Source organism: Eutrigla gurnardus (assembly GCF_963514095.1).
Source record: "Eutrigla gurnardus genome assembly, chromosome: 2".
NCBI lineage: Eukaryota > Metazoa > Chordata > Actinopteri > Perciformes > Triglidae > Eutrigla > Eutrigla gurnardus.
In genome coordinates, this window is record NC_139916.1 from 14,930,892 (window position 1) to 15,002,980 (window position 72,089).

Consider the following 72,089-nt stretch of genomic DNA (forward strand, 5'->3'; position numbering starts at 1 on the left):
ATACTGAGGGTACAAGACAGTTGTCGGCATCTGACAAAGAGTTCGGGGTGAAATTACGGATGACAATAATTGACACCCAGCCTGTAAACAACTTTCACGCAATCACCCATCATATCAAATATTAAGAATACAGTCAATGCCATACACTCAGGCCATGCCAGGACGTTAATCATGCTAACCACATTGTTTGAGTGGTGAATAACCGTCCAGCACACTGGAAAACACACATGACATCCTTAAAATTAGAGACTGCTGACACACATAGTATTCCTTCTGCTGAATGATGAATATCGAGGTTTAATTACCTGCGAGGGAAAGCACTTACTGTCAAAGAGTTATACTATTTATTGCAAATGGCTATATAGTTACACTTGATGGAAAAGGTTCTGCTCTCGAGGGAGCTCCCTAAAGGATCCTAGCAGCATGTGAGGTATCCTGCCGGGAGCACTAAATCCCGCAGGACACAGGCCACATATACAATTCATGACATACAGATAAATGGCATCATAGCATAAGCCAGAAATTCTTCCTAATAATGCCTTGAATGTGACTGGTTGACTCTAATCAACCGAAAGTAAATCAGCTGATATGCTATTATCCAATCAGCTGTGGAAGTATGAGTGAGCTGTTGATCAATAATGCATCTGTGACTCCAATGTTTTGTCTCAGCTAAAGTGATGCTCCATTTGTGTATGACATCATTCCTAAGTATCGCCCATTCATTCAACCCGCCACGCAATCTGCCTTAATCATTTCAAATATTTAAATGTAATGAACATTTAAATGTGCGGTCGGATGAAAAATTCACAGCCGAGTACAGGCGAGGAAACTCAGCACAAGTGAAAGGAGCTTATGCCGTTTAAAGGAGCTTTGTATTTGTGTCTCCAGCAACTAAAGCCACAACAATTGCCCTGTGAAGCTCTGAATTCTGGGAGGAAATGTAGGCACAGTTTTATACTAAACTATGCTACTGTATCACTGTGTCAGCTAAATGTCATAAACACTACAACTCATAATGGCATACACAGTTATACATATGTGTCCTCTAAATGTGATGATGATGAAAAATTAAATAGTAAAATAGGACTTTAAAAGAAAAAATAATAGCCTGGTAATCTTGGGTGTTGAGTTGAGCAGAAAATATACACTATATATGTCTCATGAGCTCTTAAGACGAAGAGGAACACAGTAATCGGGGATAAGAAACAACCAAACAGTAATAAAATACAATAGTCTGAAGACCTTTCCCCTGTACAGTGTTTTCACTTTGGGAAATCCAATCTCTAACCTAACCAAGTTGAGTTTTCTGCTTCACTGGCGTGAACAGGCCTGGCCACTCACCTGCAGTGTAATTAAAGCTAAACAAACGCCATCAATCAGCTGACATTACCGCGAAGGGGAAGGGAGAAGGGAAGGAAAGGGGGAGAAAAAAAGAGGGTCAACAGGAGGAAAGAGCGGCGGGAGGAATGCAGAGCAAAGGGTGTTGAAAGGAGGGATGGAGGAAAAAAGAGGACAGAAGAAGAAGAAGGAAAGATGAGCTGGAGGGAGAGAGAAATGGGGAGGATTGGGGGGGGCAAGAGCCGGGGAAAAAGAAAACGAAACAATCTGGCCAAATCAGGTTTGGAGTGGAGGGTAGTGAGCAGAGTGATTACAGCAACTAGACTGACTCACCCAGAGAGTGGGCCCTGGGGAGCTGACTAGGTGCAAACGCACACACTCAAACACACACACGCACACACACACACACACACATATACACACACACAGCACATTTTATATATGACTTGGACACAAACCTTGGTCACATACTCTCTCTGCAAGATTCAGAAAACACTTTATTATTGTCAAAATCATTTCACATTTGTGAACAGCAGTGATTCGAGTGCTGTGGGCTTTATATGTGCCCTTATAAACACACGCATACTGTACAGACACAGAAGCAGACACACACACACACACACACACACACACACACACACACACACACACACACACACACAGAGAGACAGAGAGAGTTATTGTTCAGTTTAGTGTGTTTGATATTTTGTGATCTCTCCCTGGTGCATCTGCTGCCGATGTGACGGGAGGCACGTCACTAACTCTGTCAGCGGTCCAAGCCTCTTTTCCTCTGAAGTGTCAAGCATCATCTGTGCTCAGGTGCTCCACGGTTTATCTTCTGCCTCTCCTCAGCACCCTGCTGATAGATGCTATCAGCACTGTTATTACCCCTCTAGTAATAAAACAACACTTCTCTCTTCCTGTTTCGGGCTGTCAGACATTACCTCCCTGCAGTGTTTTTTCTCTCTCCGATCAACAGCCGACAATGACTCAAATTCACCCGAAAACAGATAGTTTGGGAGGGAGGATTCTGCATCACGAGGACTTTTGAGTGCAAAGAAAAAGTTGTAGATAGAGTTTTTAAACACTTGGAATTCCCAACATTTCATATAATATATATATTAGGGGTGTCAAAATTAAATCAGTAACACTGGATTATGGATTTGTGGAATTAACGCATTTTTGTTTACGTATTAACGCTGTTGGCTCTCTGGATGGGACATTCGAGTATAAAAAAACAAAGATGGAAGCATGCCTCCTTATAAAACCAATAAGGTACAACCGCACCGATCCCACCGGAGCAACTTGACGTTTACTTCTCACCATTGAGCCTAATAAACTGATATAATCTGTCAGGGTTTCCACTGATGAACTACAGCCGTTACAACGTTACGTTAGCGAGTGTCCAATAGAGAGAGAGAGAGAGAGAGAGAGAGAGAGAGAGAGAGAGAGAGAGAGAGAGAGAGAGCGTTACAGCTGTGAGTCTGTGAACCCCAAAAAAAAAGTGTCCTTTCCTATATTGGAATCTTGAAACATGTAATCCATTTAAAATCATTTATGAGTAAAATTAGGAAACATTTAGATTTTTTTTTATTTTTGAGCTGTCCAAGCAAACAAAACATTGCTGTTAAAATACAATGTTCAGAGTTACAGTTCACAGTAGTGTTGTGATTTCAGAAATGAATTATGAAAAATATGATTCACCAAAATAAAAACAGTGCACTGGGAAGTACGATTCCTTTGGAAATAGGCCCGATGTAAATAGAGAACAAGTTGATGGTGTGGGATTGTGGCTCATCCAGAGTAATCAATTGTAGAAAAAGAATTGCTGTTGAAGTTACTTTAAATGTAATTTCCAAACACTGTTATTATAAAAAATAATAACAACATTGACCTCCATTGTGTTGGGGTGGAAGCAAAAATCTAAAAGCCAGATACCTCAAAAACTGGAAAAATAAAACTATCTGCATGGCTAGATAGGCTACAGATCAGTGGAGGTAAGTGAGAAAATATGTTTTGTATTCAGACTGAAAAAGAAAAAACACTTTTCTTCTTTTCCTGGCTTTTTGCTGCACCCGTTCACCAGGAAAACACGTTGACTCCCCTCGGACCGCTGCTCGCTGTGTCGGAGAGGCAGGTGAGAAGACGAATGCTATGTTTGGACCAGGAACAAGCCTCGCTCGCCAGGACATGAGCACAGTGACGCGAGCATCCCGGCCCGTGTGACAGTTTACTGTGACAATTTGCTGTAATGACCTGAGCTCCTGCGCTCTCGGCGGGGTGAAACTTTTGGGGGTAGGAGGGGAGTGAGCGGGGCGGGTGGGGGGTGAAGGGTCGCGGCTCCGGGTGAAGCATACAAGAGGGATGGATGCCAGCTGAAACCGTGGGAGGGGAACGAGTTTCTCTGCAGCCCTGAGGCAGCTAACACTCCAACTACATTACTGTCATAAAGGAGTCCATTCTGGCCAAACATTGGCCCGTCACCCACTTTGACTCCCTGCTGTCTGTTCACTCAGCCGGTGACAGCAGTTAAACAGCTTCTACTTGAGGCACTTTTCCAGACTTTAATGGGGGAACTTCAGACTCAAACTTATATAGCCACACACAGCCCCTAAATTGAGTGTTTGCACAATTCCTGACCGCTTTAAAAAAAAATTGGTGCTGACATATTTATATTGATTGAGAACAAAGGGAAGAAAGCGAAGCAGGCTTTCCATAACACAATACATTCAGGGAGACGCATCTGAGCTTCAAGCACCTAGCATTCGGTTTGTGGTGTGGTAGAGGCCACTGACACGGAGTGACATAGAAACAGTGAGAGGAGAGGAGGAGGACGGAAAGAAGGGAGGACCGAGACCAAGCGAGCAGGAGAGGAAACGGCAAGAAAAAAACGTGAGAGAGGGAATCAATGGCCGACTGCCTGATAGATGCTGTCTACGGGGTCATTATCGGCCATTGTGTGTCTTTGGCATGGGATAGCAGAAAATGTGACAGATAATTAGGAGGTGGTGATTTAAAGGGAGAAAAGCACGCTATGGCTACAGGCAGCACAGTCGATGGACAGAGCAAATAAGTCAATAGAATAAACAAAGCCAGCGTGCTCTCTGTACATATGCACCACTAACTCAACAGCACAGCATGCTGGTGTCAATTCACAGCGGGCTCCACAGCCTTGCGAGTCACCCCTGCATATGCATGCGCTACTTACTGTATGAGCTAAGAGCTACTGGGATTACACATGACCAACCATTCCAACTGGTTTTGTGTGTGTGTGTGTGTGTGTGTAAACGTAAGATCGTGTTCCTGTGTTGATGGTGATAAAACACATTGGTGCATGGTACAATATATTTAAACCTATTCACCTGATATGTTCATAAGAGCTTCTCCTTGGCCTTGGACCAGACATTTTCTCCATATAGAACACACCAGCATGCATACTGGAATACATTTGTAAACCAAAACAGAGTGCAAATATTGTTGAGGCAGGAATGGTTGACTGCCTGTCATTTCAGATCAACCTCTTCCATATCTGGCTCAGTGCAGGTTTGGGATGTTTGTCTGTCTATCTGCTTATCTGTCTGTGTGACCGGGTGTCTGTCTGTCTGTCTGGCTGGGTTCCTCTATCCAGGCAGACTTAGCACATTGCCTGCCCTCTGCCACATGATTAGCCTGGAAGCGGCTTGGGTGAAATTGATTTGAAGTGGCCTCAAAGCAAATAAAAGATTGACGCTTCACATCAACTGCAGCCACTTGAATAGTCCCTTCCCACCTCTCAGACGTACCCTCTTGTCCCTGTTCTGTTGATTTCACCAATGGAACTTTTTTGTTGTGTTTTTTGACTGTTCACATAATTTTTTTTTTCTTTAAATCTGGCCAATATTAGATTCCAGTGAACTGGTCATGGTTGACCTGACCCACGACTCAAGACAAGAAAAAACATCACATGCAGCACACTGTCGTAAACATGGAGGCCAGCAAAGTCAGTGTTCAAACAATCAAATAACTTTCACCCAGGAGACCACTGTCCATTCACTGTGCGAAACCAAAAGTCAATGTTGACTTTACAGTAGTTCCACGATGTCCTGTAGGGAAGTCCGTGACAGTGTTATTTATACATGGTTGTTAAGTTACGTTGTTATATTAGAATTTAAACACAAACCTAATTATTTCTCTAACCATAACTAAGTAGTTTTGTAGCCTGAATCCAAACAATCACTTTGCAATGTTAACCATGTTGCTTTGTGCATTTCTGCAACTTTGATACGAGACAGATATGAAACATATCTAAGAAACATATTTTGGATCCAGAAAGGTATTTCAACCAATACTGTGGTTTGCAGAAATATACAATGACAACATTTTTCTTCTGGCAACTGGGTTGAAGTGAAAGCAGGTTCAAGATCTGTGTTTTGAATCTTGACATTGACAGATCTTGTTTGTTTATTACGGATTGAGCACTATTTTATTTATTTATTTTTACTTTATTTGACTAGAAATGACAGACACTATCACTCAGCCCTAGCTGGTTGTATGTTACATTTCCTTTTATTTGATCCTCTCTTCGATTTAAAATGCTGTTGGTCAAGAATAGCGCATTTAAATGTGAGAAGATGCTACTTTTTATGATAATGACATTGTTATGATGAAGACAGAGATGTATTCCTGCATGCGTACACACAAACACACACCAAAAGTGAAAGCATAGCAGAAAGAGAGTGCTCAGGGGCTGCGGGCCAGTCCCCACCATGGCACCACACTTCGACAGATGCTCCCATTCATTTCTTTCACTCCCGGCTTAATGTCTGACTGCAAATAAATAAGAACATTTAGCCATGTCTCAGTCAATCTGGGCCTTCACAGTAACTTATTGCCAACCCCCAGATGGGCTATGGAGCTGTAGAGTTGAAAGATGAGAGTGGGGGAGGGGAATAGGTGTAATTTGTCACTCTGTTCGGTTAATGAATGATAGCATCGCGTCAGCTGGTGTGTGGTCCCTAATTCCGAAGTATCAGTTTAAGTGTTTGGGATGTCTGTGCTGTCAGGTCACCACTACTGACGCCACGTTTTCCCTCCCATCAAGCTGCAGCTTCCTCTGCCATTAAAATGAATAGCTAGAATGTTAAAGTTGATGCTGCTTTTATTAACCTTGGTTGAAAATGTGTCTTTGGAGAATATTCCACGTTCACGGTCTCTTTGCCTACACACACAAACATGCCGGCATTCAGAGAATCTTCATCAGAGGTTTCCAGCTAATCTCGGTGTGATTATTGTATCAGGAGAAAAAATCACAGATTCCTGCTTTCCCACAATGCAATCAGGCCCACTCAGAAATGACATTTCGGCCCAGGTCCCAATCTTTGCCTCAATCATCTCACCCTGAATACACCAATCAGCACACCGTGTTTCACCGGCAACTAATGGGACTCAAATTATCGTGGAGGGAATTTGACTTGGAAATGGAAAAGGGGGGAAAAACAAATAACAACAAATGTTGGTTGCTTTTTGACGAGGACACTGATTGTGCCAATTTGCGAAATTTAACGACGCCTGTCAAAACTCCGATAAGAGCCTCGCAAAAAGGAGCAGCCAGTCAGTTTTGTCGGAGCATTTGAGGAGCACTTTGCTGTGACACTTAGCACTGTCTCCCCATTAGCCAAAGAAATGCCCTTCACTGGAACTTTGAAGATAATTAAACACATAATGGATATCACTGTCACTCTCTGACTTGTTTGCTCATTTGTCTGAGTGTGGCTGCTGCAATTGAGAACCTATTAAAAGGGAATAAATCGCCTGGTTACTAAGTCATTTCACCATCTAGGAAATAGTGTGTGTGTGTGTGTGCGTGTGTGTGTGTGTGTGTGTGTGACTATCATGTAATAAGTGGCTGTCTGTATCATGAATAATTGATTCCTTTCCTCCTTCAACAGTCATTGTTTGGACAACTTGCTAAAATGCCCGTTTCATTTTGACAAGACAAAACAACAGGGTGCAAGCCTTTATCATTCATTCTCTAAAAATTCTCTGTCTAAAAAATGTCATCTCAATTTTTGCTCTCTTCTTATTTCTCCGCTCTCCATCCATTAGGATTTACAATTTGTCCCGTGTCCTGACACCGCCTCCCGTGCTTTGCAGTCCTTGCCTTCCTTCCTGTTTTCTTTTCTTTTTTTTCTTTTTTTCTTCGTGTGGTTATGCCATCAGTCCCTCTCATTTCCTGCACCTCTCTGTGTCTTTGTTCGGCATCTATAGAACGGCAGTGACTGTCAATGCCTTAATGTGGGAGTTTATTTATGTGCTGCCCACGCTGTTTGCATTCCCATATTGCTTCACAGATGTTGGCTCCTCGGGGGAAAGAGCCGGCCGAGTTGGACTCTCACTCCCACTTCCACGGGCAAACAGTGACCGTATTTTGTCTTTGTACAAGAGTTCATTTCTCTGAGGCAACGGAAAAAATAAATGAATCTTCAGGTCATCCTATAAAACATACTGTATTTGTTGTGTCTATATTAGAGTTGAGTAGCAGTGTGCATTTGTGCACGCTTTTGTATATTTTACAAGGGCATTCTTTATGACTGCTGTGCTCATTTGTTTAACATGTAACTGACAAGGAGAGGCCTTGTGCACAATGTAATGATCTCCAAGCCGACCTGTAAAACTTTACTACTGCCATTATGTGCACTTAAACCAGGGAAGGGCTGCAGCTTGTAGCTTTACACGAGGCAGTTTATTCCGGTTAGAAAAAGAGTGTTCTTCATTGGCCTTCAGACACGGAGAAGTTATACTCAGCTCTACTGCTTGGACGATGGCTTCAGTAGCATTTATTCAGACGAAGCCAGGTAAGATGTTACAGCATTATATACAGTACATATATAAATATGACAATATTTGATGTGATTATCAAGACTTCCTGGCACTCACTGTGTTGCTCTGTGTCAAACATTTTGCCTTTTTTTAAAACTGATATTTATATGACGAAGGCTGTCAACAAGAATTCTTAATTTGAAAGTATATTCAGTTTCAGTTGAATAAAGCAACCTACGTGTGCTTTTTTAAGAACAAATATCCAAACCCCTATTATGCTCTAGTGATCTCTATTCCTGACTAGCCTCAAATGACGATTTATTTTGTCCAAAGTTAACAATAAGCACACCAGCGCCTCTAAAGCTTACAAATTAACATGTTGTATCTTGTTTGTTTAATCTGTACAAAACCAGAAGTGTGAAAAACAGTGTGTGTACCAGACCGTAGTGTGTTGGTTTGGCTGGGTACAGTAGCTCGGTCGAGTCTCCGCAGGTTGCCTGGCAATCTCACGGCGAAGCCAAAACTACAGGAAGTCACCGTACCTTGCCAAGAAGTAGTCCGGCACGATACTCACATAATTCATTCGCACACTTCGGAATTTGTATGGATTAAACAAAAGAGATGCAACTTGTTCATTTGCCAGCCTTAGAGGTGCTGGTAGGCAGATTTAGTTACATTTGGATATAACCAGGCTGGTTCCCTGATCTGCTGTTTCGACTAGTCGACCTTCACACTGAATGGCCGTACATTCAAATGGTATCGATCTTCTCATCTAATTCTTAGCAAGAGGGCTAATAAAAATATTTCCCAAAATGTATAGCAATGCATTTCATAGGGCTGTGCAAAATGAATTCACAGCTGACCACACATGGGAATGAAATCACTCTTTGTGAACAAAAACATTCTTTTAGTGCATACATGTCGTGTTCGTTCCGTGTTTGTTGCTCCCCTGTTGTTCCTCCCATATTCATTTGGAAAACACATAACCTGCACTGACAGATACACCCTTTTTCTCTCCCCATCCTTACTTTAGGCGTAGATGCTTGTTTTAATATCCAGTTTTCTTGCCTGTCCACCACATCCCTCCCATCTGCCATATTTGCACTTTCCCTTACATGCTGATGCGGTCATACGGCCTTGGGGTTCTGTGTCAAGCACATATATATCGAGCACTTCTGTCGTCTCCCCCTTATCACTTGAATCTCGCTATTTTCTTTTTGTTTCCTTGGTGCCCAACCCCCACCTCTGCACCCGACACTTTCTGTCGGTCTTGGCCTTCCACGCTTGAAGGACCAGCGTGAGGCAGCCTTGGCCTCCATGCGGCTGACTGATTATTGTAATTCATACACTTTAATTAGCTGCACAAACCATTAGCCACAATTAGACTATTACAGAACGTTTTGTGGCAGGAGCCAGCCCCAAGATTGGCTTTATCTGCTGGAGGGGGAGAGGGGGGGGGAAGGGGGAGACGCAGAGAGAGGGACAGGAGGGGAAAATGGATTCGGCTAAACCATCAGTGTGTTCGTGTATTTGAGCTACGGGAAGCTAACTCGGTAAAAGTGGATGCATGTTTTTAAGGATGCCAGGTGTGTCAAAGGGAGAAAAGTTTGAATTACAGAGAGTACGGAAGAACAAAGCATGAAGCAGATGTATCATGTTGTTTCTTTTAAAAAAACATCAAGAAGTGTTTAAGCATTAAATTTAAACTTAATCAAAGATGCTTCCTTCTTTCTTGATATACGAAATAGCTGTTTGATTGACACAATCCTGTGACAGCATGCGCACCCCCTTTCTCTGTTCCGCTGCCGTAAGTATGAATCACTTGATCATTTGTGTCACATTTGCTGCCGCTGTGGCAGGGTGTGTTGGCGTTATTAGACCTTTGAATCCATCGCAGCACGCTTGACATATCAACTTGATCCCTCAGTCAAGATTACAAAATATATACATCACCCACATGACAATCTACATTACACGGTTGAGCAGTTTGACGACGGTATTAAAAGAAAAGAAAAAAAAAAGACTCTGTACTGTAACACTGATTTGATTGTCGACTATGTGCATGTTATGTGCATCCTGGTGGAATTAAGTTGGCAGGACACTTGAAACCAATTTTTTATGTAGTGGTGTTGTGTGGGAAGTGTTGATGATGATGACCTGTGTGTGTATAGGGATGTCGGTGTCCTTTCCAATAAATTCCCTATTAATCTTGTTCCTTTATGTAATAAACAAATATGCGTGTTTCGTTGTCTTCGGCGCTACCGTATTGTCACACGGCCGCTTGGACACTCGCAGGTCACAAGCTTGACTCCCATCATAACAATCTGAATCCATGCCATTGTACCGAGCCATGCTTTCCCTGTACTGACTTTTTTTGATGTTGTCGTTAAGCCACATCGTGATTGTTGTAAGTGAAGGCACAAAGGTTGCACTGATGGCTATTAGACCTAATGCCACCAATAAGCTCGGCCATGCGAGAGGAAGCAGCCCTTCAGCACTGACAGCACGGCTCAGTGCCTCCACATTGGATCTATACGTCTGAAAATGGCAGAACCCCTCAGGGACAAAGTAACATTGCCAATCTGTTTTACAGTACAGCTTCACATCATTAATATATATATAGACCTCTATAAGACATTGGATCTATATGTCTATTGGATGTATATTTTGAATTTACTGTTTATCTGTGATCCAACATGTACTTTAGGGAAATTCCTTTCTTTGTTTTATATATTTTGTCACAGACAAAAACAACAACAACAACAACAAAATATGTATTGTAAACGGAACCCTGGAGGGAAAAACTAAATTAAACTTGGCATATTAACATCAAGTCACTCAATAATGACCGATTCTACATAATTCTGTGTGCTGCTCAGAGGCGTCTATTTATGACAAATGCTGCGATTTGTGAAGCCAACCCGGTGCTGGTAAACTGGTCATATCCATTAAGCAGTGAGCTCATCTATCATTCACGCTCATTAGTGTTTACATACACATTCCCATCAACACACACACACACACACACACCCTCAAACACACACGCATGCGGCAGATGAAATTCTGAGGTTTGATCAAAAAGTTTAGCAGTACGTAGCATCTGTGCAGCAAACACTCGGAACCTTTTCAGAGACCTTGTTAATGTTTGTCCAGCCTTTGGCATACAGTGTCTCTTGCCGTATTAAAATTGTTGGGTTTTCTATGAGTTGTCAGCAAAAGTGACTCCATCTTGCCCTGTTCTCACATGGCTACATTGCAATTGTCTGCTCCAGTGAAGCCTGTTGCTGTGTGGGAAAGGTCTTCTCTTTCATGGACACACACACACACACACACACACACACATGCACATATACACACACACTTTTGCATCTGGCTGATTCACTTTGCTGAAGCCCACAGACCCCCGACTGCATGATTTATCTAAGCCAGCGAGTCGCACCGTTCGGGGTGTTGCAAACTCACTCCAGCTCTCCAGTCTATAATCCTTTACTCTCGGTGCTCAGACATTAACAGAGCAGGTTTCTTTTGTTTGTTTGTTTAGGATTTTCTTTTGCATTACACAAACTTTGGTACAAAATCAGCTGTTCATATCAATCAACAGACTAAATCAATAATAATCTAGAAGATATCTCTGTGTGTGTGACGTGGGCGGTGCAGGTGCAAGACAAGAACATAGCTGTCCCCCTTTCAAGCTGATGAATGAGAATTTAGACACAACATGAATGCTGACTTACTTAGTATTGCCGCTAATAATGGCACAGGCCAGACAGATAATAAACTAAGTTGTGTAAAGACAGCTGAGGCTTCCTTGCAGGTTCCTAGCAAACTTGACAAGAGTAAAGCCAACACAGACTGCCAAGGTTTGGGGCTTTGCTTCAGAATGAGCTTGACGATGGAATAATGATAAGTTCACCGCTTATTTGCTCCTTCATTCAGTTATTTTTCCTACTGTAATAAATACATAATAACCCATCATTTGTTATTGGTGGGTGTTTTTCTCCTGTTCATCAGATCTTCTATACACTACTACAGCCAGTGTATTGCTGAGGACCCAGGGGAGTCGGGTCAAATTTGGTCCAATTTGGACATGTGGCACCTCTTATATGAATAAAATTCAAATAAATAAACAAACAATCAGCGTTCTGTGCAGAGGAGGCGGCGGGGCTTCAGAGTCTTGCAGGCTCAAGCATGATGTCTGTAGCGTGTCGTGTACTTTTGCTGCCGTATTTTGGATATACTAACGTTACAACCAAACTCTTCCCTGAGGTCAATCAGCAACAAGTTCCAAACAGCACCACAAGCAGTGCTCCCGGGGGCCAAGCAATTGGCATGCTCCAAATGGCCATGTGCTCCAAACGGGGGTATGCCCCCGGGCATGCTCCCCGGACAGGACCCGCTCTAAACGGCCACGGCATGTCCTCAACAGGCAATGCACTAGTTTATGTAAATGTCCAAAATTAATGAACAATCTGTAGTTTAGTAATGCATGGAATGTTGAGTCAATTCTGAATAATATCTGAGGGCTGATAGTTGACCAATGCAAGGACATTTAAGATCTATATACATTTATGTGCACAAATCTGTTGTTTTTTTTATTTCCTCTTTGTCTGTGTTTCCAAAACTTGCTTGTGCTGATATTTTGTTTATGTGCGGTTTGTGAAACGGCCGGAGGCAGTTTGGGGGATGCGTGCCTGAAGGTAGCAGACCGCTTCACTGCCTTTTACACAGAATCCCACGACGCGTCCTGAACAGGACGAGTGGTCACTCTAACGACTGAAACAGCACCTCTGTGCTGATGTGGCTGAGCTGCTCCTCAAGGCAAACAAAAGCACGCGATTGGACCGTTGCCTTCTTTTGAGAATCAAATCAGCCTGCAGAGAAGAATATCTCTGACAGTCATGCGGTGCTGCAGGATATCACAATCACAAAGGCCGCAGTTGTTCGTATTTGCATCGCTGATAAAGAATTCACCAATTAACTGTGTAGGCTACACCCAAACCTTTGTCTCACCCTGAATTCTTCATCATCAGATATTGGGAAAAAGTCCGGCAGCTTACCATATATTAAGCTTGAGTCTCCGACCCAACGGTGGGCTTGCCACACATTAGCTCTGCGGTCATGCGAAGGGCAGATGCTACTGAAGGGGAGATAATTGGAGGCGAGCTGTCTGAAATGTATAATTAGACGAGACAAGACACTCCCCCTCTTTTTCTCTCTCTCCCCCCCCCCCCCCCCCGCTCTGCCTTTTCACAGGGTGATCTGAGCGCCTTAGCATGAGCTTTGATCTGGGCTAAGGTTTTCTGAGCCCTTTCAGATAGGATCAATTTGCTTCAACATGCATCACTCTTTTGCTTTTTCTCATCTGGCACAGCGCAGCTGTTTGCAAGACGTTCGATAGCATGCAAAAACCGCAGGAGGTGTTGTTCCTCTTCCTTTTTCTTCCTCCCTTCCAGCTTTCCCCGCTCATGACTCTTCCAAAGGGACCGTGACTTTGTAGTCTCTGAACTACATCATGAATGATTATCCCTTTTACATCATTATTATTTCTGAGCACACCATGGCACATCAACCCAGACGCAGACAGAACGCTTGGACTCCTCAGTTTTGCATTATGGCTTCATTAGGTCTACAGTTTCATGCCTTGAAATGTGCGGCAAACGCCAAACTTCCATCCATTACACTGGAAAGCTGCTGATGTTAAACAGTTCATTTACCGAAGGTTTTATTGGGGACTGAAAAATGGTGTGTGTTGGTGATTGCTTTTTCAGTTTCAAATATGCAAATGAGTTTCAAATATGCAAATGGTTTTCCGTTTACGATTTCTGGCTGGAAGAGTCTCACAAGGGTTTGATCTGCAGTTTAATGTCAGTTGTGCCCCTTGTACCATGGCACATTGCCATCTCAGCCTCTCCCCAGTCCAATAACCAGCAGCTTGAGTGTAATGAAGAAGAGTTAGGAGAACTAGAGGTCATTTGGCCCATTACTGGTGGTCTCAACAAGACAGAGGGGACTGGTATGACGAGGGGTAGGGAAGTGGGGGTAAATATTGAGATTCGGAGCGGAGACTTTGCACAGGACACTAATTAGTAGAGGGTTAAAGGAATAGTTTGAGAAATATGCTGTCTTGCCAGGAGTCAGATGAGAAGATTGATGTTGTTTTCTAAGCCAATTTTCAACGCTGTATTTATTTCTAATAGAATTTTCTGATTTCCCATGGGTCCCCCTCACTGGTTCTTGATCCCCCCCCCCCCCCACCTCCCCCCTGTGCCACCTCATTTAAAAAAATAAAACTGGAATTGCCCCTGCTGCAAAAATTGGACACTTTTCTTCTTTTTTCATTTTCTTCCAGTCTCACCACTCCTGTATGAAGGCCACTGCACTAAACTTTTAAAGCTGCTCTAAACTACATGGCTGTGTTGGGTGTACAGTAAACCAACTGTATACACCCACACCTAATGCTTGTGCCAAGCCCTGAACAGGGAGCTATTTCCCTCCCTCTCCTCCTTTGCTCTCCTCTCTCCATCTGTTCCTGGGCTGAGGCAGGGTAAGGAGCCAGGGAGGGCTACGAGCTGGAACAAGTCTATCTGCAGGAGCAGGCCTGGCCTCAGCAGCCACAGAGGGGCTCAGACTCAATGCTCGAGCCCTCTCCTCCTCCATCCAGATGCAGATGACTTCGCTTTCCCTCCGCTTCTCTGCCGCACAATAATACCCTTTTGTAGCACAAGGGCAGAATCCCAGCTTTGTCCAGTCAACCTTAATTTATGGCACACATATTCTGGACGCACATATTGTTGCACAAGCTACAAAGGCATAAGCTTTCAAAGAGGCAGGGAGGAAGTGCTGGCAAGAGGATTCTAGCACTTTCTTTGTTTGAGAAATGGTATAAATCATTCACCAGAACATGGCATTCACAACTCCACCGCTGCATTGATTTCAGAACTTCAAAGAGGTGTAGGAGTCAGAGGTGATTTTTTTTTCTCATCGTCTTATTACATTTCTACAACCTTCTATTTCACTGGCGACTGACTTGAAGTTTCAGTGTTCAAAAAAAGGTAAACATCAGTTTTAAGCCTAATATTTTCTTTCTGAAAATGCATTTTCATCTCTCTTTATTTCAACCTTTCTCGGCTACTATGCAAGAATCTATTCACTTTAATTGAAAAGACATTTGCCTGGGGCACTTATGCAATAAGTTCTTTGCACTATCTCAACTTTTTATTAACAGGGCCGGGCTTTGAGATAAAAGAACTACCTTCTTCTGTGTCTCTCCTGTAGACAGTTGTTGTTCTCCTTGACCTGCCATCCATACTCTAATCTAAAGTGACTGACTGCCCCCTGATGCAGAGAGCGCCAAGCAAGACCTTCCAGATTTCTGCTTTCACCGTGAACACAGGGAGAGAAAACAAAAGGCTCCGAGGGAGGAAGCAAAACCAACTGATGAACTGGTTGACATCATCTGCGATACGTGAGTCCAAAACAGCGTCGGCACACAACTTTCAAGAGGAAAAAAGTTCACCTCACTGAACTGGCTTTGCCTATCACCTTTGCTTCAGTGTGGGATTCTGTATCCACTAGTAACGGCATGGGTTCGGTGAAGTTGTACGTCAGCAAGGCTTTGAAAAGCAAGAAAGGTTAAGAATGGAGGCAGAGGCCTTGAAGTCAAATAAAAGACCTGCCTGTAGACTACTGGTCCCCCTTTTTAAACCTTTCTCTTTTCAAATCGTCCTAATAAAGCATCTTCGGGGAACCTTGCTCTAAGATTTTTATTAAGAAAGCAGAATGTCGTGTTGTCTGTTTAAAGGGCAAAGATGACCAGTGAGGGCTAAGTAGGGGAAATGCGCTCTGACAGAAGGTGCACTGAGACAAGCATTCCACATTAAACACAACCACAGGAGCCGCACATTAAGTACGCGAATTGAGTATCCTGATGCAGCTCGACAGTACTCACCAAGATTCATTTTCAATCACATTTTGGCCTTTTGCGGGGGAACTTAAAATCAATGTTAGCCTTCAAACCAAAGTGCATACATTAAATGATTCATGTTAGATCAAGTACCTCTGTTGGAGAGCTGCGAAAATATGCTTTTAATTCAGCAAAAACATATTGAAGTTGCGCCAACGGGGACCCTCATTCTGATGCACCACTGAGGAATGTTACATTTATTATGGCGGACGGCCTCGTCGATATAACCTGTCAGAGGCTAACACGTGCTGCGCTATGCTCTGTATGTATAAAATCAAACGCACTGTGTATTCTCAGAAACTTGTCACACTGTCATCATCTTCGCAGCCCATTGCAAGACCTCAATTAAAAAGACTTAATTAACCAACATGTGACTGGAGCGCTTACCTAATTGTGCCAAATCATTCAGTTGATAAGAGAGCTGGAAAAACAACAAGCTCCAGATTGGAAATTGAAGAGACAAATAGCATGTGAGTGATGCCATGCATTATTATGTCATCTCCATAGTCATCTAATGGCTATCTGGCATTAATAAAGGGAGGGAATTATACTGGAACAGATGGTGAGAGTACATCTTGGGCTCAGGAGCTATTTATTAAATGCATTATTAATTATTTTCAACATGATGAGCTCGGCTGGCTTCCTTCTGGATCGGCTTGGAAAAAAAGAGTTTTCTAGCCCCCGGTGTCATTAGATCGGTATTACACACGGCATCACCAACCTGCCGTCAAGTAACCAAGACGTATGCAAGGTCATGTGCCACGTGTGTGAATTTCCATTAGTCTCATATCTTAATGGATTTGCTAAAAGGTAAAGGGGTTCCATATACATCTATTTAAAAGCTGTCATTATACAGTGTGGGTCGGATCGCCTGGCTGCCTAAAACCCTGCATCGTGTCACCGGGGCGAAGCCACTGCGCTTTAAATCACACTCCAATACGCCATTCATACACATTCATATTCTTAATGCCCAAGGTGCAAGCTGGAGGTAACGGTTTCCTCAACCGCTACAGGCAGCCTGCCACCTGCCTCGCCGCTCCCCGGACACACAAACAGACACACAAACGGAAGCGCCTCGCCACGTACACACAGGTGGCCGAGGACAGGGGTGTCACGACTCCACATCTCTCGGAAGTGCAAGTTCACGCTCCGCTGCTCCCAGCCAACTATCATCTCCAAACACCTTGCATAGTATCTCTGCTCCCCGTGAGTGATTTATAGACCACACAGCTTTCCGCCGGTGGAATGTTTCGTGTTTTTGTTTTTTGTTTAGACAGTTAGGATAGGAAATGCATGCTGTTTGATTCACAAGTACGGAAATAGGCACGGGGAGGAAGCTGACTTGATTTTCTTTTTTTTTTATATAAATCTCCTGAGACGGCGGCGATACATTTAAATGTCACAAGTCGCGTCATGCTTGCCACATTGTTTCACTGTTGATCCGAAAGGCATATTAAAAATGAATATGTCAGGTAATGTACTCCGATCAAGTTGGAACTGTACTAGTGTCTGAAATCAATACTTTCATCTCACCTATGCTTCCTCTGAAATGGTAATCGTTGCATATAATAGAGAGTAGTAGCCAAAACTATATTGTTATTAATTGTGTTAGACGTGGCACACAAGCAATCTGCACAAAGATCTTATACCACGAAAATACCAGCGTTATATGCACACAAATATGCTGCGCTTTTACGTTTTTTACGGAAGGCTTTTTTAAATATTCTGATAAAAAAAAAAACAACAACTCACGACTGGTTGTAAACATAATCAGCAACTTCAAACTTTGAACTATAGGATCAGGACCGACAGACGACTATCCCAGCAATTATGGTAGGAAAACAACTATTACACAGCAAGAATGACAAACGATGAAGGAGGTCGGAGGGGGGGTTGAGATACTGTACATGTCTCTCCCTCTCTCCCTCATTCTCTCACCCAACCATGGCCTGAACTGTAGTTGAACTGAGTCTCTGGGGACCCTTAGGCGGTCGGATCGTTAGCTGGTTGACCCGCTAGGAAAGAGGTAAGGAGCATAGGGGTTAGAGGAGAGAAGGCTGGAGATATAAAGGGAGCCATGGGCGAGGTGGGAAGGAGGATAAGGGAGCGGGTACAGAGGTGCATTACATCCATGGTGAGAGCCCAGAACAACAAGGTTACTTCAGACCATGATAGACCCTGCTCTCAGTAGTGCACCCTGCCTGTCGTACTGCATGCAGAATCACTTATCCAGACACGGAGGAACCTGTGACCCCCTGATGTATCCAGACTGCACCGTTATAAAATTGTCTCAACTCGCACGGTGCCTCACCTCATTCCTCCCTGCTCTGCACTTCTTCCCACTCATAAATAAATAGCCGAACGCCTGGGATCACCAATAGCCAAACAACCTCCATGAATATTCCTTGTTTCTCTATTCCAGCGTGTGATCACGCTCAGCTTCCACAAGCAGCACATTTACAGTGAAATATAAACCTGTCCAGAGAGTGAACTAATGCTATCGACTTGATACATCTCCTACAAAGGCAACATATCATCAATCCAATTTGTTTTTAATTTGCACTTGCATGGGAATACCAAAGAGTGGCTGATCAGAGGAATAGTGCCTCCCACCCACTCGATCTACAAGCTGTTGAATGGCTCCTCAGAGCATAACAGCTAATGGTGCATGATGATTTTTTTTCAGAGATGCTTTCACTATCACCTCTGAGGACACATTGTGTCTCCTAACTGCGGATCTTTATGCTGTCAAGTAGGGCTGTTCGATTTTGCCCAAAAATTAAATCTCGATTTTCTTCTCTCAAAATCAGATTTTCGATTACGATTATTTTGTGAAATGACAAAAGGCGAAGAAATTATTTCAAATATGCTGTTTTTTATTGAACATTTTGCAAATAATTTCCCCATTGGGATTTGAGTGCAAACCTCGCTCTTATTAAACAAAAAATCACTCAAGGGATTAATATAAAGAACAATTAATGAACTTTTGCCATCTGACTTTGCTCCATGTTATCTTCTTGTAGACCTCTTGTAAAAAAAAAAACAAAAAAAAAAACAATCCCTTTGGGATTAAGATAAAAACCTCACTTTCACATGTATCTTAAGATGTGTCCATTAAACAAAAATGAATGAATAAAGTGCAGAACTTTAACTTAACTAAAAAATCGATTTTACGAGCTTCACATTTTTAACATCGTCCTAACTACATAATCGCGATTACGATTTAAAATCGATTTATCGAACAGGCCTACTGTCAAGTAGAAAAACACCACACACATACACACACACAAAACTCTTCCTGGACCCTCTCACTTCTAGCTGGACTGAACTATTAGCACTGAGAATGTATTGCAACTATCTTCTTTCTGTTTATACTGACACAAACAAATAGACACAATTCAGCAAAATATCACAAATATATACAGCACAGTCCCACATGGGGCAGGTAAAAGGTAGTAAGCTGGCTAAAAAATAGATCCAAAGGGTAAAGTACTCAGACAATCACACAGGTTTAAAAAGCCCCGGGTAAGAAAACAAAGACAACCCTTGAGCTTTGACCTATACTTTTCACAGTAGTAGCACTCGCGGTTTTCCTGTGCAAATAGGGTTAATTAGCCACATTAAAGGTGTCCTCGCTTTCAGTGTTACCTCCAAACAAAGTGGTTACTAGTTCAGCTTGTTATCATTTGTAATAAACCACATAGATTTCCTTTAACGATGCACTTGGAAGACAGTTGGTATGAACATTATACACATTTTGTTTGGTTGTGCCAAACAATATTCATCAATAATTTAAAATGAAATGCGTCGTCTTCACCTACCCTGTATTGACTCCTCTCATACATACAGCATGAGCCTGCGTGTCTTTACATTTCCATGCATTTGAATTTGCTGTGTAATGATCCAGTGCTGCCAGGAATTCATACCGCACTGAAATCACAATAATTTCAAATCAAATTGGCCTCATACGGGTTACTTTATTCATGCAGGCTGTGCTCACTTTGATCAGTCACAGAAAAAATATTCTTGACTGAGGATGTTTTGCAGCAACTTGTCATCATTTTTGCACATAAAATTTCGCATCTGTTTATAGATTCTTCCTTTGTTGTTTTCTTTATGGGTGCACTCATGCTTATCCAAACCTGCTCCCTCTCATTAGCCAAGAGTTTCATGCAAGAAGCCTTGCAGGGACTTGCAGTCATTTGCTTTGTGTGTAAAAATCTACATCTGTTCATGGATTTGTCATGTAATTCTCCAGTGTGAGCCAGAAGGGCCTTTTTTTTTTGCCTTTGACTTCACTCTTCTCAGTGTGGGCGATCTATGCAGCCACTGTTTCAAGTTTCCCAATGTGAAAACGTGTAAGATGACGTTAATGTTTCCTGATCCTGCACACCCCTCCTCTGCCATTTGAAGGGACAGATCTGGGGAAGGAACCAGCCAGGAGGGTGTCATGGTGAATTTTCCAGCACTGGGCTTGGGGCCAAGCTCTACCTCCGGCGTGACAGTTCTGGGCTTCAGTCTGGGAGAGCCTGCTGTTGCCATTCTCGCCGTATTACCTGGACAGTCACAATTCAACCACAGCATGAAGATGTGAACGCCAGCCTTTTGGAAGGGAACATGCACTCCAGCAAGTGCTTGGAAAAGGCAAACAGACAATGGTCACTCAGACCTTTTTTTGTTGTTGGACCATTTAAAATTATTAACATTAATATGCATTTCTGCCCATCTGCTTCCATTTTTGTCTTTGTTTTTGTCTTTTTGTGTTTTTATTATTTTTTATTTTGATCTGAACAAACATCTTGCAGGGTTAGTAGAACACAATGGCTGTTCTGTGACCAGCATAGTTCAAAATGCTTACAGTAGAGCAGCAACAATTTGTTTCTTTTAAACTAGTTGAAGCAAGCACCATCTCTTAGGGCATCTCACGGTTGACCTTGCATAATGGCATACCAGCTGACTATAGTTTCCTCTTACCACAGTTCATCTAGCTATGAACCAGCATTATCCCGCTGGGCATTGAGCTTCTCTGGTCCACAGGGTGGCAACAATCTGTGGACCTGTCGGCTATAAGGGGTTGAATTAGTTCTCCTGGGGTTAAGGAGGGAGAAGAAAACAAATGGACCGCTTTACAGAAAAGGGAGACAAAAGGACAAATGAACTGAAAAGCAACCGAAACAAGTGGTATTTTCAGATCGCAGTGACGATGACTTAACGGGACAGGAAAAAAGAAAGAGTTGTGAAAAGATCCACAGAGAGTTAAGTCAGGAGAACTAAGGAGGAAGATGGACAAAGCGTGTCCAATAAACACTCAAGGACGAGAGGGTAGGTGAGAAAGAGAAGAGGGAGGAGAGAGGGATCAATTTGGTTAACTAGTGAAGACGTTGGAGGAATTTCAAAGTAACGACCATCCTGCTTACTTTCTCTCTGCCTTCCTTTGCTCTCTTTACAGTATATCTGCTCCCTCATTGCTCTCTCCTTCCCCACTGCCATTGTTTCCCCCCCTCCCTCTCTCTTCTGCAACCCCCCGGCGGTCTCTGGCAGAGTGCTCGGGGAACACAGTACTCCTCTGTCAGGCCCCCACACCCCGTCTTCTGCTTCACAGGTAATTAAATGGATTTCCTGTCTTGTAGTCGGCGAGAGAACATGACCCTGCACTCTGCCAGAGCGTGTCCAAAGGCACTCCAGGGCCGGCTCCCTGCACCATCTGCATCTCAGTGTCCGAGCAGCGCAGTGGCCCTAAACAAACACACTCCACCCAGGGGACAGTCAGGGCCACAGGCTCCCCAGCTAAACACACTCCACGGATACAGTGAGCAGTAATGAAGTATGGGCCGATAGAGCTGTAAATACCAAAGACCTAAACTAGAGTAACACGCGGCACTGCATCGACTTTAACAATGTCTGAGCTGCAGTTATTATACAGGTCAGGCCAGTTAATGCCATACAGAACTACAGTCACACTGTAACAAATTGCCTGTAGAATTTACAGTAAAAACCTGGCAAAAAAGTTGCCAATAAAGTCTTGGAAAATTGCCGTTAATAACTAAAAACTAATGGTGGTATATTTACAGGTTTATGTTGTATATAAATTACAGCAATGTATTGTTAATTGTAATTTAGTTTACAACATTATCTTGTACTGTTTCAAATTACAGAAGTTACCTGGCAACTTTTTTTGACAGAAAATAGCTGTTAATAGTTCCCAATACAATATGTTGTTGAGGAATGTTTTTACAGTTCATTTTAGTTTTTCATATTAGCAGCTTTGCAAATGATGCATATTGTGAAGTGTTTTGATGAGACCAGGAATACTTTTAATCCAAAAAATGCAACAAGCATTAGATTCTCTTCTTCTTCTCTACAGGTTGGGCGCATTAGAACTACTTAGCCAGCGTTAATGATGCATGTCTAACATGAGCCTAGATCTAACCAATTAAAAGCAAAACCTCTAACTATCTCAGCCAATATTCACTCCACTTTTCTTTTCTGGCTGCCATGACGCCTGTTATACAGAAAACAAAAGATACATTTTTTTTACCTGTTTGGGGGATCTTTGGGGGGGAGCATGGTCTACATCATCTGATCGCTGGGAGCCTGAAGATTAATTTGAGATGCAGCTCCTCATGGTGTATAAAGTTTTTCTAGTCATAAATCTGTAATAAACAGTGTTTAGAGTGTATAAGGTCTTAAAACGTTACGATGGAAGTAAATGATTCTCCAGCTCTATTATGTCTTATAAGTTTTTGCAGCTAATTTTGGGTTGACACCATTTGTAACAGAGGTTTGGTGTTAAATGTAACCATTTTTCACACTCAAGTATTGATTAAAATGGTCAAAAATACAACTACCAAATTAAGACACGAAGACCTTGAGGAACACCATAGAAAATGCATTCTGTCATTACATTCTGTTTGATATTTTTTTATATTTCACCTACACAGCCCATTTTAATTTATATATCTTGAGGTGACATTAACAATAACATTAAAACTGAGTCGGCTTAATGTCGGTCTCTAGTTAACACAAGAGCCGTTAAAGTTAAATATCAGCCGATATTAAAACGTTTTTTTCAGGGGCCGTACAAAGTGATACGTTATTGTGATTTATGCATTATCTGTTAAATCGAACAATTTGTTAATGGAGTCTGGAAAGTAGTAACACGGGCAGTCAGAGTGTGTATTTCCGGAGCAGTGAACTCAGGATAACACACCGTCCGACATATGTTATGGGCTTTCAGTTCAATAAGACATTTTTCGAACTAATGGGCCGGGACTTAGGAATAACGTTAATGGGCCGTCTGCAGCCCCCCTGTTCTGCAGGCGATACGGCTAATGCATGTAATGCTAAGTTAGCTAGCTGTAGCTTCACATAAGTTGACTGGTTCGCTAGTGTTAAAACGGTGCAGAATAATGATTACAGTCGTTCACACACAGATAAAACAACTTTGTACTCCAAAGACCTGACTCCACCGTGTGGCCTCACGTCCGCGCTCACCGAGGTTGTCTGACCGTCTGCCTTGTGTCTGCTCCATGACTGAGTGACGTTAACGTTGCGTTACAACACATGCATTAGAGTTCAACAATAATGTTAATATGATCAGTTTACAATTAAATAAATATGTAATGGGTTAACCTTAGCAAATTATTTCTAGTCGCATTGTAACATTATATCCACCATTAAACGGCTTTGCCTGGGATTGCTTGTTCAAAATGTTTTCTGAAAATTCTCCAGCTAGCTAACATTACCTTTATTTTGCATCATGCAGCAGACTGATACACGGTCAACTTAGGTTATGTCAACCGTTAACAAGTTTAATCACATTTTAATTTTGTAGACTGTTTATACAAGTATTTACATATTATGGACAGTGAATGACAATACCATTGCTCCTGTGCAATCTGCCATTGAATGCTCTGGTCAACCTTCTTCAAAAAATAAAATGACAGAACAAGAAGTTGTAGAAATATACAGCATATTGTTACAGTGCAGTTATAGTAAAGACTGAGCACATTTTCAGAGAAGTCCCTTTGAATTTTGAGTTTGAATTTCAATGTGTAAGGAGAATATATAAATTATCAGCAAGATAATGTTACCTTCATTTTTAACAGAGCATGAAAAAGCCAAATATGTTCTCTTCCCAGGATTAAATTGAAGATGATATCTATTACTTTTTATTCCATAACCAAACTACTATTCGAACATGGGGAAAGATGTGGATATTTCCCTCAGGATTTGGTGGAGACCCAAAATGGAGCTAAAAGAAGAGCAGATAAATGAACTTACAGAAACATACCAAGTATCACCATATCAACTAAAATGATAACCCTGGTAGCTACTGGGCCAACTATTATGACTTATGACATACTGTACTAACACTAGTTCTGTGATGCCAGGACTTTGTTCTGTATGTGTGTATGTTTCTTCATGTTAATCTCCTAGAAGAAACCAAAGGATGTGGGAGATGAATGCGGCCTGCAGTCAATAGGTTGAAAGCAAGCTGGTCCCAAGGGCAGCAACCTATTGTCCTACCCCCTACGGCACGGCGCTTACTCCATCGGCAGGGCCTGAATGCACTTCAAATACAGGCCCAAAGATTACCGGCGTGCATGGGAGCAGATCTCTCTCTCTCTCAACTGCTCCACTTGCAGCATCTTGACATGAGACTCCATAGTTCTGTCACAAAAAAAGAATTACACCTGACAGTTTGCTTACAGTGTGTGTGTGTGTGTGTGTGTGTGTGTGTGTGTGTGTGTGTGTGTGTGTGCGTATGTGTCAAAAGCCATGCCGTCTGCACATATACCTCCAAACGTCTGCTTGTAAATTTACTGACTTTCAGTAAATTTGATGAACAGGACGCTGCTATGTTCGGTTTATGCCGCAAAATACACTTTCAGACAATTCTCATAACCCTCAACTTTGTTTAAGGTGTACACTGCACTAAAATATTATGTTTTCCATCCAATAAATAAGAATTAAAAAAAGTTTTTTGGTTGAGTCCTTGCAGTCTCAACTACTGACGGACTGTGATCTAGATCAGTGACTCCCTGTGCGTATAATCTCTGTTTTCATATTAATAATGGATCAAATGTGTAATATAAAAGGGGCCTGCATATGGTGACGAACGCACAGAGAGTGCTCCCCTGACTCTGCAGCCAACTTTAAGAAGCATTTGAGCATCTTTCAGCTCTTTGTTTTAGTTTTACTCAACTTTTCTGTTTTAGTTCACTTTCAGCTGCAGCAGGCAGCTATTTTCCATCAAAGAGCTCTACGGTCCCACCGTTTGCTGGCTGGTAAACACAGAGGAGCATTTTGCAGCTGAAGAAACACATTTTTGTCATGACCAAAAAAACAGCAAAAAAAAAAGTGTAGTGAATATTGGATTTACATTTATAAGGACATCAGAGAAGAAATAAATAAGCTGTTTACAGCTGTTGTGTCCACTGCCCCCATGTGGACAACAAATAAGATAATGCAGGTTTTAGTAAAGGAGCAATGCAATGGTGTTGTGTTGAACGTTAATTATGATTTCTAAAAATACACCACGACAAGTAGAAGTCCTGCATTAAGAATGTGAATGAAGTGTGTTTTTGGCAACATTCAGTATCAAGAGTTATGCCGAAGTGTACAAAGTGCTATGAAATGGAAACATTCAAATAATGTAAGCACTGAAAAAAGTAAAGTACTGAATAAAGTTCTTGAGTAAACATACTTAGTTACATACCAACACTGACCATTACACATGCATGGCCTCTAAAAAGCACAACTCATCAACATCAAATTGTTATTTGCGCTTTTTCAGGGCATAAATCTGTTCTCTTTGGTGGAGCAGGTTTTCCATTAGAAGAGAGAGGTAGCTATCTCAATAGGTCACAGCTCAAAGCACTTTCTGCCTGCTGTAACCACCCCTGGAGACTGGCGGTGGACTTCGCTATTTCCCTGGCCTAACGACCCTGCCATTAGCAGGCAATTGAGATGAACCAATAGAAATCACAGCTCGCGCTCAGAATTCATTAACTGCAAGAGCGTGACAAGTCACAAGAAGCACACTGAGGCAGAGCAGGGCAGCGCTGCTCAACTTTTTTTTTCCCTCACCATGACCGCTGAACATAAATCAGACAACGAGACACCGTCATCGAGACGGAGCACCCCCAGAGTCTCTCCACTAGTCAGGAAGGAGTATGCAAATGAGGACCTTGACCCAAATCAAATTCCAGAGCCCGTTCGTTAATTGCAAATTACAGACCCCGGCACCCCAATCAACGGCCTTTTAAGGGAATGATTTCAGACTCATTTTTGCAATCCTCGGAAAAATATGAAAGGGCAAGGCGAAGAGGCAAATGTCTGGATTTGTGATGCACACGGCAGCGTGAAGGGAGCGGGATCCTCAGCCAAAGTGTTGCCGGTTAATCCAGGACAGTGGAAGTGGTCACGCTGTAAATCAGAGGCATATAAAGATGTAAAGATGTCTTTCTGCCAGAATGTTCCAAACCTTTGTTGTATCCTCCTCTTCCGTTGCCGGCAAATAGAAGTGCTGCTTTGGAGCCAGTTGTCTTATTACCACATTAGAATGGACCAGAATGTGGCAATCTCCCTGCAGCATTAATATAACATGACAGGCCAGGAGACATCAGTTTGTTAAATGCAAATCTCCCCTGTGTTCCTCCATGTCTCCATCATTGTTTTGTCAAGTGCCCTGCAGGCCCAAAGACAGCAAATGAGTCCCAATTCATATTTTGTTTTTCTAGTTTTTCACACCTCAGCTGTTTTCTAACAGACTGCGAATGAGGGAATACAATGGGCACAATTTACATATTCCCCGTGAATGTGGAGAGGGGCATTTTGTTTCTTTGCATTTAGGATGTGCACCCTATCACCTAAGTGATTGTGACAGGTATTTTGCTTTCATATATTCATATTTTCATTATTTGTTACATCAGCAAAACCATCTCTGGGTGCCTCATAATGCAGCCAGTAAGAGGAAGAACTAATCACGTCCCGGCGCCTATGGCAACTGAACTTATTTACTGAATTATCCTGAGCAGACAACAACACAGCCCATACACAATCAAACACACACACACACACACACACACACACACACCTTCTTCCCCACAAATGCTCTAACTTGTCTCTGAACAGACTCACCAACACACACTCAGACACATACATTGCTGAGAATCAGGCTGTTGGGAGCTGTGAATGAAGCAATATTGTAACCTCAACCTATATGGCACTTTCCCACTGTGGGTTCAGCCAATGAATTATCCCCTCCAATAAATCCTGTTTGGAGGATAATCCTTTTCCCATCTTCTGGACAGACACTTTCTGTAATGAAATGGCCCCAGGTCCTTCCCTGTAACCCAGTCCCATCCCGGCCCTCTAACTCTGCCTGTCTCAGGGGAAAGGAGGGCTTACAGTGTGGCTTCAACCCCACTCAACCTCTGCTCAGCTTCAGTGGCTTTGTCACCTCCCACCTGCCCCCACACCTAACCCATCTTCACGTTGCTCCTTCCTCTCCTTGCTCCAGGTGCAACTTCATTTCCTGTAGAGCTCCACTACAGTACCTCTGCTGCGGATCTCTCTTGGCTCCGCTGTCTGCACTCACTCATCCCTTCTTCCCTCCTTCCTCCGTATTCCCTCCCCTAGTTCCTCCATTCCTTTCCCTCCTTCTGTTCAGCAAAAAAAAAAAAAAAAGCTGGAGCCGAGCTCAAGCAATCTCCCTCCTCGTCTGATGATCTGAGTCTGGGCAAACACCAGCGGAAAAGCTTCTACTGCTGTAATGAGATGTCTTGCTGCGTCATATTCGCTGTCTCCATTTTCTAAGAACCCAGTTTTGCTTGTGTCCCAGGTTCCCGGTCAGCGGGGGGGCTGTAGCTGCCGTTACATAGCAGTGGGAAGGCAACCTAAGCCAGGGTGGAGCGGGAGGTGTAAATGACATTGGTGGAGAGCCGAGAGGAAGCTCTCTGGGGCCTGAGATGGATGCGGGATGCAGTGCAGAACTCTGGGAAGACTAAGCCAGGGTTTTACCCAGTAATTGGGTTGCTTGGAGCAGCTGGCAAGCTGGGCAAGAAAAGCTTTGTAAACTATGCTGCATGTTGGAACAGTGCACTAGTCAAAAGCAATGACAATTTCACTCATTTAATGTCTAAAAAAACAAAATAGTATGATTTTTTGGTTAGCAGTGCATCTGCAGCAACATGCAAACACCTTATTACACACAACTGAACTATATGCCTCCATTTTTACACTAAAATGTTGAATAATTCACTTTCATTACATTATATTCATTGAAGAAGACCTAGTTATCATGAGGAAAAAAAATAAACTACAGTGATAACAGACAGAAAACCCAGAGAGTAGATCATTGAAAGGATGGGTTGTAGATACAATAAACATGTGTTTTGGATTTAGTTTGTGATAACTCAGTTTTGCAACATGCTGCAAACACAACACATATTATCACCACATTAAGTTAATATGTAGGCAAACAGTTGGCTGTTTACACGTGCAGCAGGTACTCCTGTCTACAGAGACTTGTGTCTGCTGTATGCAAATGCAAAACTGTAAAGCATCAACCTGAGTATTGCTAAACGTGCATGAATGTGCTTTTTAATTGACGGACATGCTCTCACTACACTGTAAAAATACCAACCATTATTAAAGCACATAGTTGTACGTGATGTTTGAGGTGCACAAAATACACTTTTCCCAATCAAATCAGTCAAATTCCCTAATTAAATATGTGAACACGCTTCTAATACATGTGGTCGGAAACGATGAGATATTTTATGAAAACGATTGCTTTCGCTGCAACCCGAGTAGGAGCTGCTCAACTGGATCCAGCAGCAGCCTGTATAGCCTGCTCATTTTTCTGGAAGTGTTGTCTCCATCTCCCACACCCCCGTATCCTCCCTGGGCTCTGACAGTCCCCCCCCCACCCCATCCCACCTCACCCTTCCTATATCTCGTCCATGGACACCTGGCTGATATGGAGGTTTGGAGGCTGGAAGCATCCCCTACTATCATCATCTCTGTCTGCCAGGCATGTGCCACACTGCCTGCCTGCCAAGCCTGGAGGCAAACCTGCCCTCTCCCTCCCTCTCTCTCACGCCCTCTCGCTCTCTCTCCCTCTTTCCGACGGTGTGTATAGGCGTGGGTCTGCATATAATTTGAGCTAATGTCTCGTCGAATGTTTTTGGAGACTTAAGCTCGACTCCAGAGTACGGACTGCTTAGCACAACAAGACATAGGTGCTGGTTTTCAGCATTACTGCTCAAGAATGGAAGTTTTGCATTTTTCCTCCGTCGCTCACAAAAACATTGGAAAATGTGACTTGTGAACTGATGCAGCATCATTTAAAAACTTTTTGGGCTCACAATCGTTTGGAGTTTGCTGCGCCGCCTGTTTTCACCTCCTGTGCGGTATTTCCAAGACATCAGATGTCTTTGATCACATTACTGAGAACTATGTTTCCCTATTAATCACTGGCAGACAAACTGTGTATCAATGAGCCTTTGTTTAGTTCTTTGATACCCCCCTCCCCTTTCCACACAAACACACACACACACACACTCACACTCACCCCTCTCCCCTACATGACTGGGGAATGTTAATCTTTGAGATGCACTAATGTTTTCAATTAATTGGCATCATTAGTGAGATGGTCGACCCACAGTGCAGAGAGACATGATAAATGGGCAGGTGGAAGGGAGCATGAGAGCAATAGCGAACCCCTTGTTGTCTGGCAGGTGGATTTGTGTCAGAACATGTGAGGTATCATTATCCCGTGTTTACCAAAGCCTACAGTGTAATGCGTTTGACATCCACGGAGCAGGCTGTACATATTTGATAAGATGTGTCAAACTCCGTAATAGGTTGAGGATGGTAATGTTTCTCCCATGGCAGCGTTAAGTTTCCGTCTGCATACATCGCTGACCTAAATACAAAAGGATATGGTGGAAGGATTTTTGCGTTTGGTGTTCTGAAAGCCTGCATGCAGGAGTCTGTCTATGTGTGTGTGTGTGTGTGTGTGTGTGTGTGTGTGTGTTTGTGTTAAGTCTATGTCTTACCATTGTACCTTAAAAAGAGCCTGCAAATTAACAAGATTGTAATGGACCTCATTTTATTCCTTTTATCAAATAATCATGGATTTTGTTTATTTGTTTCTTCTCTCTCTCTCTCTCGCTCTCTCTTTCTCCTCCGTGATGCATCCCTACATCTATTTATCAGCGCTCCTCCATTATTCTGTCAATAATGCACATGTCTGTCCCCTCTCTGCCTTCATTTCATGAGCGTCATATATGGAGCTGCCGTTCTCTGTGACATCACAGCCCTCGGGCTACAGCGGAGCCTCGGCACACTTTATCAGAAGGGGAGGTATAGAGGAGGCAGGAGAACAGTGAACGTGACTGTTATGCCATTTGATGCATAAGGGCTCTGGGTCAAAAGCCTATTTTTGGAAAGCTTATATGCGTTTGTGCAAGACATACTTGTGTGTATGCCAATGTCAGTGCTTGTGTCTTGGTATTGAGGAGGGAGATAGCACATGACAGGTAGCCTCATTTGTGGGACACATTAATACTCTAGTCATTTCCCATGGTGCCACAGGTGGGGTCAGGGGTGAGTGGTAGCTAAGGGGAGGAGATAGGTATAGGGAGGGGGAGTCTATGCACTGCTCCTTTAAGAAGGGCATTTAAAGAAGCTGCCAAGTCAATAAGCATGGGATTTAGAGTAAGGCGTTGGGAGCCAGCATTTTAAAAGGTCAACAGAGTAGTCTTTAATGATTCTGCTATTAGCAAATTTTAGGGAATAGGACGGCTCATTTGGTGCTCGGTCTAAACTCATCTTTGTTCAAATAATAATAATAAGTCAGTCAGCAGCGCTGTGACATTGAACACTGATTTTTCAGGGCCAGTAAAAGAAAATTTGATGAAGCATTGTGAGATTCAGACATTTTAAGTGATTCACTTTTCCTCTACAGCACATCAATTTCCCTTTCCAGTGTCATATTTTCAACACTAAATGACGGCAATTATTTAAAATGATAATCAAGCAAGAAATCACGAGCACACCATATACAGTAGAGTAAATATCAGAATGAAATATGCTGTTTGATCATTGGAAGAGTATTGGAAGTTACTGTATACAGGTTTTTAGGTAACGAAGCATTAAACCTGCACGAGCATCCAGAAAATGCTCAAATTAATTAGTAGGGAATATGATTAAATGAGATCGAAATTCACAAAGTCGAGTGGTAGAGCTTCCCTGTTGATTTTCCTCCACATCAATGATTTAACTAATTAATTTTATCTATTAATATTTATGCATGGGGAAATTATTCATTAATGGAACGTCAGAATTGAATAGATATCTTTTCTCTGTTTCATCTTGACGTGAGGGTGTTTTGACAGCCCTCCTCCCATCTGGAGATCTTAAGAGCAAGAACAGACTGCTTATGAATATTGACATTTCTCCAGTCCGGAAAACGGGCAATTTGTGTTGAATTATTTCTGCCTATCATGTATGTATAGTTCTGAATTGATTAAACAAACTTTTAAGGATTGATTATCTTCCAAGCGCATATCTCTTGGCAAACAACACTTCCCTGATCTGAGCCCCATTCAGGGTTTTTATGTTCTCCTCCTTTTTTTATTTGAGCACTTCAGTGAACTGTGTAGCAACGGCCTGCTGATTATCGTCGGACAGATGGTTCTTCTCATCAAATTCTGTATACAGGTTTTTCTGCTTATCCAGCTCCAAATTAAAACCCACAGAGGTATTATTTTCATAAATCTGCTATTATTTAAGCATTTCTTGCCACGCACCTCCGAGTTAACGGGGGCCCACCAAATACCCCTTCGGTGGCCTCGCAAACATTGTTTTTGATCCACTTCTGCCTCTCGTCGCAGTGCCTGATGAGGGCATGTTGTAATTAATCTCGTCTTCTATCTGACTGTTAGATCTTTCCCTGCTAATGTTGTCCTGCTGGCCTGATCTGGGGAACATTAGTTGTTTTGTTTTGAAATGTGTCAAGCATGAAGGAACCATTAACAGCCGAGCCCCACCGGCTGCCCTCCGGCACACCGTTGCACATTGTTGCCATATCTATGTGATCTTTTTTTCTTTTGTGTTTTTTAATATAGTCTTCCCAAGGATGGCTTCCTTTTGATACACACTTCTAAGCTCAGTAGCGGATCCTTTTGTGGGGACTTCAGGTAATACGGTGGCCTTTGTAATGATTTAAAAGCAATTGACAGCGACAGGACTTCACGCTGCAGGATCCCAGGAAGTATTGCAGTTACACGTTGTTATACTAAAGAAATGTGTCTCAATTCAAACTAATCACATTCACTTCAAGCTTGCAAAGCCAATTCCCATTTTATTAGTAAATCGATGAAAGGTGATCAATGTTAGTTTTTATTAAACATGTAATCAGAGGCTATAGGCACGGCAGTGATATCCCGCTTTCTTATGAGATTCCTGTGTGTTTTCTTTGCTTTTCCGCCTTACTAATGAGATGACCTCAGTCCCACACATCCAGGAAAAAAATAACTTGAAAGCCGCCAAGCACTGCTTATTATTTAAGTGTCACCACCATTGTCCAGGGTATCAGTGGGGTACGTTTGTGAGGGTTTTCTTTTTTTTATTCATCTTTCTGCCGCCCCAGTGCTGAGTCTGCAGGCCATTACTTCTGTGGAAGCACAGAGGGACCGACCGCGGAGTCGGTGAGGTACAGTAGGACTTAGACAGCACAATATCTCACTTTCTAAAGAATATTACTTTACAGGAGCTGAAAGAAGAGCTCATAATGAGAGAATAACCAGTCATGGAGGCGGAAGCCATACTGCTGTGTGAGGATTATTTCCGTAGCGTGGAGCAAAGGAAAAGGATAACCTGGTATTTCAGTGGTTAGATCCATTTCAGAGAGTCAAGAGAGGTAAGGAACAAAAGCTTCAGGGCAAGGTCATCATTTCTGTCCACGTGGCAACCGACAAAGGATATCCGTGTAATGGTCTCAGCTGGCAACTGGTGTGTGTGCACGAGTGGGTGTGGTGTGTGTGCACGAGTGGGTGTGTGTGTGTGTGTGTGTGTGTGTGTGTGTGTGTGTGTGTGTGTGTGTGTGAGAGAGTGAGATGGGGGGGATGGCAAAGCAAGTGTACAAGTAAGAGAGCAGGCGAGTAAGAAGGAGAGATTCTTCAAGTCATTTATAATGTGGCAGCCATGCTCTTTCCATCTCCCAGGGTGTGTAGCTCCTTGGCGGTGTGTGTAGCCTTGAGGGAAACACCAGACAAGGACAGAGCTGGGGTTGCTGCTGACGCTTTGGCGGGGGAGATACATCTTGTAACACAGCATGCTAAATGACAAAATGATATCTCATCAGAGGGCCACTCCATGTGTGTGTGTGTGTGTGTGTGTGTGTGTGCGTATGCTTCTCCGAGGGAAAGTCCCAGGACACTTCGATGTGTATATGCTTTCATGGCAGAGCGCTGCAGCATGCTGATGGTAGAAAAGCTTTGAAACAGGATGCCACTGCTACTCCACCGGCAGAGTGGAAACATTGCATGGACGGACTGACACATATCACAACATCTGGATATGTGGAGAAGGGGGAAACATGCTTTAGAAATATCTGCAGTGTATGTGTGTGCAGCAAGATGTTTTGTCAGTCTGTGGTGGCCAGTGTTCTTTTGTTTGCTGTGGTTTGTTGGGGGAGCAGCATCGGAGCCAGCGACACCAACAGACTCAACAAACTAATAAAGAAGGCTGGCTCTGTGATCGTCTGCAAACTGGACACCCTGGAGGCTGTGGTGGAGAGGAGGACACTGAACAAACTGTTATCCATCATGGATAATCCTGACCACCCTCTCCACCACACACTAGGCAGACAGCGGAGCACCTTCTCCAATAGGCTGCTTCAGCTCCGCTGTCGTAGCAACAGATACAGGAAATCTTTCCTGCCACAAGCCATCACATTCCACAACAACTCTCTCATCTCTGTCTGACAGAGAAAACTCTGGACTCTATTTTCACAGTAATAGGTATTGTTTATTTCATGTATAGTTCTATCTATCTATCTGGCTGGCTGGCAAGCTGGCTATCCATCCATCCATCCATCCATCCATCCATCTATAGGTACCAATCAGGTGAGCTTTGACCAGTAATCCCTAGAATATCCACGACGGGGTACGCCACACACGGAAGCCAAGCAAACTGCTAGCTTAATGGAGTTTTTTATTTTATTTTCACCCACTCTGAGATTCCATACCCGCTACATAATGCAGCATAAGCCGCCATTGGTCATGCCGCCTTCTTAACCCCTGAAAAGGTTGAAGCCGTCATCACTGTGGTACCTAGAAAGATCCACAGGGCAACCAGGGCAAAGGTACTCGAGGGGCGGACAAAGCCAAAATAAAGCTTTTAATGCGCTAGCTATTGATCCCTTCACTGAAATAAACTCAGGAGTATTGGCAGGCCCAGAATCCCACTTTGAAGGGACTCCATAATGAAGCTGGTCAATGCTAAGCTGTCCGCAATCAATCCCCCACATAACAGTTAATTACAAGTGAGGCTGCCATCAAGCAAAGAGGGGAGGGAGGCAGGCTGAAGGCAGAGAGAGGGAGAGGTGGAGCAGTGCGGGATGAGCTTTGTTAAGGAGAAGGGGTGGAGGAAGAGTATTGAGCGGTTCAGGGGCAGGAGATATGAAAATGAAAATGCACCGAGTAGAGCGTGCATGTGCATGTGAGTGTGTTTTCCCCGTATAGACTGTATAAGAGGCATCTGTTATCTGCTTGCCGGGTCTGAGCGTGTCAGTTTCTCCTCACTAATAGCACTAAAATGTGCACCGCAACCTGCTGAGCGTGATCACCTGCTCCTCACACCACTCCGTCACATAGCCATTAATGAGGTTGAGACTCCAGCTTTTTTATAGACAACCTCATGTTCTTTATAGGTTGCCATTTGAGTGATGTATGTAAAGATACAGCATGTGAATGCCACTGACTGTAGGTTTTCTATTTAGGCATCATAAAGGCTTACTGAGCATACCGAAAATGATGGATGAGATACCGTTTCCTAGCTGCAAAATGATTTGAAGAGTAACGGAGCTGCAGGAAACAATCTGACGATCCGTGGACTGAAGCCTGTATGTTGTTTAAATTCCAGCTGTTGACCTTTTGTGTAATCAGGTCTTTTCTTTTATTTCTTCTGTGCTGCGCCTTATGGAAAAAGATGAGCTATAAAGAAGTGCCTGTGGCGTGAATTCCGAATGTGGCTGTAAATATCTCGGTGAACGCCTCCGTTCAGACAAGGCAAACAACTGACAGTACGGCTGTGTGTGAGTCCAAAGACCGAGATGTTCTAATGGCTGCCGTCTCCTGCCCCGTTTGTGCGCGTGTTGTGTGTCTCCCAGGCTAATGGATTTACTGGAGATGGCATCGGGTATTTATTACCATGTGTAATTGAATGCAATGATTATCGTTGTTGTGTAATGTGATTTTAATGTGGCAGCGATGGTTATGTATAAGGCCTAATGACTTTGCCTCCAAGGGGGTATGGCGCCCTATTAAAAAAAATTAAAATAAAACTGGGGGAGAAAAAAAATGTATCAGAGTATGAACGTAATTCTTCTCACTTCCCCCCTCCACCCTTTTTCGTCTTTTCTTCAAATTTAATCATTTAATCAACGCGCTGCTCACTTCATCAAAGCGTCTCCTCAATAACGAGCTTGCCCTTTTTGAGCGTTTGTTTACACGGGCGGTCATTAAGTCAAAGGTCCACGCTCACATCTATTTGTATTTGTATTCCAGAGGTACATCGTTCCCATCAAGCCCGAAAGCGAAAGATCCTAATTGCTAACGAATTTTGCATGAACTGGATTAGCATCGGATTTTTTAATCCTGACAGTTAAATGCATGATTAATGTCAACTGTGTGTGCCTGAAGACAGGCGGATCAATAGCCGCAAACTGAATTATCATAATCTCCCCACCCGGTTCTACACATACTGTACAATTCCTGAGAGTTTCGCAGTGAAGCAAAGACTTCATGTTTCTTATTGTTGGAATTTGCGAGCTAACAAACAGAAGAAAAACTCCAAAACAGATACACCACAACCGTTGTTATTACACCCACCGCTTATTGACCCCTCGGTTCACGTTACGCCACGCAGCGGGAAGAATTTCAGCATCTCCAAGTGAGACGCGCTCATAAGCAGCCACTGCAGAAATTGAACTCACAAATACACGTGACAGTATGTATACACACTCATACACGGACGTACACAAATACACTATAAAACACCCTCACCTCTCCGCTTGTAAATCGTTTGTGCGTGTGGGTACACACACACACAAACACACACGCCTGCGCACACGCTTATACCTCACACTCACACACTCGCATTACACAAAGCTGGGGCTTTGCTTGACATTATTAGTTTTGCATTTGGGCGCTCTGCCCAGAGTAACAGTATGGATTTTTGCCTTGGCTACCTATAATTGGATGAGTTAAATTTCTCCATTCATTACATGTGCATCTGACCTCTGGACCCCGGCAGCTCCTGTGTTTTATTAGCACTCTCATCCCCTGATAATAGGGAACCCTTTCCCCACCAACACTTTCTCTCTCTCACATGTTGTCTTCCTCCTCAACAAATTAACTCTTTGTGCTCCGAGTGTCCATGTCCTAGGGAGAAAACGTATACGGAGAGCAAAAGTGGCAACCAATATCAACCTTTAAATTATGAATTCGAGGGAGCATTCGCATACGGAATAAAGGAGAAGCCTATCGAGTTTTCACGCGGAGCTCAAAAGGAAAAAAAAGCATAACAAAAAGGTCAGAAAAGGTATAATGAGCAGTATGTTTTGATTCATTTTGGTATTTAACAATTCTCTGGAAGCGGGTGACGTTTGTCCTCAGACATTGTCTACTAGAAGTGTGGCATTTTACCTATTCAATAAAATCATTCATTATATAAAGTCCTACAAATTGCAACATTCTAGTACCAGCTGCCCAGAAAAGGCAATGAACTGGTGTGCTGCATTTTTTTTTTCTCTCAACAGAAAGTGAGATCGGATTAGTATGAAAAGACATATTTTTCCATTTACACATTTACATTTCCTGCAACACGAGCTGTTACACCGTTGCCTGGAAAAAGGTGAAATCGAGGAATACAGTGACAGATGTTATCACTGTGGTTCAGGAGAAGATCGGTGAATTCCAGGTTGTGGGGTTCTAATCATTCCTGCAACAGCCATGGGCTTTTTGTATGCATACCACAGTCATGTATATTTCATGGGGGCATGTATATTTAACATAGCCATGTGTACCATATGTGGGCATGATGTATGGATACTGACAACAGTCCTTGACATTATATGCACAATTACTCTTTTCCCCGTGCAGTAAATCCTCAGGCTGAGCATGGTAAACAAAAAGCAGGAGATCTGTGGGGAAATAGGAGGAGGATTAAGCATGACACAAGGTCAAAGCTGTTGTGGACTTCATCTTTGGCTTTATACAAATAACACGGATTGAGAATCCATTTGTCACTCAATATTTCACAGAGATAATGTATATACGAGGCGGCAAATATCCGCAAGGAAAGCAGGAGTTGGCGGTTCCAGAGGTTCAGGCTCGACCAGGTGACACCTTATTGATCGCAACCATCTTTCAAGGCCAAGAACTTAAAGCCTTGCGTGGCACATTCAATGACCTGCTGTAGACAGTAATGTTGTTGGTTATGGCTCTCAGAGGGGCTGATGCAAAAGCATCCCGACTGCTCGCTTTTTGGATAAGAGTCTCTGACAGCTGCAGAACAATGCTAATGGCTGCTCTCTTGTAGCAGCCAATGTGTAATCAGCTCAGCATTCTGCTGTTAAAACTTTACAACAGTAATGTATGCAAACATGAATTCCATTTATTCCCCACCAGGTCCCCACAGACAGGCCTTAAAGTTGCAAACTGTCTTACATCACAAATTACTCTGCTGGCACTTAATGCATTTTATATCACTCATAATCCTGGTGTTCCACACTAATTAGTTGGAGTTGCCAGCACGCATATTTCTCCTCATTATTTGGTAGCATCAAAGTTTTTTTTTTCCTACCCATTTTCAGCACTCTTGGGTAGAATGCTGTTTTCGTGTTTTTTTTTCTTTAAGCGTTTTCTTTTTTCTTGTAGGAGAAGAATCTGCCACCAGTGAAGAATCGAATTCTTCGCTGGTGGTAGATATCTCTCTTAGCAGACCCTCAGCATGTGGTTAGGTATTGTTGAAAGGGCTGTTTTAAGAATTTTCAAATATAATTAAACTTTGTACTGACTGAGCAAGGCAGATGATTACAGCAATGGTACTGCAACTTTGACAACTTAGAAGTAAAACTACCGTAAGAGCGTATGTTTTTTTGTTGTTGTTGTTTTTTTATGTACTCATTTACTTAACTGCACCACTTGGGGAAAAAATAACATTAAGTACATACACTGAAAAAAGTCTAACATTGCTGTTGTTGGTTTTATGTGTATTTTTGCGCTCTAATAGCTGGAAATTATTAGTTTTTTCATTTAATCTAAACGTTCTAATTTATGTTTATGGTTGAAACTATTTTTGTATTTGGATGCAATATAAAGTGGCAGCGAGACATTGAAATGAATTTTTTCATTTCATCAAAGCATTTTATTAGATTAAGCATGATTTGCACATGCGCATTGTTGAGGTTGAGATCGCGCTCTCTGACCTGTTAACATCCAAATAAGGGAATAAAAAAAAAAAGTCCCTCACAGAATCAGTGCAATAGTACGTCTCCAACAGACCCCTCCAGCCAGCCTGCGACACAGAAGAACGACAACGAGCAACATTGATACTGGTAAGGTAAAAACATTTAAACTTGTCTACCGTTAACGGTTTTTCCAAGTATACCCGACTGGCCTTGACTCTGGCTGTAATTTCAGCATTTCCGCTTGATAGCTTGTAAGTTACGTTACGTTAAGCTAGCTTAGCGCTGGCGCTAGCCTAGCGCTAAGCTAGCATTCTTCATTCGAACTATAAAGGCGGGTCCACACCGGACCGAAAATCGGCGTATTTGATTCGAATGGCGGATTACACATTTGAATCGGCTGAAATGAACGCCGACGTGGGCCGATTCGAGCGACCACACCAAGGAGACATGTCACGGACGCCGACTCTCTCAAAGACGCTGATTTTCGGTCCGCCATTCGAGTGGGCCATATTAAGTAGCCCGACTTCATTTACCGACGCGAGTCGGGCAGTCGGTGCGGTGTGGACCCGCCTTAACGTTAACATACGTTAGCCGCCCTCTGGTCGTGGGTGGGTTAGGCTATCACAGTTAGCTAGCTACGTTAACTAACAATGCATTGACGGCATTGAAGTAGCTCAAGTTACGTTGTGACGTAAAATGCGTTTGCTCTGCTTAGTGTTTGTAATAGTTAACAGTGGCGCGAAGAGCCTAGCAAATGTTTGCCGACATTACGCTCCGTTTTAAAGCTAGTGAAGAAAGTAGTAGTATCATATGAAACAACACGACGTTAGGCATCAATTATTACTAACCATGACATGCTAGCTTGTCAGGAAGGGGGTTAATAATGCTCCCACGTTTTTTTTTGTTCGTTTATGACACGTGGTAACCTTAGTTAATCCCCAGGTTCAAGCTGCAAACTTTACTGATGGTTATTCCTGCTGTCAATAGCATAGAGGCATCTGTGATCTTTTATTCACCCTTATCTTGTGTTCAGTATTTATCAGCCATGGTATTACAAGGCCCAGCTAATTCTAGCTGGTAATGTTACTTTGCTACACTGTTAACAGCATTTACATGTGGTAAAAAAGTACCAAAATGTGAGCCAGCTTCCCTAAAATTATAAAGTACATCTGTTTGTTAAAAGTTGGGTAATTTGTGCATCATGTTAATAACTTACACACTTTGATGGTTAACTTAAAAACTAAATAATGTATTCTCTTTCAACTTCAGGGAAGCAGCCACCAATCAATTGTGTTCCTGCTGTACAACCTATTTGGAAGCTCCTGCCAGTGATCATTGCTTGTGGTAAGTTCTATTTGCAATTTTTACATTTTTGATAATTAGGCCAGCGGGTAGAGAAAGTATAGAATCTTCTCTCATCTGGGAAATTGTCTATCAGATCTACTAAGTAAAACTAAATGTAAATTAAAAATTAGGTGTGGTCTACTCAGTTAACTAAAGGTATATTTTGTATCATGTTTCCTCAGTTATCCATGCATGTGGAAATGTAGAGACTGTGACAATTCATTTTCAAGAAGATCTGAACTTCTGAAACACTATAAACTTGATCATCGGCATTATGGACGGGGCCGTGCTTACCCCTGTACTTATGAGAATTGCCCATGCACATGCAAGACATGGAAAGCTCTACTGACCCATCTAAGCAAATACCATCCTGCTCAACAATCCTCACAGAAAGATAGCTTTTCACAATTCTTCAAGTGCCACATTTGTGACAATCTACTTTCTACTGAGACAGAATATTTTCGACACATTGGAAAACATTTGAAAAATCATGAATCCGTCAGTTGTATGTTTGCTGGTTGCTCATACAAAACCAATCTATATGGAGCTTTCAATACTCACAAATGGAGAAAACATACGCCCCATACAATTAATGATTTAAAGCCTGGAATTGTTGATGGACCTGTTGATAGTCCTGCTTTTGTAGAATCATTTGTGAGTGGCATTACAGATGATGATTTACTATCTGAAGAACTTCCTGATGAAGAATCAACGGATTTGACAAATGTTATTGAACTAAAATTAGCCTCAGTCTTACTTAAGTTAGAACATGCTTTTCTGGTGCCAAGTGCAGCTGTGAATGAACTACTTGAAGAGCTGCAATATTTAATTGGTACTGTCTCTGTGCCAGCCACCCAAAAGAGTATAATCCACTTCTTACAAGATCAAAATTGCCAAGTTGATGAATCGGTTGTAAAAGAGTTGGCCACTGTACTTTGCACTTCAAATCCCATTCAAGCTGCAATAGGAAACCATGGTCCACTGTCAACCACTTGGAAACGGAAGGCATACTATAGAAAAAACTTCAGTGTTGTGAAACCAGTTGAATATGTGTTAGACCGAAAGAATGGAAAGTCTTTTCAGTATGTGCCTTTACTAAAATCCTTGCAGCAACTTCTAAATTGTGAAACTATACTAAATGAGGCTACAAATTTGAAAGAAAAACATCAACCAGGGGATAGTGATAGGCAGGTATACAGATCTTTTTGGGATGGACTTCTCTTTAAAAGAAACGCTATTCTCTCGAAAGAGTGTGCAATTTCATTGATTTTGTATATTGATGATTTTGAAATATGCAATCCCCTTGGTACATCACGTAAAAAACACAAAATCTGTGCCTTGTATTGGATTTTAGGCAATCTGCCACCTGGTTTTCAGTCCTTGTTGTCCTCTATTCATTTGGCTGCATTGATCAATAGCAATGATGTCAAGGTTTATGGTTATGACAAAGTTTTAGAGCCTTTGACTAGTGATCTCATAACATTAGAAGAACATGGGGTTTTTGTGAATAAGTTGGGGAAAACTTTGAAGGGCACAGTGCAGTGTGTTGTTGCCGATAACCTTGGAGCACACAGTATTGCTGGTTTTGTACAAAGTTTTTCTGGCAGATATGTTTGCAGATTTTGTACAGCAGATAAGTTAGATTTTGGGACCAAAGACGTTGGATCTGGATGTTTCTCCCGGAGAACTGAAGAGATTCACGCAAGTCATCTCAAAACCCTTGAGGAAAATTCTTTGAGCAGCTGTTACGGTGTTACGAGGAAATGTGTTCTGTCAGAAAAACTTTCCCATTTCAATGTTACAACTGGTTTTCCTCCAGACATTGCCCATGATTTATTTGAGGGAATCGTTCCTGTTGAAATAGCTCTCTGTCTGACTGTATTCATTTCCAAAAAGTATTTTGCTTTGGCCACTTTGAACAAGGCAATAGAAGATTTTCCCTATAAATGGACTGATAAAACAAATCGCCCCCATCCTGTTCCACTGACCTATTCATCCAGGAGAACAATTGGTGGAAACGCACATGAAAACTGGAGTTTATTAAGATTTCTTCCACTACTTCTTGGACAGAAAGTTCCATCTGATGAACCAGCCTGGCATCTCCTTGCTGACTTAAAGGACATTGTGGACCTTGTTGTTTCTCCAGTTCAAACTAAAGAATCAATTGGATATTTGAACTTTAAGATCTCTGAGCACAGAGTTAGATTTAAAGAGCTTTTCCCGGAGACAAATCTTCTGCCCAAACACCATTTCCTGGAGCATTATCCTCAGTTAATCTGTGAGTTTGGACCGTTAGTTGCACTATGGACCATGCGTTTCGAAGCGAAGCACAGCTTCTTCAAAAGAGTTGTGCGGCATACAAGGTGCTTCAAAAATGTGCTCCTTTCCTTAGCAGAAAGACATCAGTTTCTCATGGCACATCACCTTTACATGTGCAGCTTTCCTAAATCCCCCCTGGAGGTAACAAATGTTTCAACTCTTCCTATGGACGTTTTGAAAGAGGACATTGCATTTGCTATTAAACAGAGACACCCAGACTTGGATGGTGTGTGCTTGGCTAAAAATGCAACGTATAGTGGCCTTAACTACAGGAATGGAATGATCCTTGCACATGGCTCATTGGCAGGGCTGCCAGAATTTACTGAAATAATCCAGATGATTGTTGTACAGGATAAGCTGCTTTTTATTGTCAGAAAGCTGAGTGCGTGGTACAGGGAACATTACAGAGCCTATGAACTGAAAATGTGTCCTTCGAGAGAGGTGGAACTTCTTGGCCCAAACGAACTGACAGATCCATATCCATTGGCTGACTACACAGTTGGGGGGATGCGGCTGATTACTCTCAAAAGATACATACATGTTTAAGGTCAGTCAATTTAGTTAACAATTGATTGTATGACTTGCATGTAACAGTCCTAACCCTTGTGCCTCACTAGGGACATTTTTGCCTTTTAATATTACAATGTCCCTATTTTAACATTTTTCATGAATTCTATTATTTCAGGCTTTCAATCTAGAGCCAAGGCTTCAAAATTGTAGTTGTAAAAATCCCCTGATCATTTAGTATACAGAAAATGATAATACAGTTTTTGCATCGATATTTATTTAAACGAACTGGCATTTAAAGTTTTAAGATTTTGAAAATATTAAGTAGTAATCAGGACTGAAGTTGGGTAAAAATATTAACTTAGTGAAAGTTGAAAATGTATCATTTTAAAAGGCAATTTTAAGGCAGGGGGCCATTTTTTTGGTCCCCTCAGGAAAGTGATGCACAGGGGTTCTTACAGTGGAACACAACACAAGTAAAATTAAATTCATGCAGGTCATTCCTGTCAGCTATTGGTCAGAAAAATAAATGATCATCCCTAGTCATCGGCTATTAAGTGTAAAGCTGCGTCACTCATTCTTTCTTGCCATGTCTCTGCTTCCCCCTCCCTTTCTCTTGCTCAGGGCACCATGGCAGATATTGCAACTGTTCGATTGCTGATCATCTTGAGTGAAGACAACAGTGTAAGAATGGAGCTACACAATGGTATTCCCAACTCACTGGAAGAGCTCATCGAAGAGGTCACGAATGCATGTGGATTAGGAGGACACATAAGGCTGCAATACAAGGACGTTGATTTTGGGAACATATTTGTGAATCTGACCTCTACAACTGTTCTTAAGGATCTCTCAGTTATCAAAGTTATCCAACTAGACCCCGATACCACAACTATTGTCTTGTACCCAGTTGATCCCACAATGAGTGGCATCCCTTCAAGTGGACTGGACAGTGAAGAGTCCTCCTCAGGATCTGCACATACAGATGACACCATACTTCTTAGCAGCTGTTCCTCAGACACGTTAAGGACACAGCAGTGGCCAAAAGTGTTCCCAATCCCACTCTTCTGCTATGACACAGAATGCCAACTACAGAGGGGAAATGAGGAGTACGCAAGAAGCCAATCTAGGCTGACACCCTGCTCAAAAATGCTGTCCGACATACTGGAGAAACTGGCTGAAAAAGTTTACACTTACAAAGCATACCCTACAGATGCTGATTTCAGTGATGTTGCTGAGGCACTTACAAGGAAGCACCCCTGCCTGAGAGAACCAGGATCTTTCAATGAGAGCTATGGATGGAAACAAAGGCTCAAGGTTAAAATGGCCAACTACCGGACTCTACTTAGGGCACACGGAACATCTGCAGAGCTCACTGTGAATTCTTTGAAATCCAAGTCTCCAGAGGAGGCCTACCCAGCAAAGAATTTGAAGAGACCTAGACGAGCTGAGGTCAACCATTTTCCACCCTTGCCAAGTGGTGAGACTCCAGAAAGCCTGGAACAAGAGAGGATTTCCCTGCTGACAGAACTACAGAAAAGAAACAACAGACAAGCAATAAAAGAAAAGATGGCAAAGACGTTTGGATACCGGAGACAAGAAATTGTGCATAAGAAGCCGAGCATTGAAGACATCTTCGAGAGATGGCCTGCACTTTTTCAGATGGAAGAGGTAGGTTTTTGATGCAAAGCATCTCCGACGCATTAGTCACCCATGCATTCACTAACTTAATTGTTAGCCAGTAGTGGTTTTGACAGGCATGACACTTTGTCTAAGACCAGTTCAATTCATGTAAGCAAATGTTTTATAGCTTACAGCTTACAACAATTTTAGACCTAACTGTTGATTCACTTATGAGTTGCTGTTGTTTTTTTTTTTTTGTTGTAGGTGATAATTTGGTTAGACTGTGCTGGTGATTCTGTTTTGTTTTTCTAGGTTTAAGTATTTCACCATCCAAAAACTTTTACCCTTCTTTCTGTGTGCTCTACTTTTTAGATCAATGCCGAGTTCATCCGAATCACAACAGTTCCCTTGGAGACAAAGTTCTTGGCGCAGTTGGACAAGCACTCCACCAAACTGCTGGAGGTCATCAGGAGCAAGGGAGGAGTTGTGAAAGAGAAGACCACCAGGACCTTGCAGGTTTTAGATGAGGTATCTATGAACAAGTTGTGTATCGGTGAGATCTATGGCTGAATTGATTGTTTCATTTTAATTAATTGTAACTGTTCTTACTCAGACTGTGGACATCACCATCAGAAGAGAATGCATCCTTAAATCTCTGATGATCTACCTGGGCGAACCTGTTGAGAACCTTATCAAAGAATACCAGGTAAGGGCCCTCACTCGCTCACACTGTTAACACCCACAGACTAACAGCCATATGTAATAAATAGGGGTGTGACGAGAAACTCAGCTCACGAGATTAGATTTTAACACTCTTTCTAAGACATCTTTGATGCTCAATTATATGACTGAATTTTGAGCATTAAACACTTAATCTCCTGCATTCTGGTGGAATTTTTCTGCACCAATTGATGGTGGAAATGTCTTCATTTATGTAAGGGGGAAACACACAATTCAGGTGGCAGGTGACAATTCAAAACCTAACGATATAACGGAATATAATGCAGTTAGGCTCTCAGGCATTCTGTGTTGCTTTCAGATATGTTTCACCTTTAGATCAACTTTTGTCAATTTTGTGGAAGTAACCTCTTTAAATGTGATTTTAGCACTTTTGTGATAAATGAATACATTTTAATTCAGTTATAAACTCCTGGACTTTAATAGCTTCTGTGTTTCAGCAGGTTTTTTGCTCAAAACTTTCTGCACATTCAGAATCTCTCCCACAGATCTGTGTTCTCTGACATGTCCAGAAAAAAATCAGAATATAACAAGAATAACGTCATCATCAGTGTTGGGCTAGTTACTCAGAAATTGTAAGTTACAAGTTACTTATTACTCATTTAAAAAGTAATATTACATTACTTATTATTTGGCGATATAGTAACTAGTTACATTACTTGTTACATTACTATTACTTTCACAACCAATTTACTTTACTTTTACTCCAATTTAAGGGTTCTTGGATACACACAGTTTGTTGCTAATGAGACAATTGGGCTCAAAAAAGGATGGTTTGCACTCAAAAAAATCTTTAGACTAAAAATAAGTCCTCAGCTTATTTATTTTTTATTTTCTATGCATTTAACCCTAAAAAAATCAGCCCAAATAATTTTAGGATGCTACATTCTTTCAAAAAGAGCAATTGAACTCTGGTAAAAATTCCTGGATTTTTTCCATATCCCAATATATGTCGCAGAAATTCACACACATGTTAACTTCAGCACCTCTGATAAAGTGCAAGTTTAGAGTTTATAAGAGCTTGGCACTTTATGATCTAACATGAAATCTTGAGATTTCAGAACAATAACACTTGTATTTTCTTTTTTTTTTTCTTTTTATTAATGCAGGAAAATGAGGTTGAAGAACTGGAGCAGACAACCATGGCGATCTTTATCACTGAGAACGAGGATCCTCTCCATCCACCCAAAGACATTAAGATTGTCATCGAAGGAACAGAGGTCCTGAATGAGTTGCCCTCGGTTGCAACAGCTTTTTCCATGGTCTTTGGGCTCATATACGTACTCAACCTAAAATATCCGAAAAGACTGCACTTCACCTTTGAATTTGTGCAAAAGGTCCTGATGGAGCTTGATGGAAAAAGGATGAGCCCAAAAGTCAATAGACTGAGCACCCAACTGTACAGCACAGATTAGGCGGAACTGAATTGCGCAGACTTGCTTGATTTTATTTTCTTATTTGTGGTTCAATTTTATGGTGTTTCTACAGTCAAGACTTTGGATCCTTTTTATAAGAAGTTGCACTTTTCAATGCAGCATTTACAAATGTGGCTGGCCAAGTTCGATGGCTACCAGCCTCAAAGGCCGAAGAAGGCCGAGCGTTCTAGACAACTGGAGAGACTGATTGCAGCGTATGCACAGATTTGTGGAGTGGACGGAATCGCACAAGTCATCTTAAAACCCTTTAAGAAAATCATTTGGATAACGTTTCCTGTCAGAAGAATGTTCCTACTTCAATGTTCCTCCTAATGCACCAACTTTGTAGGCTCAGAGTTTTTGTTTGAGCTATTATGCCTAAACTCTCAGTGTCTTAGGAGTTCCACTGTTCACTGTCTGAGGAGCAGTTCCAGGGTTTGTGTCTTGTGTTCAGCTGAAAGAGTCTGTTCTTCATCATATACATTTGAAACAGGTGTACAATGCTGTCAATATAGCATTTAATTATATTTAGGATGTTTAAAGGTGAAATGTGTTCTGTCAGGAAAAACCTTCCCAATTCAATATTACTACAAATGTGATGTTATCAAGTGACAACTTGAATTATGTAACAAATTTGTGGGCTCAAAAGTATTTTTGTGTAAGCCATTACGTCAAATTTCTTGTATTTTAAGATTAACTGTGGTTGATATTTTTACCCTGTTGCACACATTGCCCCACCACAATCTGTGATGTCAGAGTACCTTTTTTTTTTGCCATAGACAGATGTTGTTAGTACCTCCAAAGAGTTTGATTAGGGTGAGGCAGTGTATGCAGCAGGGTGAGAATATCAATAGGGCAGCAATTGATCACGTGTTTAGCTGATAGTAAGGCTTACACCTCAATTAGAAAATGTATGTCCTGGTAAATTTGCCATGGGTGCTGCATAATGTGTTAGGAGTTCTACTATTCCAGGCTCCATGATTTGTCTGATGACCTCAATAGTCTCGTTACTGGTGTTCAGCTGAAGCATACTGTTTATCTTCATTTGAAACAATGTTGAATGTTTATGGAACAATAAATATGAATGTGTTCTAAAGGAAAGTGTTCTGAGTAGTCATTGATCAAAATGTATTGAAAGCATTTTTTTTAAATTCGATTTACTATACATTTCAAATAATGACAACGGTTACTTTTTATTTGAGACTATCTAAAATAATTAGTTTGCTATAACTTAAAATAATTAGTTTGCTCCAACCTATAAATAATTAGATTAAGCCAATGTTTAAAAAGTGGTTGCATGGGGTTAAACTTTTCAGGTTAAACTAAATTAAATTTTTGCTTCGAGCCAATGTCAAATATTTCGTGTGATTGATTACCTCAATTTTTTTACGTTGATCCAAGGTTTTTATTTTTTCAGTGTATATGAAGTCTACTTTAGTGTGGATTTTTCCTTTTGTCTTTTTCTAAACGCTCACCCAGTTTTATGATTTGTCAGTCAGTGCATTACATTCATCACTTCACATTGCTTACTGTTTAGTGCGGCAATTAAATTGCTTCACTTTGCCTTCTAAATTATCATATCATGTGGTTTTATAGTCTCCTGCACTGATCCTACAGTTGGAGATGTGAAGTATTTACTATCAAAGACACTGATATTAATAATCAACGTGCACTTTATTGTTGATTTATTGTTTTTTTTAGACAGTGAATGTGCCCATTGGCTACAACCCAAAATCTATTTGCAATCAATCAAACACCTCCTGTGGACTGGAAATGGTCGCTGTAAAAAAAAGTTTGTAGTTTGCTCCCTCAAGTTCAAAGGCAATGATTAGCTTGCAAATCATGTCATTGCAATGGATTACGATTGAGATGTCACTGCAGAAAAACAGCGTCAAAACCCCAACAACAGTTTAGTCTTATTTTTGTCAAAACACAACAGCTTCTGTCTGAACTTTATGAATTCGTGAGCACTTTAAAAGTGTTATAGTCAGTATTTCGTTTCCCAACTGCCACACTTGATGGTGGACATTTACAGAAAGTCTCTCAAAAAAAAGCATTCGTAGTGTTGAACTTGTTTGTTCACATTAAAAAAAAGAGAGAGTTCCCCCTCCACCAAATGAGGACATCAGAAATGTGAGGCGGTATTCTGAAGCTATTAAACCATCTGACAAGCAGTTCTGATGAGACATACTCAGCTGAATAGGCAGTATCAGTGGTTATTACTACCATTTCTGCACCTGTCATGTTGTAGGCCTACCAGTAAAACATGAATTGAAACAAAAATATTTTCGGATTAGCTAACTTGTTACATAGGCCTAATTTACAAATATGTATGTAAATTAAGAACATATGCTACGTAAAAAAAAAAAAAAAAAAAGGAAGGAAAAAATCACTCGGGGTAATATTCTTGAATTGACTATGTGAATTACAACTATGTGAAAAGATGATAACAGCCTTCTGGACCATCCAACCCATATCCACGAGGCTAATGATCGCTGATTTCGCTCATTCCGGATTCCGGCTGATGATATTTGAAACAGGTGAATGGACTCTACTCCGGCTCAATCACTGGTTCTCCATAAAGGAGAGAAACATTTAAGGTCACGTTTGAATCCTGCGAGGGTCTCATCCTCAAAAGATTCTGGAGTAAAATACAACTTTAACAGTCACCTGACTGTATTAAAGGTATGTTAGCGTGAGGTCATCGATTCAAAGATGACTTATTTGAGTGACAGAAACAAACAGGAAATGTCACGTGTAAGCCTTCCAGAAAAGGCTTGATGGATACACGCTGACTGACTGGTAGTGCTGATTCAGATGCTGACCTTGGAGATGCTGTCGATGTCGGGACGTCTCGCACATTCTCATTGGCATTCAACTTATACCTCTAACGGCACACACATGATATGTGATCAGAATGGATAAACACACAATATCAATATCTGAAATATTCCTGTGTGTGTGTGTGTGTGTGTGTGTGTTAGTGTGTGGGGTTGGTGTCTGTTTATTGCATGGTGTTTGAATTAATGGCCACGCATGCCACACTGCAGTAAATACTAAAGTAGTTAGAATGGGTTTCTCTGTATAGCAGCTACACTCGCAGAATAAACAATTCATAACAGGCAGAAAACTTGCACTCACTAAAAAGTTGAACTTGCTACATTACGTGATATATATATATGGAAGTATTCAAAATGTTTTTTAAAGTGGGAGAAATGTATGAAGATTGCTCCGTGCAGATCTGTTTGCAGTCATACTCTAGCAGTCTGATGAAGCAACACCTGTTTCACCCTTTAAGGATGCTATTGTGAGCAGCTAAAAAAAAGAAATGATTGTCATATTAATGTAGTTGTAATAATTCCAACAAAAATCCTTCACAGCATTTTAGAATATTTGAGCACCAATTCAGACAACGAAAGAGGCACATAGCAACCGGCTCCACTGCAGAAATGTTTGCAGTTTCTTGAGGTTTCATTCCTTCAACCAGTCGCTTGGACACTGGGACAAATACGTGAAGCGCATCTCTTTCTGGTCCGGGTTAGTGGACCCGATCCAATCAACAAGCTGCATCTGATAGAAGCTATCTAGGTTCGTTGACACGTCTGAATTTACCGCATGACTTATGTGACTCAGCAACAGACCAGAATTGGAATCCAAATGTCTTGACATTTAATTGCCACCTGTAGGTCACTGGCTTAGCAATCCAAAACCCAGCGGTAGATCATCAGAGTGCTGACAGATTACAGCTTCTCCTGCACTCCAGGTTCCCTCTCTCCCCTGGCACCCGATGTCAGTGTGAGGTGCCACGCAGGCGGTGATGACCTGGTCAATAATCAGTAATAAAGATGGTGTGCTGAGCATGATTGTGGAATGATTGGTCTGTCGATAGTGTATTGAGCAGACACACCGTAGGCCAGACAGATGCACATTTTGGAAGCCACTGAAAGGCAGCACAACATGGTTTGAAATATGGCAGTTATATCAGGGCAATAAAAACACTAAAACATTGTGGGATGGAGGCTATGGATTAATGTGATTTTTAATTACGAGTCCATGTTATTGCTATTATTAGAATTAGTCAAACTCATGTCAAAGAATATGTTGCTGGGAGATTGCATGTATGAGAGCAACTGTCAGGTCACATAAATATTTAATTGAAGAAAAAACTCTTATTTCTTATATCAAACCATGTACATTTTGGTCTCCAACATGAATTTATTTTGGCCAATATTTTCTATAAATGTATTGTAACAAAAGCAAAGCAAAGCAAGATTTTCCTGGTGTGGTTAGGAAGTGCAAAAGTTAAAATTTGCTTTCTTTCAGTGACAATGCGAATGTGAAACGTGTCAAAATGTCCCGACACCTGTGGCTGGTCTCCAGCATATCAGGAAAATTGCCTGTAATAGGAGATTATATCACAGCATTGCCAGATTGCCAAATCGAACCGCTCAGTTCAAATGAGTTTCTCTTTTCAGACAAAGCTCCGGCTCGGAGGGATGTGGGCACTGTCGTTAATGCTACTTAGATGGACCACAGGGTTGCAAATTTCCCCCACTGCACTCCATATTCCCCAGAGGAAATTGAACATTGTCATGGATGGATTAGCTCTGTAATGGTGAGACACATAGCTTGAGCAGAGGATACCAGCTAAAAAAACGTCGGGCAAATGAGGGAGGAGGAAAAGGTTTGAAATTCATTTCATACCTCTCCAGGCACACTCACTTGAGAAGTAGCTACCTTTCCGAAATGCTAAACCAACACATACGCAACTTTTCAGCAGTTTTCAGGTTATATATGTCTGCCTTTAGAAGTAACAATGCACTGCCACCATTCTCTGGCTATATATTGGCTTTATTCCACTCATACGACAGATATGTAAGCACATTATTATCGATTAACATCAAAATATGGAGTACATTCATTCCATGTTAGTCTGTGGTAGGAGTACTGTAAACTATAAAATATATTCATGTTATATCACTATATGATTTGGCCTGAACCTGGAGCAGCCACTAGATTAAGTGCCTTCTGCTCTCCTTCTTCAAGCTATCTTTTTTTTATGTGATGCTCCTTTAGCTTTATATTTTATATATCTCATCCAAACTGACTCAGTGAGGACATCTACTGGCGTGGAGGATACAATTGTTCTGTTTTATTACAAAATATCTGGTCAATTGTTCCACTTGAAAGCAAGACAATATATTCAAGAGAATAAGTCAAGCATCCAACCAATCAAATAATGGAAATGGCAGTTTCAAAAGGCACAGATGTGTTGTAGCCATAAATAATTCTATGCAATATGCTAGCTGCTGCCCAACATTTAAAAACAAACGAACACTTTACTCCAATGTATTTACTGCTGATATAATAGAACATATGGTCTCATAGTACAAAAACATCCCAGCAGTCAGAGAGACAGTAACAAACGTTCTGATTTACATCATTCTTCCCTCTATCCTGCTGAAGTGTCCTTGAGCAAAACACTGGGATTACGAGGTGCTTAAAGACGTTGATATCATATTATATAGAGATGACTGGAAACCAATGGCTGCCTGGAGGGCACAATAACTACATAAACCAAAATTGTATTAAGGGCTGAAAAGATGAACCAATAGTCACACCATAGTAGCACCAAGAGCACAGATGCTACCTAAATTCTCAAATTTGGAGGAAAAAAAACGGATTCTTTCGAGTATTTTCTTTATTTCTGCCTTGCTTTACTACGAGCATATGTATGTGTGCCTCTTTTTTGATGGCTTTTTCGATTCTCCATTCACAGCCATGCTTCAACACTCACACGCAAGATGAACAACTGAAACCTTGACATTGCATTTGCATTCTTCAAAATGTTGACTTATATATTATATGAGGAGCCATCAATGAAGGCAAGTAAGCATTAGCAACGAATGCTGCTTGTAACTGGCCCCACCTCCTCCTGGTTCTATTTACAGGGACACGCACTAATAAAGCTTTGGAAATACTCAGTCAGGCGGACAGTTCATTTACTTAAGTCAATCGTTTAACATTGAAAAGTATAAATCAAATGACCGAACTGTTGAATCAGCTTTAAATCATATTGTTACAAGTGCATCCGTATGGTTTTTACTGTATTATGCACATCGATATATATGTGAAATTATTGCCTTACAAATTGCACAGCCATAATGGTGTACATGAATTTCAGCAAACAGGCTAAGGCATGCAAAATATTGGTATGCTTCCTTTTTTTTGTTTTTTTAAACAACTTCCATACAAGCAGAACGAGAGTTTCTGGAATGAGCTTCGTTTACTTGCTTGGTCAGGCTGAGGATTCATAGTAAGATACAAACATAATGAAAATGGCAAACCTGGGAATGTAACAGACAGTAGGTGCCAAAAGTTACACTTTTTCTGTCTTGCCTTTATCTAATTCATTTACTGCAGAGTCTGGTTTTCTGGCAGGGTGGTCAGAGATAATGTTAATCTTGGTCAGCAGCGGAGGGAAACCATGCAGTTCCACACAACACAACAGATTGAAGTGATAACACAAATGTAGTCAGAGGCAGACACAGGGGACTTATCTCCATGCGGAAAAGTTTGCAAGTGGCCATGTGTGACAGTAGCATTCTTGAGCTACCTCGTTATGTTGATTTTATTGCATGTTATAATCAAAACGCTGAACAGAGCACACCTGGCAAATACAAGCCATTCTAAGACAGCTTTAGCCCCATTCTGGTTGATCTTTATTACGTAGAATTCAAACAACTTCATAGCGTGAATGAAGGACAAACGCAGGTAAGAATGATTGAGAGTCGACAGCGGATGCCTGCCACCGAGTTAACCTTCTCTCTGGGTCTTTTTTTAATTTCAGGACAGGGATCATTCAAGTTTCTAATTGACAACTCATCAGACGCCTCGCTATTATGACTTCATTATATCTGCAGAGATAAAAACTAATGAGAAGCAGAGGCACTGGATGGATATGCCAAACTTAGCATTCATTTACATTAAATAGGGAAACTCTCACTTGGCCGGAAGCATATCTGCAATGACTTTAATCTACGAGAACTTCTAATTTAATACCATAGTTCATTCATTGTTATTATTCTTTATGACCTTGTGTATTTATTACTTTAAGCTCCCATCTTCCAATTCTGGTTGATGATCCCTCATTACATGCATTTATTCTTAATGTTTACTTTTTCTAAACCCATTATTCTATCATTTTTGGACCCCCCCCTCCCCCCATCTCAGTGGCTCATTCCCACCTCCTCTCTTATCTCCTTCATCCTTTAGACAGGGATAGGTTTCATTACTGTAGTCAATCTGGGCCCAGTGGACAGCTCCTCGGCAGCACTGTGCACCTCAATATAATCCTTTTAATTAAAGGCCTGCCCCCCACCACCGCCGCCGCCACTGCTGCCCTGCTCCCGCCTCTGCCCTTTTCTCACATGGCGCCATCCTTTTGTTCACCCAGGCACTCACCCCCTCGCTTCATGTCAAGCCACGCTCTTGCCATTTGAAAAGAGGAGACGTCACCTTTGTCTCCCCCCCTTTCATGTGGCTTTAATCTCTGCCGCAATATTGCAGATAGTGTGTGTGTGTGTGTGTGTGTGTGTGTGTGTGTGTGTGTGTGTGTGTGTGTGTGTGTGTAGAAGGGTGACTGGTGCTCTCTGTGTGTGAGGTTCCTCCGGCTTCGGGCTCATCAGGGTTAAATCAGCCCTTAAAAGAGCTTGATTGCCTGTGATTGGGTGCTGATAAGAGGCCAAAGGGCGGGGTGGCATTTAGGCTGAACTGTGCTGTAGATTCTCTATATTGATTTACCATTATGAAAGGCCCTTCCCACCTGTTATTCTTCTCTGCAGTCCTTTGAATAGTAGGCATCATTCTCAATCAAGTTGATGAAACTCAGTGGCTCGGGGGTTTCATCAGCCTATGGTTTCTCTTGTACAATATGGAATATAAATATAAGTGGTTATTATATTATATGTGGTAATTAAACATGTTTTTTTTGTACTCTCTGTATCAAAGGCAAGCAAAGACTTACTCTGTGTAACTGACCGTAGACAGAAAAAACAAGCTACAGACATTGTTCAAGATTTTGATAAATGGCCGCAGACGTTATGCGATCCTGCTTTGGTTCTGCTTTTTCCTCACCTCTGGAAAACTCCCAGATTAACTTTGGTCAGGCTAGCTCAACATGACACCAGTGACATAAACCTAAAAGGCTCAATACCCGGGAGTATTTACTATCACCAGCCATAATGCTCTTTCCACCTCTCTGCATCTGTTTCTCCATTTCACAGCTATCAAAGGCGCTTTATCCTGCCCCCCCCCCACATACACACATACACACACACACACACACCACCCCCAACCACCACCAAGCCCAGCTTGGCGTTTGTCTTCTCATATTCCCCCCATGACTCCCTGATTGATAAGAAAAACTCCTCAGCCCTCCCTCCACCCATCTTGCCCTTGACCCGTCTCCATGCACTATTCATTGGGGTTTTTAAAAGTCACATTGGGCTTGCTTGGATTGTCCGCTGTTTGAAGCAGGGGGCGTTATCAATCTCTCTGCAGAGAATCTCTCCACTCCCCGGCCCCCGACCCCAAGGGTTTTATGCATGCGTGCCGGGTTGCGAGAGTGAGTGCACCCTGTCCCAAGTAGACAGGGCATTTATTCACTCAACTCTCCAAGTCTGTTGGTGGTTGGCGGCCATAGCTAGAACGGTCTCGGCCTCGGTCCGTCTCCTGCTCTCTCTCTCTGTCCCATCTTTCAGCCCAGGATGTTAGCATGCGCAACAAGCAGCCAAGGCTTTGGCCCTTTGACATGCAGACTGTGGGGAATAAGACGAGTCAGAACAGAAGAAGACGAAGGAGAAAGAGGAACAAGTCAGAGCGGCGCCCTCGGAGGGTCAACTCGGTTGCTGGCGCTGCCTCATTGAGAATCACGCAGCGTCGGGTTTAATGACCGTGCATGGATGAACGGCGGAGAGGCAGCCGAGATGCGGCAACAGAGGACACTGTCACGGAGAAGAGAAAAGCGTTACGTGTTCATGCTGGATCAAAAGACAAAATGGCAAAGATACGGCGCAATCGGTACATCGTACATGTGTTTTGACCTTCTGTGACATTCACAAATCATGCCACCCTTCTTCCACGTTGTCTCTCATTGTGCTGTGATCGATTGGGGGAGACAACTGGTTATTCACGAGCACCACTGCGGGTCAATACGGTTCTCCCTATCTGCCTTCAATGGAAGACTGTTTTATTCTCTCATTAAATGGGATTCGACACCGCCACCCCATTCACATTTAGCCGTATCTTTCCATGACAACCAATTAATGCATGTTCAGACACCTTCAGGAAATGCCCCCTATAATAACCCAGACAAAGGATACAGAGGCATTCAGCTTAACTCCGGATTGCAGTATAGTGCATCCCCCCCCCCCCCCCATCACCCCCCTGAACCGTAAAGGGTTAACTTCCTGTGGCCACATTTTCATTTCCTGTAGTGGGCTGTTCATATTGGTTGGAGGTGTTTATGTGGAACTCTCTTTCTCTGTTTATTACACTGCCAATGACAGATCAGGCTCTCTGACCCCTCTGGCTAGCTTTAAATAAAAGGAGTTTATTCCAAGGCAGCTGCCCCACTGTAGACCGCTGACATGAAATCGCCTGAAGACTGCCAGGAAAGCAAAAGGCCAGTTAAAGGGAAATTATATTCCGAAACAAGGTTTGACAATAAACGCATGAGTGGGACAGATAAACAAAAGGTACTGTACCTCCTCTTATTGCTTTTCAACAGTGTATGAAAAGGCACAGGGGATTTGGTGTGCTTACCTTGCTTTGTTTACTGGTTCTACTGAATATTTCCGCTCACCTTTTGGCTTTTCCCCCGTCGCGTCTGACTCAACCATATGTTGTTTAAAGGCTGGTTCGTCGTGGATCTGTAATTCAAAGTCACATCTTCTTAATTTGCTCATGAAAACACATTCCATATTTTTTCAAAGACATAATTCATCAGTAAATGAGAACAAGTGTTTTATTTCAGATTAAGCTCCTCTTGACTTCAAGAGAAGTAACTAAAGTTTCTCAAAAACATAACATAAAAGTCCATTTAACCAACAACATTATAACTCACACTTGAGATAATTGATGTAATCTTACAATATTCTACCCATGTGTATCGATTGAAAACTTTTAAATCAGCCATAATTTTGCAGGAATTCATGAGTGGATATGGCCATGGATCATATGTCCTTAACAACATCAATTTAATGGATCTGATTCAAATTGCTGTAACAGAGCAGCAAATTGCCCAAGGATAATGCAAGGAGGGGAAAAAAAGATGCAATTAATGACCCAAGAAGTATAAACACTGGCACTTTCCTTTTAATAAAATCAGTAAGATTGATTAGATCTTGAACAAGAATAACCCTGAAGCAAAAAAATGTTCAGTAGCCTTTCAATTCTTATGATATAGTGTTTAAAAAAAGGATCCTTGTACGCTGACACATTTTGTATCATTACAGGCAGCCATTAGGTCAGGCACTACTGAGCATGCTCGGAGCTGGCCAGCGGTCCATCGGGGGGCGTTGTTAGCTCTTCACAGAGTCGTTTCACTCTCCGTGCTCCCCCAAAGAGTCAATGTTGCGGCACATCAGAAAGAGCCCTCGCCTCATTAAGCCATTGATATTCTGTGATGCCGGCGCCCTGCTGAACACCATATATAGGGACAGCAGTACCAGGAGAAGGACACAGTGTGTGTTTTATGGAGAGACTCTACTAATACGGAGGAAAATGACATTATCATGTGGATGTGGCCGCTGTGTGGTGTGCGCATGTGTGTGGGTTTGTGTGGGTGTGATTAGTGTGTTCCTTAGAGAGAGTGTGAGAGACACAGCAAGTGTGTGTGTGTGTGTTTGGATGGGCGGGTGTTGGCGGGGGGGGGCTCAGTATCGCAGCCACAGCCTGGGGCAAACCCAGTGTTATAAATACAGCATTCTAATGGTGACTTTATGATGTTGCCTGTGTGAGACTATGGCCCCCGGGGGACCACTTCCCTACAGCCCTTCTCCTCCCTCATCTCCCGTCCCCTTCTCCCTTTTTCTCTCCTCCCTACTATATTCTCCCGTTTCCCCTCATTCAGAATTTACGGCCTGACTCGGTAAGACGGGAGCTGTAAATTCCCCCCCCCCCCCCCCCCACCCTCTGCTGAATTATTTATCTGTGGGCCCCGTGACACAAGCAGCAGATGAGGACCCTGGTTAAGGAGATAAAAGGTGGATAAAGTGGGGCCTAATTGACCATGATGGCGGGGTAATGGAGAAATATTTGGAGCGCATTTGGGTGGGGAGATTTTTACTACGTGCCAAAGTGTTATGTGCAGACGAAAGTAGTGTTTTAGTAAATGATTGTTGATTGTGTGTTTTGCACAACTTGCACTTGAGTGTGCCGCGCGACGGGATTACCACATGAATATCATCAGCGTTAGGGGCTTAAGACATCTTGAGCTATGTGTGAGTCAGCAGCAAAGCCAATGAGTCATTTGTTTCATTTTCCACCTCCAAACGAAAAAACCCAGACCTGAAACCAGCGGGAAAGAAAACGCTTTAATTAAATCATCCGAGCTCTCAGCGACACACTCATCTTGCCGTGGAACGTCTCTATCTTGCCCCTGTTTTCCCTCTACTGATGCAACCACTTCCTATATATTGCACTGTTCAAATGATAAATGGTGATAAGAGAGGGCCATTAATACACTGCACTGCAAAAGTTAAAGGGGACGGGACAGAAAAGTGTATGTGATGTTCTCCTTTCCCCCCACCCCTTTGCTCCTGCAGTTGTAATAGCTCTGCAGCTTCTATCAGGGCGGCCTGATTTCTCACCCTCCCATACACTGTATTAAGCAATGACATGGCTTGATCGTGTTGACCCTGGGACGTCAACCATTCCATTCCGATGACCTCCAAGTTTCCTTCCACCAAATGCCTCTGGCTCGGGGCCAGGGGCTTGTATAGAGTTAGGGTGTCTGACAGGGAAAGCGAGGGACAGGAGGGGGGCTGCAGGGAGAGAGAGAGAGGTAAGAAGGAGGATATCTGCAACACTAATAGATCGTTATCTCTCCCCCTCACCATTGGCCTGGAAGAACACCGGGAGCAGCATGTCTACCGAGATAAATAAAAGAAAGCCTCCAGATCGATCCTCCCCACCCCTCCGGTTTTCAAGAGGCCTTGCTGTGACCTTTCCGCGAGATAGCGTGGTCACGAAGGTCATCCCCCACCCCCCCTACCCCCAGCCATCTCTCTAAGGCAAACGAAGGGTGGGTGGTAGAGAATCAAGATGGGTAAATTTGCTCATTGACGCTCTCTGCTCGCCAGCCCACCTCTGGAGGGGTCCTGGGGAAGATTGACAGAGTCACAACAGCGGATTGATGAGATGACGACTGTCAGCTTGACCTTTTCTGAAATGCATCAGGGGGTCAAAAGATGGCACGTTCCCCCCCACCCCCCCTGCGCTCGATGCAGAGGTAAGCGGTGCCACATCCCAGGCGTCACTGTCTTATTTGTGTCAAGTGACAGCGAGGGAGCAATCTAAAGAGCAGTGGTGCCGGGATCACGTCTCTGTTATTCCTCAGTTGAGAAAGGTTATAGAAACAATCTATAGGAATTTAGATTCACCGCTTGTCATCAGCATTCGTCATAGCAAGCCACCCTCTCCTGAGGAGGAGTCCACATTCGCTCTCTCACATGAGACAATTCGCTGCCGAGGCCATTTTGGTTAATGTGTTACCTGGAAGAGTGTACATTTCTGCTGACAGCTGTTCTCTTGATGGTTGTTTATCGCGTCAAGACGAACACCGGATGATCATACGGTGCTCGAACGAAGAATCATCAAAAGGCTCGTTGCTTATGTCTTTCTCATTCTGTCACCCATTACATTAGTTTCACTGGAGGATTTAGCTCCTACAGCTGCTCCTAATTAATGTGAAGTTGCATTCCCCTTGCTTTCACTTTGCAAAAGTCGATAACCTGCGTTCAAGAGGCTTTTTTGGAACCACTAGGCGTGTAAGCCTTTACTTTTTTCCCTTTTTGAACAGTAACCTTGTTATACGCTCACATAATATATAGAAAACATCAAATTTATTTTTAATTTAACTCCAACTCTGTATTGTCAGGTTTGACTGAAGAGGAACGTGTTCTGTGTGCTGCAGCTCATAACCTTGACACAAGTAAATAAAGACATAAGCAAGAGTCCAGATTAGGTCTTATCTTGAGTAAAGGTGCTGCGTGGTGTCAGGTGCAGGGGCTCGGGGGGATGAAGATAATAACCTTTTTTTCTTTTTTTTTTCAGATGGGAGAGGACACCTTTAATTCCCTTTGTGCCCCCGTGAAGAGAGAGTATCCCTCAATGTGTTATCTCTGCGTCATCTCTCTGAGCGAAGAGCCTGGACACATCTTAGAGATAGTGCAGAAGCAGCTACAGATTAGAGGCTAGCACTTCATATCCAATCAGGCCGGTGTAGCCACAGCTGCTAACGAGTTCGGGGAGGGGGGAAAGTTTGAGTGGCGATAACATTTCAAAATGATGGCGCTACCGACTTCTACTTCGTATTTCCATGCATAATGTACTGTGTATAATGTACGGCGGGTGCTCCTGCGAATCCCCAATGGTCGATGCATGCCCAGGTTGCCGGTGACTAGAGCTAAACACTTAGTGTAATTGAAGAAGGCAATGTGCAGAAATCAAGACGGATCGGTGCTGCAAACGGGGGCCACCTCCCTGGAGCCTCAGTCTATTAACACTGTCACTCTGCTCATCAGCCCAGCACCTGCCCGCTCCCCCTCCTGGCTGACTTTAATCATGCTCACTAATAAAAGCCATTATAACACACGACTACTGTAATCCACATAGCGCCGCACCTGCTGTTAGCATGGCAAACGACATATAGGCGACGGGATGAGAGGAGAAAAAAAAAACCTCACTATGAACCCACAATGGCAAACTTGACATACTTCCTGACTCCGGACCAATGGGATCACTCAGGCGAAATGATGAAGCTCAGACACAGGGGGGATATTATTTGGCTACCTCCCTACCTGTCTTACAGGGACAGATAGCCCATGTGGATGTTTAGAATGATTACATGCAATAAAGATGAATTGCTCCTCCTCTGTGTTTATGACTTGGCGTCGGTGTGTTGTCAGAGGTAATATAGCAGAGATGGTAAACAGAGACAGGTGCATTTGTTTACTGCTAATGGGAGCTAGTAAAGCAACAATGCTAATGTCCTCTTCAGCAGCAGACTCTGGGCATCTGCTTGGTGGGAAGTCATTATTGTCGATACACATTAGTAATCAAGCAGAGCAGGCGCAGTTACTGGTGTGTGTGTGCGTGTGTGTTTTTAAGCATGTAGAAGTTGTGTCGCCTAAATGTCAGTACTCCATTAAAGGTAGCACAATGTGAAGACTTCCAATAATCTCAGCTCCGGTTTAACCTCCGAATTAAGTGGTTTCGGCAATCTGGCCAAACTGTTCAGAACATGTCTGATGTTCTTACCCCATTAGATTTTATTGTTGCAAAAACAGGGTCTTCCCTCGCAGTCACATTGGTGGCTACATTGTCATCAACCTCGGAAAGATGGGCACGATTAAAAATAAGACCCGAGTTGGACGGATTGACATATTGACCACTTCTGTCGCATTAGCCACTCAAGGTTAGGATGGATAGTGAGTCTCAGGGAACTTCATCAAGGGTCCTTTTAGTGATGAAATGGCAGATCACTGAGATCCTAAGTCGTACCAGTTTGAATCCAGTGGCCTACTGGACCCGAGGTTGAGGTTGGCCGTATAGGCTCAGAATCCACAGTCCAAAAGAGGATACGAGCAGAGAGGGAATGAGCGATGAATCAATTTGATCAATTATTTCAAATTCATGGTTTAGGAGGATGTTTAAAAATTAAAAATTATTTGCACTTTTAAAAATTCAGCCAAAACGGCAACCCATGTGAGTAAGACGAGGACGGTGTTTGGTCGTTTGAAGTGAAGTTTGGTGAAAGTTTAGTTTAATTAAATTTTTTCGGGGAATGGAGCCGAGAGAGGTGGGCAATATTCAGAGAAAAAAAATTGCAGATTTGCTACTTTATTACAATGCTAACAACCACCAACTATGCTGGCTAACTTCCCACGAATGTCGCATTTATTTTTCTAATCAATATACCAAAACGTGTGACAATGGTTTGTTACGGTCCTTAGGCTGTTGATGGTTATTGTTGGTTAATTTATATGGGCCAAATTGTCATCTTATGGGTGTTTATTAACAGCAAACATCCGGTCAAGCAACGTGTTTACTTCCTCTATGACCTCTACAATAAAGTAGCAAATCTGCGACTTTAAAACTAACAAAAATTTGCTCATTTATAAAGTGCTTTACAAAAATGCCACTCCACCGCTCATGCTAATGCACCGTGATGGCTGAAAAGACAACCTCCTCCTTGCTTTTGTTCCTACCCAACAAAGATTGGAAAACGCTGGTCTTTTCTCTCCTGCAGAAGAGACGATGTGTGTCAACGCTCCTCGAAAAAAAAGGCATTTCACTTTGCGGGTGACCTCACTAATAGCAAAAGTTTACAGTTATTTGTGTGTTGTCAGGGGGAATGAGTCGTCAGTGAGATGAGGTCGACAGCCGGCCGAGCGCCTGAACACAGGCCTCTGCTGCTTTGATGGATGTGGGGAAGAATACAGTGAAGTGATGGCAAAGAGAAACCACCACACCACCCCCCCTTACTCCTACTCTCAGCTACACCCATAACTTAGAGTGCTTTCGAAGACAGCAAAGCCACAACGTCAGAATTGAGTCTCGGGAAAGGAAAAAAAAAGGGAAAAATCGGGAGACAGAAGAACAAAAAAAGGGGGAAGGAGCAAAAGAATGAAGCGGGATGAGCTGCCAGTGAAGTGGGTTGGTCGTGCGTCAACCCCCGAGCCTCAGATGTAACACAGGGAAGGAGGGGGAGGGGTTGTAGAGGTGGGGTGGGGGCTGGGGGGAGAAAAAAAGAAAGGGAGGGAGGGGGAAATCAATATTTCTGCGACGTGGCCACTCAAGCCACTGCCAATGACAGCAAACATCATGAAAAGATATGGGAGCAGGGAAGGGGGAAGAAATGAAAAAGATAAGAAGAGAACAGTAAAGTAAATGACATCTGAAGCTATTTCCTCCAGGGCCCCTGCCTAGTGCCGAGCCTCGAGGACTCGGTGGAGTTATGGGCAGAGTTAAATTTCTATTAGCTCGGAGAGGAAATTTAAGTTCTCTGTCTCTGGAGGAGGACTCGGAAGCCGGAGACGCAAAGTGCCCCCATTGTCATGTGACAGATGACAACAGCGCAACCCTAAAAGGAGACACGAGGTTCGCCACTAAATAGTAACTGTCAGAGGAAGTGGTTTAAAGAAGGGGGGAGACATTTAAGAGCACGCTGTCTTAATTTAAGGCGACGAGCTTCCAGAGTGTTAAACCAAGCAATTTGTGCACGATAGGTCAACATAGATATCAACTGTTGATGGGGGAATCTTATTCCAAGGAGCTACTAACACCTGACAGTGGACACAGCGGTAGTCATGGTTGCAGTAATGGCTGCAATCATTCTGTCGCTTTTGCAGCTCGCAGTTCCACAGCTCACAATTAAACACTTTCTCTCTCTCTGATTGACATCCTGCAGCCGTTACTGTAATGATACTCTCCGAACAGCGTAATATATAGAGACATATAAATGAGTCGCAGGTCAAGATGATTTTTCACTCCTTCTCGGGAGGCTCCGTGAAAGGAATCATCACGTCAGTCGAGGTCTCCTTATTTCCAACCTTAATTAAGATGGACATGTTGCCGTCTTAGGAGAGGAACTTTTTCCCACCAAGATTTCAGAGCATTATTTAGTACTTTGTTTCAACCAGCATTTCACCATCACCATCTGCACATCCATTTTTTTTGCAATAACTGGCTACACAGCGGGTGAGGGAAACTGTTATTTTTGGAGAATCCAGTGTTGTTGATGGCGTAAACCGCATTCATCTTCTTCCTCTTCTCCCTGCTGTGTTGCCCAAAGGCATTCCAGGAAAAGATAAAACATCTTGACTCAGATCAGAGGCAGGAAAAGAACCTTATACAAGTTGCATGACTAATAATGTTGTTTGAAGCCTGATAATAACCGCACATAGACTCTTTTACGAGTCTTGAGATGGCTTGAGGTTAATTAATGTGATGATTTATTTTCGTTGTACATGTACATGTTTATGAAGGGACGGAAAGAGTACTAGAATATTTAACTCGAGTAAAAATACTGTCACACAATTTTACACAGGTGCTAGTGAAATTACTTGAAAATGTACTTTGATAAAAGTGAGAAGTAGGTCGATTAAAATGTAATGAGTACATGCATTACATTTTTAAAAGGGAAATTGGGGTCAAGAAAAAACATTTTGGCTACAAAAGAAAGTGCATTATTGTGTCAACATATATGAAATTAACCAAAAATGTTTTTTAAATGTCCAACAACAGCTATCACCAGCAGAATATGAAGACAGAAAAAAAAACTCCACAAACACACATATTTCTATTTCTAAATGCTATCTTTTGACTCTGATATTGTCATGTATATGGTTATAAAAGCACACAATGCAAATTATCGGGAAATAAATGATTGCACTTGGTTTGTTAAAAAAATAGTTTAACTTATCTATTATAAGCTGTTTTTAATCCTCTTCTCTCCCCCCAAAACATCTCCCTCAAACAATTGTATTTATTCAGGTTTCTTGCCAAATACTACACTTAACAAGATTACATTGAAACACATCATGATAGTGTTATCGTTTACCTCCATATTCATTTTTACTGAGCAGAATTGAACACATCATAATCAAATCAATCAATCTCCGTATATGTTTGCTGTTAGCTCCGTTATAAGCAGGACTTTATAGGGAGAGAGCCCTGTGGGCAGACAAGCCGGTTACTGTGATTACTCTGAGCACCATGCATGGGAATGAATAACAAGATAAGAAGTGTCTGATTAAGTTGATTGTTCCAAATGTTTTTAAGGTTGTTCCTCCACAGCTTTAAGTGGACTGGCAGTTGTGACAAATTGCAAGCTTTATGTGTTCTTCTGAACAACTTCCACATCAACACCATCAGCCAATGGATCTCTAGCTACCAAAACCAGTCCACTCAGCGTCACCGTCCCACTCTAACCAGTCCACTCTACCTCTCTGTCCCAGTGTAACCAGTCCACTTTACCTCTCTGTCCCACTATCACCAGTCCACTCTACCTTTCTGTCCCACTATCACCAGTCCACTCTACCTGTCCCTCTCTGTCCCACTATCGCGAGTACACTCTACCTCTCTGTCCCACTCTAACCAGTCCACTCTACCTTTCTGTCCCACTATCACCAGTCCACTCTACCTTTCTGTCCCACTATCACCAGTCCACTCTACATCTCTGTCCCACTCTAACCAGTCCACTCTACCTCTCTGTCCCACTCTAACCAGCCCACTATACCTCTCTGTCCCACTCTAACCAGTCCACTTTACCTCTCTGTCCCACATTAACCAGCCCACTATACCTCTCTGTCCCACAATAACCAGTCCACTCTACCTCTCTGTCCCACTATAACCAATCCACTCTACCTCTCTGTCCCACTCTAACCAGTCCACTCTACCTATCTGTCCCACTCTAACCAGTCCACTCTACCTCTCTGTCCCACTCTAACCAGTCCACTCTACCTCTCTGTCCCACAATAACCAGTCCACTCTACCTCTCTGTCCCACTATCACCAGTCTACTTTACCTCTCTGTCCCACTCTAACCAGTCCACTCTACCTCTATGTCCCACTATAACCAGTCCACTCTACCTCTATGTCCCACTATCACCAGTCCACTTTACCACTGTGTCCCACTATAACCATTGCACTCAGTCCCATTTTAAGGTGATCCAAAAGTCTTAACCTTAACCCACAATAATGCAATTATGTGTGTTGCGTTGTTGTACTCTTACTTCACAAACCCAGTTACTTCACAAACCCACATACATACAAAAACATTTTGTATGTATGTATTTGCATTAGATGCACATTATAAGACAATCTATCTTGTATGTCCTTTAATGTAAATATGCATGTTTTATGTGTCGGTATAGTATTTACATATTATCTGATTTGTGTATGTGCATACATCAAAAGTTGCATTGAATACATGTAGGCACATGAGTTTATTTATTTCTACTGAATGCATGTATGTACAGAGGCTTTACTTTCTGCTAAACTGGATTTAAATGTCTTCTCTCTTTTAATGTTTTGCTTACTTAATTGGTTATGTTGCACTTTTGCCCATGTGTTATTATTAGTTTGACAGCACCTTGTTGCCGGGAGCCCACACAAACAGAAACTGATGGATCTGTGTACCTTGGTGCTGCTTTCTGGCCTTGCTGTTGTCACAGATTCTTAAATATTTAGTTTATATCACCGATTTGCATTTGGTCATGTTTCTTTCTAGGATTTACCTCTCTGCAATGTTCTGTTTGGAGCTTCTGAGACCATAGGTCCCCTTTAACAGCTAAAAAAACAATTAACAACAAAGAACAAAATGACTGCACAATTGTGTTAGTTTAAATTCCCCAACCCTGGAGACAACAGGACAATATTTAAAGGGAACAAAGTTGGTGGTGTACACTTTGTTATGATGATAATAATAATAACAACAATAATTACAATCATGCATGAATAAATAAATAATATCTTAGCATTGGGGTTTGCTAACAACAAGAAAGTACAGTCAATGTCAACTAAATATACTTAATATAAATGTCACGAGGCATGGGACAATATGAACATTCATCAAAATGTGCTGAAAACTCTCAAAATGGCAGTGAAACATGCTGGAATCACTTTGCATTTTGTAAATATACAAATATTTCTATTGCGTCACAGGTAAGACATGCATCTTTTTTCGTAAAAATCATTTTCAGTGAAAAACAATCAAATAATCATAAATAACATCATAAATCATACCATCTCATTGCATAAATAAAGGACGAATACATTTATATAATGTATTTTATATCCTGTATTTTTTAAAATCAAGGTCAGTGTTTCACTTTATACCGAGCTAAACATGTCCCAACATTTAGGATTATTGTGATAACGGAAATTCAGTACAATCAACTTATTATGAGTGTTTTTCATCCTGATCTGCGCTTAAAGCCGATATTGGGATGGGCCCTGTCACATAGACTGCCACACACGCCTCGCATTGAGCCTTCCAATCCCCTGCTAAATAAAGCTAACGTCTCCCCACAAATGGTTCAGTACATGCACACACACACACAGTTCTATTGTTTCCTCTGCTGTTTATCCAGTGCATTTTATGTAATAGAGGGGGGCCTGACTTTGATGGAGCAGGTGATTTTAAGCTGCGCCGTTAGCAGCGGAGAGATAGAATATCTTCCTAAGGCCTACGGATAGCACTTTTTATGAGCCGCTCATTGCTGGAACTACATCAACCTGTCCAAGGCCACCACTGCACCGGGGTCTTTAACACCCTTCCTCCATTACCCGCCGTGATCATTCCCGCTATCGTAGTCTCTTTTCCTCTCAGCTTGTGGTTGTGTGTTTTCATTGCACTCAAGATACATTTATTAAACTGGACAAATGAGATGAATTGGAAAGAAACTACTTGTAATTGTTTTCCATTTCATGCTAAAAGAGATGACCATAGCAAATGCCCTATATAGAACAAATGAGCAGGTCCTCATAACTACATACGGACATTAAATACTGTATATGCACACTTATGAATGCACACTTGACACACACACACACACTTGACACACACACACACACTTGACACACACACACACACTTGACACACACACACACACACACACACACACACACACACACACACACACACACACACACACACACACACACACACACACACACACACACACACACACACACACACACACACACACACACACCCTTTTACCAGAGATCAGTAGTCAGTTTTGGCATTTAACATTACCATCAGCCCTCCCTGCTTCATAAAACCGTTCCCTAAGCTCACAACCACCCACTTACCATCATCACAGTGCACTGCTCGCTGACCCCAGATCGCTATATCAGTAATATTTCACCCTTAGATCAACATATCCATGATAAGAAGGGGGGGGCATGGGAGATAGAAGAAAAGATGTGGAGGATGGGATGCTATATCAACAGCAAAGCCAAATTATTGCCAATCACATTTTATTCACAGCTCAACTGCTAGACAAATTGCGGCTCATGCCGTTTGCCATGGGTCAGGGCACTGCGTAATTTCATTTTAATAAGTCATTTTCCAGGGTGGGATGACACTGCAACACACGCAAGTACACACACACACACACACAGCCTCACACACACAGCCTCACGCTCAGATGTGTCACCCTTTCATACAAACAAGACCGTGTGACCATGTCTTAGGGGGTTGATATTTTATGGAGTGAAAGAATTGGATACACCTGCAGTGATCTTGAGAGTGACTTTAGTTTGAGAGAAGGGCAACACGTATGAAATGGAAACATGATTGAAAAGGTAATACAACATCCTCTCTCACAGTTTTCAATGTATTTGTAATTTTTTAAAATGACTAGTAAAAAATAAATATGCAATGAGGATCTTAAAATGTATAAAGAAAATTACCCAACAAATCTTAAACAGAAACTCAAATTGGTTTATTTTAAAACAACATTTTTATATGACGTGAATTTGAATGCAACTGAAATCTTCATGTATTAGACGTTTTACATGATTATTTTCATTTAATTTCCTCATCAGCAACACCGAAAAGCAAATGAGCATCACACCATGAAACTGCAAGTACCATGAATGCATAAATACCAAATTATGTCGGTACATAAAACAAGCCTGGATTTTTGTCTGGGGGCATTCGATTTCTTTTTTTGGAGAGATTACTATGTGCCCATCTGCTCCATTACAATTCTCCACAAGGTGTGAGTTGAGGCAAATTGATTGGACTAATATATATCTGGGCAAATAAACAACTTGTGCCTTGGGGGGCTTTCTGTGCAGCATTTCTTTAGAACTCCTCAGGAATCAAAGGCGCTAATATCTACGTCTGCCATGTGGAATAACATCAGGCCCTCATGAAAATGCAAGTCCCATATATATATATATATATATATATATATATATATATATATATATATATACACACACACACACACATCAAGAAGAGACCTGCGAGAGTTACCGTGTCAGCGATGAGATGTACAGTCAAATCAAATTCCCGGTGCTGTGGGGGGGGATCACTTCTAAATAGACCATAAATTCTTGATAAAAATGTGCACTGGATTCAAAGGCTGTTCCGCTGGCTGCCTGTCATGTTCATAACCGGGTCTTTGAAGTCGGCTGTCAGTGGTCGATGCTGTACCATCTTCAGAGGTGCGTCAGTGCTCTCCCTCCTGTTCTTTCAAGTTCCCCTCCAGCAGCCAGTTTATGGGGTGATGTTCATTCTGAATGTGCAGTTGCTGCTCTGGAGATAGGACTGGTCAATCCTCCTGTCAGAAATATCATCCTCCTAGCAAGGCATGTTTGCGTAAAGTCTAGCCATCCTCAAAGAGAATGGAAGTCTGGAGGCGTATTCAGTGGGGTGCAAAACACAGGGTTTCCAGGAGACGAATTTTAATGTATTCCTGTTACTTTTCTCCATATTGAGGGAGACAACACAGAATTGAATTATTTTTTGCAACAAAAAAAAGCAGTTACACCAAAGGCTCATCAGGCCTACAGTGTATAGTCACATATAAACCCTAAACGCAAATCTGTTTCCCGATTTCAGTTCCCATTTGCTTCCCGCAGAATATTCTCAACTTTGTGAGCTACGAAAAAAACTAAACAGGATATTTGATCTTCGAGAGAGAGAAAGAGAGAGAGAGAGAAATACTGGGTCAGCACAGTCAAGCATGACGGCCAGCACAAATACCACCAAGTCAGGGAGATACAGTCCAGGGTGAGGAAGTGGAGATAGCAGCGTAACTAAAGATACAGAATGCAAGAGAGCAATAGCCCTCAACAGATAGAGAGCCCTAGGGCTGGAAGATAGGCCCACAGCAGCAGAAACATTTGTGACAAAATGGCTGACATTATCTTTTAATTAGATTCACACTGTTTACTAGCTTGTTTGTTCTCTCATTTATACATTACCTGATATAGCTTTCCTTTGACTCGTGGAGGGGGGGACTGTGGAAGTTGATGATGTTGGCGGTGATGCAGACATGAAGAAGCAGAGCTCATGCTACATTTTGTCTCCAGAATAACTTTTTCACCCAACTTCTAGTTTGCACAGCGACTAAGTAACTGAATGATACCTTCTTCACAACTCAAGTCATTTTTAACAATCTGAACGTTCCAAAAGAGGAAATACTGGAGACGGCGGACCAATTGATCTTTCTAAGCAGTAGCTTATGTGGGCGGTAGAACTGCACAAATTCACCCCTCCAGTTCCTGTGAAATATTCTATAAAGTGATGTATGCACACATACATCAATGTAATGGAAGATGCAAATTTCCTCATTAAAGACGGAAGCATGAGTCCCTCTAACACAGAGTCTATCCATAATTAGCTTGTTCCCCTCACTGGCCCTGAAGCATTTACTATAATACTGTCTGAGGCCAACAAGCTCAGTTAGCCTCTGTCTGAGAGCCCTGTATGATATTACAAATGCTGCAAAGTTGGGACATTATACTTCCAGAGATACTGTATGACAATTTAAAGTGTGTATTTCATGACATGTTTTAACTCCCAATTGTTTAAAAATATATCAAAATCACAGCCGTTATTACCACACCACCTATGCCATAGCACTTATTATTCTATATAATAAGAGAAAATGTAGACTTGACAAAATGTGGGGGACAAAAAACATCAAGGCTGCTTAGAAAAACCATAAAAATTGACTTGATCTACCCCACCTAAAATAAATGCTTCTTATACCGTTTTGTCACTGAGCTAAATGATAGGCTACTAGCTGGGGAATCATTTCACCATGGAAGTATTAAACAAAACATTTCTATTACAGGATTTTTATTTTATACTCTGGGAAATAGGCCCATGGCCCATATTTGCTTTCTTGCTGACTGTGGGATATCTCATTTTTGTGTGATAAATATGAAGCTGTAGCCAAGGGACAGTTAGCTTAGCGTTAGTCACAGGAATGATAAATATCCACCAAACTATAAGGTATTAGATGTAAATTTGTGAGCTGCTAGCAGGCAGATTTTGTTACCTTTGTACAGAAACAGGCTAGCTGTTTCCAGTTAGCTATCCAAGCTAACTGACCTATGGCTGTTGCCTTATATTTTGTCTATCGTATTGAGAGCATCAAACTTCTCATGTAATGTTTTGCTTAGTATGTCGCTATTCCCGGATTTAAACACCTTTAAGCTTCTTCACTTTATGTAAAACTGTAGCTGTACTTAAAATGTACTTCATGCCTCCATCTTGTGCTGACTCTACACTTCTATATATTAATTTAGTCTGTCTACATTGCTGAAGTACCCCGACCACCCTCATGCGTCTTCATACCTGTCGAGGTATGAAGACGCATGCGATATTTGAAATAATGGTTGTGGGTTAATGAAAATGACTCAGAGGACCCTGAGTGTGCAGGATGGCGGTTGGATTTTTGATTGCGTTTTATCACCGCTTTATTAACTGTCACATATGCTAAGGCACAAGAATGCTCTCTGCTTTTCTTGCATATATTTCATTAACCCCTTCCATTCAGAGGATGTGAGGTCACATGTGTTTTGATGCAAATTGTTTGAATGACTCTTGAAATTGTTTATTTTTTTGCCCCCAAGGAAATATTTGCACCTTCAATCGTTGCTTACACTTTGATTTGAGAATACCAAGCGCCCTTGTCAGGGTCAGTCTCCTCACAGCTTATAGGTGAGGATTTTGAATGTTTGTTTTTTTTGTTGATTTTTTTTTTGGTCAATCTGGGCTTCTTTAGTACTATTTAATAATGCATTTTTCTGCATGAAGGGATAAAGTGGCTCTTAACGTGAGATCCCACCCAATACAGGGCTCTCCCTGTCAGGGGCCAGGTGAGCTGCCTCTGAGCACGCCACCGTCGCTGTGGAGGTAACTTTCATGCTCCACTGGACAAACATTTTCCAGGTCACATTTTTCAATTACACTGAGAGGCAGGTCCCACAAGCAACCGACCCCCCTTCAGCAGCAACCACCCAAGCTCACACACACACACACACACTTCCACACAGGCACTCACATAAACAGACTAACC

General features: G+C 42.1%; 1 protein-coding gene across 1 annotated transcript; it reads left to right on the plus strand.

Moving 5' to 3' along the window:
- The first annotated feature begins 44,317 nt into the window (after positions 1-44,317).
- On the plus strand, positions 44,318-46,845 carry LOC311021259 (uncharacterized protein). The gene is made up of 4 exons (XM_084021716.1): positions 44,318-44,648; positions 44,973-45,128; positions 45,214-45,306; positions 46,448-46,845. The coding sequence occupies exons 1-4, from the start codon at positions 44,547-44,549 to the stop codon at positions 46,751-46,753; spliced, it is 657 nt and encodes a 218-aa protein (XP_083877842.1). The 5' UTR covers positions 44,318-44,546; the 3' UTR covers positions 46,754-46,845.
- Positions 46,846-72,089: the final 25,244 nt, after the last annotated feature.

Excerpts from the sequence above, each read along its gene's own strand:
- LOC311021259 (XM_084021716.1), top strand. The coding sequence starts at position 44,547 with ATGGCAAAGACGTTTGGATACCGGAGACAAGAAATTGTGCATAAGAAG. Across the intron at positions 44,649-44,972 it reads CACTTTTTCAGATGGAAGAG|ATCAATGCCGAGTTCATCCG; the intron begins GTAGGTTTTTGA and ends TCTACTTTTTAG. Across the intron at positions 45,129-45,213 it reads CCTTGCAGGTTTTAGATGAG|ACTGTGGACATCACCATCAG; the intron begins GTATCTATGAAC and ends GTTCTTACTCAG.